The sequence below is a fragment of the Aegilops tauschii genome, chromosome 5 (assembly GCF_002575655.3).
Source record: "Aegilops tauschii subsp. strangulata cultivar AL8/78 chromosome 5, Aet v6.0, whole genome shotgun sequence".
Classification (NCBI taxonomy): Eukaryota; Viridiplantae; Streptophyta; class Magnoliopsida; order Poales; family Poaceae; genus Aegilops; species Aegilops tauschii.
The window spans coordinates 37,129,751-37,201,839 of NC_053039.3; the positions used below are offsets into that span (position 1 = coordinate 37,129,751).

The 72,089-nt window shown below is 46.9% G+C and overlaps 2 protein-coding genes, 1 long non-coding RNA gene and 1 pseudogene across 3 annotated transcripts; 1 reads left to right on the plus strand and 3 right to left on the minus strand.

Moving 5' to 3' along the window:
* Positions 1-2,226: 2,226 nt before the first annotated feature.
* LOC109735187 (uncharacterized) lies at positions 2,227-5,704 on the minus strand (annotated as a pseudogene).
* A 6,248-nt stretch (positions 5,705-11,952) lies between these two features.
* LOC109735179 (uncharacterized) lies at positions 11,953-22,645 on the minus strand. Its single transcript, XM_073499690.1, has 5 exons — positions 22,500-22,645; positions 16,226-16,250; positions 15,508-15,743; position 14,415; positions 11,953-12,890 (listed from the first exon to the last, which is right to left on the minus strand). Exons 1-5 carry the CDS (start codon positions 22,617-22,619, stop codon positions 12,349-12,351), a joined length of 924 nt encoding a protein of 307 aa, XP_073355791.1. The 5' UTR covers positions 22,620-22,645; the 3' UTR covers positions 11,953-12,348.
* LOC123493941 (uncharacterized) lies at positions 17,190-22,368 on the plus strand. Its single transcript, XR_012183991.1, has 3 exons — positions 17,190-19,445; positions 19,577-21,151; positions 21,975-22,368. It is a non-coding gene; the product is annotated as an uncharacterized lncRNA (long non-coding RNA).
* Positions 22,646-25,580: 2,935 nt separating the features above from the next.
* On the minus strand, positions 25,581-33,349 carry LOC109735001 (ubiquitin carboxyl-terminal hydrolase 8). Its single transcript, XM_020294194.4, has 13 exons — positions 32,988-33,349; positions 32,657-32,896; positions 31,246-31,381; positions 31,025-31,084; positions 30,855-30,947; positions 29,686-29,997; positions 29,457-29,597; positions 28,541-28,711; positions 27,746-28,003; positions 27,505-27,650; positions 26,774-27,331; positions 26,357-26,630; positions 25,581-26,223 (listed from the first exon to the last, which is right to left on the minus strand). The coding sequence occupies exons 1-13, from the start codon at positions 33,095-33,097 to the stop codon at positions 26,014-26,016; spliced, it is 2,709 nt and encodes a 902-aa protein (XP_020149783.1). The 5' UTR covers positions 33,098-33,349; the 3' UTR covers positions 25,581-26,013.
* Positions 33,350-72,089: the final 38,740 nt, after the last annotated feature.

Here is a 72,089-nt window from a genome sequence, read left to right on the forward strand (position 1 = left end):
GGGCAGCGAGGCACAAAGCGATACACGAAGGGATTTTCCAAAGTCCGCACACGATTATTGCTTTCGTCAACAGTTACATCGACGAGCTCGATGTCATCAACACAAAACAAGAGCAGGTGCCTCGCTCTGGTCGTGTGGCACACATACCAACTGGTAGACCAAGAGCACCCCCACGGGCTTTGCAAAAATCAATGTAGACGCGGGGACGAGACGTGAAAGAGGATCAGCAGTTGCGGTGTGCAGGGACAACACAGGAGCGTACCTGGGCAGCTCCGCTTTGGTTGTGGAAGGGCTGGGAGCCGCCGGCTCTTGAAGCAATAGCATGTCGCGAAGGATTGGCGCTAGCAGCAGATCTTAACTTAAACCAATTTGTTATCGCTTCGGACGCACGGACGGTGGTGAGTGCAATCAACAAGGGCCGCTTAGGCACATTTGGTGCAATTATCAACGAAATCAAAATTCAGTCAGAATTATTTCAATGTAACTTTATCTTTGAAGGTCGTGCCTCTAATAAGGAAGCACATAGTTTAGCCAAACAATCCCTCTATCTAGGTCCAGGGCGTCATGTGTGGTATGGCCAACCCCGTGATCTGAAGTGTGGTTTTTGATGAATAAAGTTTGGCTTACCCCTAAAAAAATATAACTGGCCCAAATACTAGGGTTTGGCGGCTCGGTCGGGTCAGGTCGGAGGCCCAGCGAGGCCCAAGCAGTCACGCGTCGCTCCCGCGTCGCCCGGTGCCGCCGCTCCTCCGGCGGCCCGCATCGCCGCTGCCTGCTGCTGCTCCCGCCGGTCTCCTGGTAGCCGCCTCGCCTACCCGGTTTCCCTCCTCCGCAGCCAGGCGCATCGCCGCCATCGCGTTCCCGTTCTTCGTCGCCGGGACATCGAGTTCCTGCTGTCCCTGTTCCGTCCCAGTGTCAGGCACTTGTGTCTCCTCTGAGGTATGAGCTAGGTTGTTTGGTACCTTCGTGATTTCTGTGTGTGCCGGACTGCTGGTGAACAGAAATATGTGCCCTGAAGGTTTGTTTCTCGTCTGCACGCCCGTGTCGACCGTAGCATGGGATTATCAACTCTTGACTATTCTCTTTCGTCAGGAAATATGATGCATCTGTTTCGTTTCAGTGTGTCAGGTTCATGTCCTAGGCTCAGCCGGATGTCTTTTTCTTTTAACCGGGCTATTCCCCTTTCCATCGAAGCATAACGGAAATACATAAAACATCCGTTCGGAGTTCAGGAAATGTGATGTCTGTTTGTTTGCTGCCGTTCTCTGAAAACGTCCAGTGGGTTGTAGGTTGTTTGATCCTTTGCCAGTGTCTGTTTTAAAACATTACCTGCTTGATCGTATGCTTAATATTCGTTCTCGGACGTTTTCCGAATAGCACGTGTTATTCAGTTGGATTTGGTTGAGCGGAGATTCTGAGACTGGCATAATCAAGATGAGAACGGCAAAGTAATGTTGTGTCTTTTATCGAACACATGCGTTTCTGTGCCTACCCTAGAATCATTTGTCCTATTTATAATTTTTAAATGACAAATATGAAGTCATTTTTTGGCTGAAGAATGCAAGCCTGTCATTTCGATAGTGCTAATCTAGATACCTACAAATATATTTATGACCAAAAACAGATTAAGAAAGTTATCGCATTGCTCCACTGTTTTTCTGCTACTCCCTCGGTCCCATTCCCATAATATAAGAACGTTTTTGACACTAGTTTAGTGTTGTTAAAAACGTTCTTATATTTTGAGACAGAGAGAGTAGATGTGTACGATATGAGAGAAAAACAAGTATGGATGGTAATCTGAAATATCTATCTTCCATGTTCCCTAAGCGCCATTCCTTGCTCCATGGACTGTTTTTTTTTTCTTTTACAGATTCCTGTTAGTATTCAAAGTGCGCTTTGAATAGTATAGCCTTTTTTAGTGTTTACTGATATTTGGGAGGGAAACTGGCCAATGTGTTGCCACTTGCTGTTGTTCCTGCACTATATTTTTTATTGTTCATCATGCTGTATTCCGAACTCTTTTTTATTCCACTCATATGATTTTCCTCAGCTTTTGTTTTCTGTATTTAAATTATAATGCTCTGAACTTTGTGTTTCTTGAACATGGTCAGGGAAATGGATAAAATCTAGATGCTAAGTTGCCTTTTTGTCTGCAGATTTGCTAATTGTGAAGATGCAGAAAAAGACTACAGCTCCAGCATTGGATGCTGAGAAACCACAAGTTCCTTCACCAAAGGAAGGAAGTAATTCCACAATTTCTAAAGCTTGCTACAGATACAGAAAACTTTGAAATTATTTAGTTTAGAATTGCAGAGAAAAAAATACATCTGAGGATATAAGAACCTTACTTACTGCCTAACTTATCAAGAAATTGGAGAAAGAAAAACCTCCATGGCCTGAGGAAAAACAGAGCTCCAAACCAGGACCAAAAACCGAAAACGATGCCAAGGATTATAGAGTACCACAACCATATACCTCGTCCAAGTTCTTGGTGGTCTTCAGTTCCCTCATCCGAACAAGCTATGCTCAACGGGAACCCACAAAGCCCCGGATTGTTGCCATAAATTGATTCGTCTGCAAATGTCTGCATCTGACTTCCAGTGGGTATGACGCCCCTTAAGAGATTGTTGGACAGATTTAACACGCCGAGCGAATTCAATTTTGAAATGGTAGGAGGGATAGCACCTGAAAGTTCATTCCATGAGAGGTCAAGGGACTCCAATAGCTCCAAACCACCAATGCTTTCTGGAATACTGCCTGACAGATCATTTCTAGACAAGTTCAAGAATAGGAGACCTTGAAGGTATGTTAGCTCCTCAGGGATGTTCCCTGTGAGTAGATTGCTTGATAAATCAATACCTGATATTTCGATTGTTTTCTGGAAAGTTTGTTCACGGCCCTTCCAGAAAATGTTAACTCTGTCTCGGTACTTATCCAGCAGCGACGGGTTATTGGCTGGCACTGTCCTCCGAGAAAATGTGGAAATCCGTCTCACTTGGACAAAATCATGCCTTCCAGAAGATTCTACTTTTTTGCTGGAGAAAACTTGTTTTGGTGTTTTCATCATTGATGTTAAGTTGCCGAACGTTCCTGGGATCGATCCAGTAAAGCTATTCTTGGACAAGTCAAGTACTTGCAGATTAGAAAGTTTGGACAACTCAGATGGAATGACACCACTGAACTTGTTGGATGGGAGGGTCAGAACTCTTAGAAGAGGAACACTTGTTCCAATCCAAGACGGAATATCACCAACAAACATGTTGTCCCCAAGATCTAGTGTGATGAGCATACTGCAACAAGTCTCAATGACAGATGGGAATTCTCCGGAGAAGCTATTGTTAGCAAGACGAAGTGATTGGAGAGGAAAGTCATCCAAGCTCGTTGAGGCAGGAAAGTTACCCCACAGACCATTGTTGGACACATCCATAAACACCAGTGCCTTTAATTTCAACCAGCAGTGTGGGAGCTCCCCGGTGAATTGGTTATTTGATAGATCCAGTGATCGGAGAGAGGTCAATCGACACAAGGCTGCAGGGATACTGCCAGACATGAGGTTGTTGTTCATGGATAGAAGTGTAAGATTGGTGCACTGTGACCAATGAGGCGACAATTTCCCTGTCAGCTGATTCTTCGAGACATCCAAGGAATCCAAGATGGGATGGACGCCAAACACCTCTGAGATGTCGCCGGTGAATTGGTTCTGCTCCAGTCTCACATGGTACAGGCCTGCGCAGTTCTTCAGGCATGGCGGCAGGGTGCCGCTGAAGTTGTTGTGGTTTGCTGTGAAGTTCTGCAGCGCGAGGCCGTGGCACAGGCTCTGCGGCAGCTCACCGGAGAAGCTGTTGTTCCCGAAGGCGGCATCGGTTAAGCTCAGCCCCTTGCCGAGGTCCGGTGGTATGGTACCAGTGAAGTTGTTATCAAACAGCGCAAGGTATTGGAGATTACCGAGTGATGTGATGGTCGTGGGCAGCTCGCCTTCCAAATGGTTGGTGTTGACGTCCAGTACTTGCAGTGCTGTCATGTCGCCGATCTCCGGTGGGATGGCACCAATGAGCTCATTAAAAAACAGCGTCAGCCGCGTGAGCTGCTTGAGGTTCCCAAGCGAGTGAGGTATCAGGCCTGTGAGCCAGTTTACGGACAGGTCCAACTGAACCAGGTTCACCAACTGGCCAATCTCTACCGGGATAGAGCCGGTAAAGTTGTTGCTGAAGAGATACAAGATTTCTAGCTTGGTTGCCTTGCCGATTTCTGGCGGAATCTTCCCGGTAAATGAGTTTTTGAACACTTGGAAATTTATGAGGTCTGGCCAGCTGGTGAACATAGCCGGTGGAATCTGACCGGCGAGATTGTTGGATGATATGCCAAATTCCCGTATTTTGCGCATCCCGGCCAACTCCGGCGGCAGGACACCGCTGAGCTGGTTCATGGACAGGTCCGTGAATCTGAGATTGCCAAGGTTGCCCAGCTGCGGTGGAATAGTGGAAACCAACATGGCACTCCTCAGGTCAAGGCGCTGTAGCATTTGGAGCCTGCCAAGAACCGGCGGGATCGGACCGCCGAGCGGGTTGCCGCCAAGTTCAAGAACTCTCATCTGGGACATGGACTCAAGGAAATCGGGGATGCCCCCCGTCAGATAGTTGGTTGAAATCCGTAGGTCCCGGAGCTTCCTCAGCTTCGACAGCGACGCTGGTATCCCGCCGGAGAAGGCATTGACGGACAAGTTGAGGTACATGAGGTTGGGGAGCTTCTTCGGCAGCGTGTCTGGTATCGGCCTCGAGAAGTTGTTCTGCGACAGGTCGAGGTAGGTGACGTTGCTGCTGTTGAGGACGAACTCCGGGAAGCTGCCGGTGAGGTAGTTGAGGTAGAGCGACATGAAGTTGACGGTGGGCATCGGCGAGAACCTGCTGTAGTCCGGGTCGGTGAGGAAGTTGGATCCCAGGTCGAAATGCTTGATCCTGGGGAGCCTGCTGAGCTGGTGGGGGATGGCATCGGCGAGGTTGTTGTTGTAGAGCCGGAGGTCCACGAGGCCGGAGAGGTCGCCGAGCTGCGGCGGGATGGAGCCGTTGAACCCGTTGCTGCCGAGGTCGAGCTTGGCCAGGGAGCGGAGGCGCGAGAGGCTCGCCGGGATTGCGCCGAAGAGGTTGTTGTTGTTAAGGTCGAGCGTGGCCAGATCCGGGAGCGCCGTGAAGTCCAGCGCGTCGAGCGTGCCGGTGAGGCCGAGGCCCACGAGCCTGAGCGAAAGGACATGTCCGGCTGCGTCGCAGGACACCCCGAGCCAGGAGCAGGCCGGCGCGGCCTTGGTCCAGTCGGACAGCGCGGCGGCGGCGGCGAGGCTGGCCTTCCAGGCCAGCAGCGCCTCGGCCTCCGACTCCGTCGCGGCATTGGCGCCGGCTAGAGCAGAAACTAAGGAGACGACGAGGAGGAGATGCCTGCGAATGCGGCCTCTGGCGTCGGCATTGGCGGGGGGTCGGGGAGTGGCGAGCAGGGAGAAAGCACCCGAGTGAGACCAAGGTTGTTGAGATCAATGGAGTGTGGGGTGACTACCGTACTCCATTCCGCGCGTGTGTGTACCAGGTTGCCGTTCTTTGACTCGGGAGTAGTATGGTGGACTACGGACGAGGATTTAGAGCTCTCGGGTGCTCCGCACCCCTGTATACAATACCAGAGAAAAAATACCGAAAATTTTGAAAAAAAATCTGGGATTTGGGGATATCAAACGTGGGTTCCCGATGTACTTCCGTCTGAAATTTGGTGAAAAAATACCAGGAAACGTATTCACGGCAAAAAAGACAAAAAAATTCTATGTGTAGCAAAACACTGTTTGGGTACATTTTTTTCCGGTCAGTAATTCCTTCTCCACGGATACGTTTTTTGGTATTTTTTCACGAAATTTCACACGGGAGTAGATTGGGAAACCAGGTTTGACATCCTGAAATTTTGGAATTTTTTGATTTTCTGAAAAAAAATTACGAATATTTTTCGTATAGAAGTGCGGAGCACCCGAGAGCTCCTGTGTATTTTTCGGTGGACTACGCAGGATCGCTTTTGGTCTGCTGTGAATTTGGTTGGTTGATTGGTTGGTCCACTCCAAAACAGTGGACGTGCGAAGAAGGAGCAAAGGCAGGAATATTAGTTTTTGTATTTCTAGCGAAAATGGAGAAAAAAATACTCCCTCCGATCCATATTAATTATGTTGCAGCTTTAGTATAAAAGCGAACGGAACTTCAGAACCCATTGAATCATGCAAAAAAATAAAATAAAATCAACGATGAAAATAAAAATGTATGCACTTTTCAAATTACATAATCGCGTGAGGGTATTTGAAACGGACGCTTTACATGAATAATTTTTTTTAAAGCATGAACATTTCTTCATTACGTGGTCATTATAAGAAAACGTTCATAGTGCATTGAAAACACGTTATTCTCAGAAAAATGTTCATCGTGTCTTGAAAGAAATGTCCATTGTATATTTATTTGTACGTTCATATTTACAAAATAAAAGGAGAAGGCCAAAAATGTACTCCCTCCGTTCCTAAATATAAGTCTTTTTAGAGGTTACACTATGGATTACATACGGAGCAAAATAAATGAACCTATACTCTAAAATATGTCTATATACATCCGTATGTAGTTTGTAATGGAATCTCTAAAAAGACTTATATTTAAGAACGGAGGGAGTAAATCATAAAGGAAAAGCGAAAAATAACAGAAGAAACCCCGGAAATCCCTTGATGCACTCGGTGCTGGTGCACCTGATAAGGAAAATAAATTAGTAATTAGAGAAAAAATTCAAAAAATACTGAAACTTTTTTGGATACAAAGTTGACCTACCTTTGTACCCGTATAATTTTTTTAGCACAGGAATAAACTTTGTTGACCCCAAACCAAAAAAACAAATTTCCTAGTCCGATGTTCATGAACAGTAACTTGTATAGTCTTCATTTTCTTTTCGGTCGCCCACAATACGCTGGAACGTATCCGTTCGTGAAACTTTTTATACAGGTACAAACTGTTGGACATGTATGTTTCCAGAAAATTTCAGGATTTTTTTACCTTTTCCAAATTTCTACAAAAAAAATTGCATACCAGGTGCACCTACACCCGGAGTGCCACACGTCCGCGCCCAAAGAAACCCAACCAAAAAACTGTAGGAAACCAGATAAGCAAATAGAACAGGAAACCTTGTTTCAAAAAAAAATAGAACAGGAAAAAAATGAAAAATGAAAAAAAAAAAGACAATGAGAAAGGCAGATACCGGATGAGAAAAACCAAAGAAAATTGGTTGAAAACCGATAACCAAGGCCAGGACGTGTGTCCCTGTGCTTTTGGGCGACTGTATGACATAACAAACGCTGTATAGGATTCACCGTGGACATGTGATAAAACTAACCCGACCAAAAAAAAATGTGAGAAGACTTAGCTTCAGCTCGGTGAGAGAGGGAAAATATCCAGTGTGTCTGGCTGTAACACCCCGGATGTAACTTGCCATATTTGTAACTCCGACTCTTGCCATTTCCGGCTATGTGTTATGATTTTCCTTCCGTTGTCGGGTTTTGTCTTTCGTTTTGTATTTTGTCATGTCATGCATTTTCATATCATGTCATCATGTGCATTGCATTTGCATACGTGTTCGTCTCATGCATCCGAGCATTTTCCCCGTTGTTCGTTTTGCAATCCGGCGCTCCTATCTCCTCCGGTGCACCCCTCTTGTTTTCTTTCGTGTGCGGGTGTCAAACTTTCTCGGAATGGACCGAGGCTTGTCAAGTGGCCTTAATATACCACCCGGAAACCACCGGTCAAGTTTCGTTCCATTTGAAGGTCGTTTGGTACTCCAACGGTTAACCGGGCATCCGCAAAGTCCGTTTGAGTGTCCAGCAAAAACCCCCTCTAAAACCAGCCCAAAACCCACCAAACTCTCTTCCATGCTCTAGGTCGTTCGATCACGATCGTGTGGGCGAAACCGCACCTCATTTGGAGCCTCCTAACTCCCTCTAACTATTTATATGTGAGACTCCCGAAATACATTCGCAGTCTTCGGAAACCCTAAAAATCCCCTCTACGCGGGCGGACGCGTCCAGCGCCCGCCGGACAAACGCGCCGCCGAACCCCGTGGAGCAAGCTCTCTCCCGATCCAGATCCGTTCGGTACAGTGGCGTTGACTTCCCCCCGACCCCCCCCCCCCCCCCTTTTTTCTCCAAGTCATTGAATTTCAACAGCATGTGCACTTGTTCGTGATGCCATAACTCCTTGCATGTAGCTCCGATTCGTGTGTGTAATATGTCAAATTGTTCATCTCGTGATGCTCTACATTTTGTTCAATTGCATCATGTTCATTAAAGGTCATCTTGATGCCCAAATCTCTGTTGGAAGAGGGCTAGTTGCTGTTATTCTCTGGTTCTTATCAGAACTTGGAGATTTGTCATTTTTGTATCATTTAATCTGTGCATCTTTTGGGCATGAGATCTACATGTGTTTTGTTATATGTCATGCCATCTTTCCACTGCTATAGTCCATGTATTTTTGTGATCTCTGTGGTGACTAGCACAAGCATGCAAAGTAGGCTCCGTAATATTTCTGATTTCAGGGACTTAGTGATTTCTCTAAGTATTTAACTGCTGTTATTTTGTTGCTATGTAAACTTGATGTTACAGAGAGATCCATGCATATTTTGGAGATGTTCATTAAGGATGTTTTTTAGCTATTGTTGTAATTTATCCATTACTGCAATTTTTTGCAATTATGGAATGCCATAGCATGACTCAATCTTGCTCTACTTTTGCTATAAAATATTTCTGGCAGATTCTTAACATGATATGCAATTTTTCCTAGCTTATTGTAGTTGATCCATACATGCTATGCATTTGTTCTTGCCATGGTTAGCTTCATAAACATGCCATCTTGCTGTAGGTGTGCTTGGTTTGTCATGCATTACTCTGTAGTGAGTGCATCAAGCTCACAAATAGGCCTACATATTATTATTTCTGCCATGCTCTGTTTTCTGCTAAGTCTGAAACCTGATAACGAAACTTACTACATTTACATGCTTGCCATCATATCTTCTGGTCCTTTTTGGCTTATGGTCAGTAAGGGACTTTTGTCATATGCATTTAGTAGAACACTGTCATGCCTTGTTTTCCTATGTTAAGTTCCTGTAGCATGTTGATTTCGTGCTCTGAACATTGCTACCTGATGCTGTTTTCTGCCATGTCCAGTTTTTCACTAAGTCTGTGAACCTGTTATCTTTTGCACTTTTGCCATGCTTGTTTGAGCTTGATATGTTGTGAACTAGCCGTAGCTCAGTGTTCATCTTTTGTCAAGCATCTCCTGTATATTACTTCCATGTGCTTTGTTGCTATGTTGGGGTGATGTAGCATTATTTCTTGTTGCATTTTAAGTGCTATCTTGTTGTTTATCGAAGATTCGTGTCATTCTTGTTTTGCTTGCCATTTGCAAACCGTGCATCCGTTTCCGGTGATCTTTATATCGATTTCGACCGAAATCATCTCATCTTTCTAGTGGCATGCTTGGTTTGACAAGTTACTGCCATGTTCATCATTTCCCCTCCGGAGCACGCATATGCATCGCATATCATATCTTGCATATCATACATGTTTTGCATCATGTTGCTTGTACATTTCTCGTTGTTGATTGTGGTTCCGTTTGTTTGTGTTCTTGTCTTGGGTAGAGCCGGGAGACGAGTTCGTGAACGAGGAACCTGTTGAGTACGCTTACGAGGATCAAGCTTTCGACAACTCTGAGAACCTTGCAGGCAAGATGACCACCCCTCGAAATCACTTCTATCTTTGCTTTGCTAGTTGTTCGCTCTATTGCCATGCTCCGCTACCTATCACATGCTATATCATGCCTCCTAAATTGCCATGTCAGCCTCTAACCATCCTTTCCTAGCAAACCGTTGTTTGGCTAAGTTACCGCTTTTGCTCAGCCCCTCTTATAGCGTTGCTAGTTGCAGGTGAAGTTGAAGTTTGTTCCATGTCGGAACATGGATATGTTGGGATATCACAATATCTCTTATTTAATTAATGCATCTATATATTTTGGTAAAGGGTGGAAGGCTCGGCCTTATGCCTGGTGTTTTGTTCCACTCTTGCCGCCCTAGTTACTGATATACCGGGATTATGTTCCTTGAGTTTGCGTTCCTTACGCGGTCGGGTGATTTATGGGACCCCCTTGACAGTTCGCCTTGAATAAAACTCCTCCAGCAAGGCCCAACTTTGGTTTTACCATTTGCCGCCTAAGCCTTTTCCCCCGGGTTTTCGCGAGCCCGAGGGTCATCTTATTTTAACCCCCCCGGGCCAGTGCTCCTTCGAGTGTTGGTCCGAACCGAGCAGCCTGCGGGGCCACCTCGGGAAAACTCGAGGTCTGGTTTTACTCGTAGCTTGACTTATCCGGTGTGCCCTGAGAACGAGATATGTGCAGCTCCTATCGGGATTTGTCGGCACATTCGGGCGGCTTTGCTGGTCTTGTTTTACCAATGTCGAAATGTCTTGTAAATCGGGATTCCGAGACTGATCGGGTTTTTCCGGGAGAAGGTTTATCCTTCGTTGACCGTGAGAGCTTATGATGGGCTAAGTTGGGACACCCTTGCAGGGTATTATCTTTCGAAAGCCGTGCCCGCGGTTATGAGGCAGATGGGAATTTGTTAATGTCCGGTTATAGATAACTTGTCACTTGACCCCAATTAAAATACATCAACTGCGTGTGTAGCCGTGATGGTCTCTTCTCGGCGGAGTCCGGGAAGTGAACACGGTTTGAGTTATGTATGACGTAAGTAGGTGTCAGGATCACTTCTTGGTCATTGCTAGCTGACGACCGTTCCGTTGCTTCTCTTCTCGCTCTCTTTTGCGCAAGTTAGCCACCATATATGCTTTTGCCGCTGCAGCTCCACCTTATTACACCATTCTTTTCTATAAGCTTAAATAGTCCTGATCTCGCGGGTGTGAGATTGCTGAGTCCTCGTGACTCACAGATTCTACCAAAACAGTTGCAGGTGCCGACGATGCCAGTGCCGATGATGGGGTCGATCTCAAGTGGGAGTTCGACGAGGAACGTGGTCGTTACTATGTGTCTTTTCCCGATGATCAGTAGTGGAGCCCAGTTGGGACGATCGGGGATCTAGCATTTGGGGTTGTCTTATTTTCATCTGGATTTTGACCGTAGTCGGTCGATATGATTGTATTTTTGATGATGTATGATATTTATTTATGTATTGTGTGAAGTGGCGATTGTAAGCCAACTCTTTATCCCATTCTTGTTCATTACATGGGATTGTGTGAAGATGACCCTTCTTGCGATAAAACCACTATGCGGTTATGCCTCTAAGTCGTGCCTCGACACGTGGGAGATATAGCCGCATCGTGGGCGTTACACTGGCATTGCCAGGTTCCGGCCTTCTTAACTCGTTGTATGCAGCAGCATGACTGTAATCTTGCTGGTGAAGCAATATAAATCCTGTGGTTCTCAAAAAAGAAAATCACATCACAGATACTCTCACCGTCATGGAACCAGTTTGTCTGGGAAAGCTGGCGTTTCACTTCTTCCAGTTCGAGTGTCTCCCCAGGCTTCAGTATGATGTCTTGTAGCAGCAGTTCCTTTTGTGTTTGCCTGGAGATTAAACCTACAAACCATGTGTGGTCCAAGCCAGCTTGTCTCATATACATCCAGTAGGCTTTTCCAAGGGTGTGACCCTGGAAACAGAGTTCATTCCGACAAATTCCATAAGCACCATAAGGTTGCAGAGGTTAACATATTAACTTGCACCATACTCCTACTTTCTAGGACCAATCCAACATTTATAGCTACAGATTCATACTCATGGCCCACATTCATGGGTAAAATGATGATTAGATCTTCACCGAACCTCTGAATTTTGGGTTTTTGCCGCATATATGAATGGAACTAAAAGCTTGGTTGGAATTATAGACGACTAAACCATCTTGGTTGTATTTTTTTTCTTGTCCTACGAGGTCTTCAGATTTTCTTTCATATCTATGAAATAAAACCACACCACTTGTTTTGGGTTGGAGGGAGTACTTTTCATACGACATAGTCCCACTTTCTAGCATTTGTTCCAGCAAATCAGTCAAACTTATCAACGCATTCCAATGCCTAAGAAATAAGAAATAAATCCAGTGCAATATCAAATAACACAACTAAAGTTCAAATATGAAAAGGAGTGTTTTACATCCACACTTGTTCATTTCTTTCCTGGTTAATTCCTTGATGTAATTACTGGCCGGTTGTTGACTTATAATTCAGAGCCGTTCGCACATTCGACCAAGTCACCTTCACTGAGATAGAGGCAAGCTCAAGCATGATTTGTTGACAATTATACCCATGTTTTTTTGCGCTCAAGCATGATTTGTTGACAATTATACCCATGTTTTTTTGCTTTGAAGGAACAATGGCAATCAAGATCACCATCATTTTTACAACTTCCCTGACCTACCTTGAACTTCAAATGCATCCAAGTATCCTCCTTTACAGCGATCACATGTCTTCTTAAGCCACACGACTCACCAATATTGCCACGAAAGAGTTGAATCTCATGTAACCCATCCATAATAAAAACAAACGAACTGAGAGATAAATCGAATCTACTCTGCACTTTTGATACGGTAACATCTATTGTGGCCTCAAATGCCCAACGAACGAGGGCTAAAGTGATGTCAACCGTGCCACAATCGCCATTAATACGATCTGTGAATGGGTATTCAGATGTGCATAGATTGTCGTACTCTATTGCACCATCAATTAGTTGTAGATCATCCTCTTCTTGCTCTCCTTTCTTGATCCTCATATCAAACTCAACTAGAACAGGGGCTAGCGTTGCGATGTATCGCTTAGGGCCAGTCATCCCAATAACAGAACCTTGCAAAACTATTATTATTTAGTAGCTCCTCATGTAAAGTAAGAAATATCGCTTTTCTTTCTAGCCAAACAACAGATCTAAGATAAATGATACACTACTAGAATCTGCAAATAGCCCTAGGGCTGAAATTGTTCCCTAGAGCCAAACTGGACACCCTAAGGACACAATGTATCCCTAGGGTAAGAACTGACAACCCAAGGGGTAGTATTATATCCTTAGGGCTCGCTGCCAGACCCAAGGGGTATTCTCTGGGTGGGACCAATCCAATGCCACGCTGGCAATGTTCCCTAGGGTTACTTATGAAAACCCTTAGGAAAGGGCTATGCCTAGGGTAAAGAAATGAAACCCTAGGGACCTAACACACACCGCTAACGGTGCCATGGCTCTCTCGTTAACACCGTGAAGTATTCTTAGGGTTTGTAGTGTTAACTCTAGGGAGATTTGCACACACTTGATTTTCAATATATATTTTATACCTAATAGTTATATTTTAAATATACCCACCAAAGATATATAAATTTAATTGTATAGGAAAAAATATACATGTGGAAATGTAATTCTATAAGAAAACCATAGGTTGATTCATCACTTTTTTGGAGCCCTAGGGTTCCCAAACTCAAGGGGTTGTATGGGTTAACGGTCACTGCCGTTATAGAAGATTTCCCTAGGGAGCAAAGTGAACCCAAAGGAAACCTACTTTACATGTCAGCGGGGCTAGCCTCCTGTCGCCAGTTTCCCTAGAGTTGGAAACCCAAGGGAAAGTAGATGTTACCTAGGGTATACCTTGGACACCCAAGGGAAACCGAGGTTCCCCCACCACTGAAGCCCTAGGGCGATTTCCCTAGGGTATACACTAGGGGAAATGGTTTCCCTAGTGTTTTTGCCCTTTTGCTTAGGGTATCAGGCCCTAGGGTTATTTGCAGATTCTAGTAGTGATAGCATAAAATCTAAACCCTCGAAAACAAAACAATTTAAGATATTTTGTCAACAAATATAATTCAGTTGCATATATAACCACAAACTTGCCTAATATATGCAAGGTCAACCCCATCATTATATAACATGCATTTGCATAAACGAATCCATACACTGATACAAATGAGATCATCAAAGTACAGCCACCTCAAATGTTTGACCTGTTTGATTGCAGGAATCCCAAAACGTGGTACACCAAAGCACAAATTACAGTGTTGTGCCATCTTGAGTATAAGAGGACTGAAAGAATGTTTGATTGTGGACAGGAAAAGCATTTTTTCCCCTAAAATGTTGGTAGTGGATAGATTTTTAATGAATTATAGTGCAAATGAATCCTAAGAGAGAGAAAAATCCTATAATTTGCAACCCTAAGGTAGGAAGAATTTTCGCTCGGACTAGAATCCTTAAAAATCTATTGGAAATCCTTTCTATCAAAGAGGCCCTATAAAAGTGAAGAATACTGTTTCACTTATGACAACAAGAGAGAAGTGTATTTGTAGTTTATGTGCCAACAAATTTAGTGTGTTTGGATAATTCATGGTATGGACCCTCATATGCATTGAAGGAAAGAAAATAAATTATTGTACTAAGTAATTGCCTTACATGAAGTAAGCTTCCAGAATTATGCCGGTTGATTTTACTTTAAATACCTATAACTCACTAATTGATCACTCAAATAAATTATAATCCATAAGCAGCACAAATGTCAATCATGTCTACGTTAGGTAAAGGTAACGGAAATGAGGGTTCGACAGCAAGTAAAATCCTCTTGATCTTCCTTGGCTGCCCGATGGGACCGAACCTTAGTGTTCTCGAGAAGTTGATGAGTTATAGCTACAGAGACCGTAGGACAAGACGGAGACATGTGTGTCCAAGTCTGTGTCAACTGTCAAGGAGAGAGCACTAACACAGGCTCTACATTTTTTTGGGACAGATATGGATGAAAAGTGTGTAAGACACTAAGACGGCATGCCATGCCATGCTGGCAATGTAGCAAGGGCGTGTTGAGGATCTGCAAGCACGACGTGTTCGGTGCGAACAAGCGGATGTGGTCACACACGTGCCATGTTGTCTGCCGACTAGGTGGCAAGGGATGCAGCCGATGCGGTAAGCGGTAATGTTGGGCGGTGAAAAAGAGTAGAAACGTTGCTTGGTGCAGCCTTAATCATACTCATAGGCAGAGGGATCAACAAAACAGTCAGCATAAGGATGAGGTTAGCAACACCTACGAGACGACTTGAGATGGGAATGTGTGTGGGTCCATCGAAGATACTACCGTTCAACGAATGAACTTGAACTTAGGCCTACTTTTATTCAACCTGGCAATGGCCTATTTTTTAAAATAAACCCGTGGGCTAATTTTGAACCAATCCACTTAAAGGGCAAGATTAGTCGAGGTTAATCAACAACTAGTCCATTAGTCGCTTGATGTGCCGACCAGTCGAGTCATGATATCAAGTCAACAACCAAACTTATGACTCACTAGTCTTTGACTCTTAAACACTAATTACATGGTTATAGTATGAAATACAAATATTTATATCTCGATCAGTTAGCTTTATGCATAAGACACCGAGATTGAGCTTTATTATTAAACGAATCCAATACTAAATATAATTGCATATATGTAAAGATGTGCACCTGTTCAACAATGATGGGATCATCTCTGCTACGATTGACAACATAATTAAGCAACGAATCATGATAATCCCGCACTGCTATATATCCATATAGCTGTACCAAGCCGACGTCGGTACTAGTTTTAGCCAATTTTAATGAGAAAATCTGCATCATATGAGTTGCATAATGTATATCACATTTTTCCCGATTCGGGGAGCAATTCATGGGCTGCGAGGACATCATTGGCTCGAGTTGTGCTCATGAAAAAATTACGAATATTTTATTTCAACAAATGATGAATTAGACAATATTTCTCACGAGAAGTAGAATTATAATTATGATTTGCCAACACATATTTGTGTTAATTTAGTGAAAATAATTAAAATAAGTATAATGTCTTTCAGCTTCATGAGTCAGAGCTTGTTGGTTTATGAGTAAAACTGACACATATTTATGTAACAAAAAAGTGTTGATTTGTTAAAAAGAACTAGTGTTAAGACCTTAACCATGCATGATATATAAACAAATTAATACCTAGAAATTTTATATAAAACATTCAACCTGTAAATACTTTTTTGCTAATTCATATATTCTCTATAACAATGTGTATATATATATATATATATATATACTATATATATATATATATATTGCATTTTTTAAACACAATAATGCATTTTTAATCAATCAACCAAACCACGTTATAGATTATGATAGGGAAGAGATTAGGATGACTTACTCTCATCACGTCGGGTAAGTGGCCATTGAACATATAAAGCCTCCTAGAGTACCCGCCGATCCAGCGCCATCGCGATTTCAAAATGATCATGCGCGCACGCTTCACCTTGCTGGCGGGGTAACAGTGATTTTCGTCGACCTGGTAAGTATCCCGCCGCTCATTTTTCTGTACGCCCCGTGATCGGCCCAGGAGCAGCTGACGAGTGGGCCACGCTTGCGCGTGGGGCAGCCTTGCAACGACACGCTTGTTGCTTGTTTCTGTCGATGAAAAACAGGGGCGGGGCGGTTGTGGGGCCAATGGGTCGTGGGTGTCCTGCTCGCCAATCGCGATCTGGAAAAAGAAACCCTACACCCACGAGCCAATCCCGCAGCCGCCTCCCCCGCTTCCTCCGCAATCCCGCAGCCGCCTCCCCCGCATCCTCCGCGCCTCTCCCTGTGCCACCCATCTCCTCCCTGCTGTGCTGGCCATCGCACCCTCGCCATCGACGATTCATGCGGCCGACAGCGAGCGCCGGTGAGCGACCGGGAGGCCGCCACCTCTCCTGGCCTCCTCCCAGAGGTTCCCAATCTGGAGCGGCGAGGCCAACCCCCTCTTCACACGCAGGTGATCCCCTCTTCCCTCAGTTCCCTCTCTCTCTCTCTCTCTCTCTCTCTCTGTCTCTTCCCTGACCCTCTCGATGGCCAGAGGGGCGACGGGGTGGATCGGGTGGCGGTGATGTCAGAGCTCGAGGCAGAGATGGCGGAGCTCGGGCTGGAGCGCTCACGGGATGACGGATTCAAGGGCTGGAGCGCTCACGGGATGGAGGTGCTCAGGCTAGAGGCAGGGGAGGACGCCCTACGGGCGAGCTGGAGGTGGAGGCAGTGAGAGCCCTCTCCCCATATCTCATTTTCTCCATTTCTTTCCCTCCAACATCTCACTACTGCTCTTGTATGGAACAACAAAGGGGATGGGAAGAGGCCTGGAGTTGCTCAGCATCGGTTCTGTCAACCTGCAAGGTTACAATTTTTCTTGCTCTTATCCTGTTCGATAAAATGGTTGTGGGCTAAACATTGTTTTTTTTTGTTTCCTTGCCTGTCCAGGTGGTTTGCTCGACCACTCACCGTCGGTTCTGTCAATATGCAAGGTTAGACATTTCTTGCTCTTGTCCTGATCAATAAAATGGTTGTGGGCTAAATCATTTTTTTGGTTTCCATGCCTGTCCATGTGCTTTGCTCAATCGCTCGCCGTCGATTCCATCAATCTGCAGGCTTAGATATTTTCTTGCTCTTGTAATGTTTGATAAAATGTCTGTGGGCTAAATCATCGTATTTTTTTTTGGTTTCCTTGCCTGTCCAGGTGATTTGCTCGATCCCTCGCTGTTGGTTCTGTCAAACTGCAAGGTGAGATGTGCTCTCATATGCCCCCTTACTTCGTTGGTTCTTTCTATTGCAAGAAGGTGCGACTTTGTTTGCTCACGGTTTCCCTGGTGGTTCGCTTCCTCCTTGCTTATTGGAGAAGATATTTGTACATTTTGGTTTGTGTGCATGCTTGTGTGCTGACGTCGGTTTTCAGTGCCCTGCAGTGCCAATTTAGGTTGGTTCTTGGGTGGAACCAATATGATTGTTGCTTACTGATTGGTAGGCATGGTGACTGTTTGCGTTAGTGCTTTGGAAAGTATGTGTGCAGTGGATAGTGGTTGCTGCTTCGTGATGAAGACAAGGCCGTCTACTTACGCTAATATTTAATCTGTGTGCTTCATAATGAAATTACCACCTGCTCATTTTTTATGTATGTGCCACCCAATGGTTGCTCGTGCCTAATTATATGGATGATGGGCATATGCATGCTTGCTCTGTGGGTTATCTGCTTGTTGTTTTTATGCATCTTCTCTTGATTAATTTTTGTTTCCTTATTGCCCACTGATTCCGTCTATAACATGCTGCTAGGTTCTTCGTTCAGCTGGATTGTAGGTTGGCTCCAGTCCTTGACCAGTTCTTCTGCAAGGAGAGTTTCAGTGCTCAGCATATTGCAGTCATTGCAGCAGCGAGTTTTATGAACCACCTCAATGGAGGGGACATAGTCAATGACAATCTCCTCCCATTTAATTAGATGGTTTGCCAGTTTCTTCCTGTAGATAGTATCACAATGATGCGATTCAGATGTTTATAATTCTTTTCTAACATTACATGTTCTTGTAGTCATTCATTTTGAAACCACGGAGGCCGTCGCATTATGCATTGGTTAGACTAGGTAATTTCTGTTAAGGCTATAATTTTTCTATCAATATGCCAAGATCGACTGTTCGCCTCACCTTTATTCTGCAAATGCCAAAATGTCCAGAACATAAATTTCAAGCTTTTAGACCTTACATATGTTATGAACTTATGAAGTTATGATATATGTCTAAATTCAGCTGGATCTTTAATTAAATCCTGAATTATAGATGTTTTATCCTTTTCTACATCTGAGTATACACTAATTAGTTAAACCTTTTCTTCTCCGGATCTGCATTCCACTTGTACTAATTGCCAGATTATATATGTGTTTGTGTTCATTCTTAATTAAAATTAGACCTAGCTGTATATACTACAAAATTTGTTAAACTTGCGCTGGGCAGGTTTCCATGATGAGTTCGTAGCCTTTACGAAGTTGCTGCCGCTTGTTTTCTGTAATCATTGCTCAAAAAAATTGATTCTTGCATCTAACCCTGATCCTGATGGTGCAGCTCACTGTTTTTTCTCTTGCCATCATCTCCAATAGTGTCGAGTCCCCTTCCTGGCGCCAATTGCAACACATATCTCCTTTGACTGATTAGCCATTGTTTCCTACAGCCGGTTTAGTTTTGTCTCGAACATCCGTTTTCTTTGAGATTTGTTTTTGTCGTGTGCTGATTATTTAGACATCCTCGCTGCCACCACAACCTATCCAAGCAAGCAACAGATCGAGGAGGACGGAGGCACGGCACGACGACGACCGTGGCATGGATCAAGAGCATGCTCATGGGCTCATGGCCTGGGAGCGAATCGGGCATCCTGGATCATGAGGGAAGCGGGAAGCCGCGGGGGCTGCCCGAAGAAGAGGGCGACGAATTGGGGGTGGAAGAGGGTGTGTCTGTGGTTATCTCCTTCCAAGACGACGCGACTTGATGATTTAGATTCGCCTTCCGAGACGATGCGACGCGGCAATTCAGATTTCTCTCCTTCCTCGCCTCAACGACATGCTCTGCTTCTCTAGCTTGTAGGTTGTGGCCTTTCTCTTCTCCTCTTGTTTCCTTGCATTCTGATCAAGCCATGGTGCATATTGCCTCTGGTTTGCTTATGTGAGTGTGCTTCTATACCGAAAATTTGATTTGCTTGTTTTTCACTTCTTTAGGGGTATGAGGAGAGAGCTCTATTGTTTGCAGCGGCTGCATCATTTCGACAAGTGATATGATTGATCTTTGCTATGTGGACCAATGGCATGATCTGTACCTAAGGTTGGAGATGCTGAATTCGGTAAGAAAAAGATGACAACCATTTGCTTGTTTTTCACTTCTTTAGGGATATGAGGAGAAAGCTCTATTGTTAGTCAGCTACTTCCATTTAGGATGATTAATTATTTGCATGAAGGTTGAGAGAATGGCCTTTATTGCCTTACAGTCCAACTGGTAAACAGAACAGTGCCTTACATAAGCACTAATGGCGATATTATATATTTATATGTATATGTTTTCTTTATGCAGAACACGTAAGAAATCACTGATGCGCATGGCTGGCAGCTTTCGCACGAAGAAGTAAAATTGGCAGGTGCTTTTCTCTACTTTCTAATATTATCCATATATCACAGGGCAATGATAGTTAGTTTTAGCAGGGGTTAGTGGTTCATCGTAATTTTTCTAGCTTCTTTTGTCCTTCAAATGATACAGAAGGCAGTCAAGTTCCATCCTCTAATTTCTTGTGATCTTTGTAGGACCAATTAGGATGCATACCTGAAGGAGTGAATCTACTGGTTCAGCTGAAAATTGATCTCTATTTGGTTTTTGATTTTGCGTTTGGTTTTGCCGTCCGCTCGTCCTCGGTATGCTCATCCATCTTGGCTGCTCTGCTTGCCTGCTTCTCCTCTCTAACTCAGGTAAATGGACCGTTCTTTAATTTGTTTGGGAACGACTCTTCTTTTACCTGTCTATTCCATAGCATGCCGGTGCACTGACCACTTCATGTCCATTTATTTATTAGGTTCTGCGATCTCTTGTGTTGCTGCATCGCGATCTTCTGCTTTGTTGCATCTCTGTTCTGTCATCGAGGTTTGCTTGCTTTCTGTCTAGCTAAAATGCATATTTCCTTTCCTGTACGTGTTGTCATGGTGTTTAAATTGCTGATCATTTTAATTTTCTGGATCCGGCACGCCATCGTGTATTGTTCGGCCTCGTCCCGCTTATATGTCATGCTTGTGTGTGAGCAGAATGTGTCCGCTTATTTCAGTCGTTATACATGTTTTGGAGGTCGTGGTGGCGGCGTAGTGCGGTGTGCTTTATGACGCTTTCGAATCTGTGTGAGGTTGCAGAGGACGTGTCTGTACTTGCTGGGGTAGAATTCAAATTGTGAGGGATGGTTGTGCTCAGATTTGGTCGCTGCTGGTCGGTTCTTGACTTCAGCGCATGAAAACCTGCAACTGCTATCAAGCGAACCACAGGTAACTAAACTTCTGATTTGGTGATGTAGACATAGATCTAGCTGATCCCAATTGCTGGAGTATTTTAGTTCTATTGATTTGTAGCATCTATATTATTAGATATACACTTACGGATGTGCTTCTTTAGTGTGCCTTCTCTCATCTCACATTAAATTATTTTGTTGTTCTAAATAATTGCTGCAGGAGGGAGCAGCAGGCATAGAAGAAATCGCAAGCCAATTTTGCTCAGCTGTAGCATCTTCCACTGACAATAAGTCTGCACAGCAGCCCGGTGAGGTTTGTTCTTGCATTTAAAAACATAAGTCTTCCAGTTGCTCTCTACTCACTGGTAAAAATGCATAATGAATTTCCTTTGTAAATACCCAGCTGAAGAATACCTTAGTTAAATCAATCAATAGTGAGTTGTATTACTAGATAGTAGAGACGTAAGAAAACGCCCTTAGGAGTGACACTCTACGTGGTTACCTTCTTAGTCCCAGCTATTGATATCATACTGAGATCACACTCTGCCAAGCGGAATGTTTGTTTCTATGTACTTCTGGATGCTAATTTACCATTCTTGATTTTCGTGGGGATATTCCTTCATTATTTGGTTACCTGTCAATGCTCGGTCCTATTTCCCACCTTGTGCTTTGACTTCTTGCATTTTTTCCATCTAAGTTATTAGGCTACTGCTGCCTGGTTTGCGCATGATGAACCACTAATTATGATGCACTGCTGGCTGGTCTGCCTTTTTTTAATGCTTTTTTAGTGACAACCTTCAGACTTAATGTATATTACTTCATTTCAGAGTTCTAAATTAAGACATCGCGGTCAATTTATATAGTAGTCTTCTAAAGTTTCACCTTCCCTTTGTCATATTGGCTTGATCAAATCAATGGGAAGCCAGCATTACTTTGATGTACTTGCCTACAGTCTTATTAAGTACTCCCTCTTCAAACTAATACAAGACCTTTTAGATCACTGCTTACCTTTTAGATCACTAAAATAGTGATCTAAAAGGTCTTACACATCTTAGCGCACATTTAACTACTTTATTTGTTGTACTACTGTGGATGTACCGCAGAATAAAGCAGCCCTCCATTTTTCTTCTCTGCAGGCTGATGTTCTTGCTCAGTATAAGCCAACAATGAAGAAACTGACCAAGCTATCTTTCATGATCAGTTACACACCAAGCCTATATTTTTGCTACTTCTACATGTTGCTATGATGGCCATTCAGCCCATTTTCTTGAACCTGCACTACAACGAGAGATCTGGGCAGCTTCTTTGTGGCTTCCAAACTTGAAATGTTTGTTTGGAAGTTAGTGTAGTTTTTTGTTGCGGATTCACAGCTTCTCACATGTACCGTCCTCTTAGATCTTCAGATTTCCAAAGAAACTAAATGAAGATATAGTGGTATGGTCTCAATAGTACAACTTAAAGCCCTCCATGCCTTATATTTCCTCTGAAATTTGCTCTTGAAGAATCATGTATCTATGTTAGATCCGGTGAGAAAAGGCGGCTTCCAAGTAGAGAATGCGGGAGTGTTGGCAATATTTGGTTTTCAACTTGGGTGTCTAAATATTCTTACAATACTTGGCTCCCTCCCGGCCTTTGCGCCATTGGCGCAACGAGTCATCTAGTAAACCTAGAAAACCAGAGTGTCTCTTGTATATAGAACCGTCCCGATGGATGGTGTTGTTAAGGATGTGGGCTGTATATACACCATAAGAGGTTCGCCCCTTCATCTCTGCTCTATCCATGGCTTCGGTGATGGCATATTGCTCGCCATTGGTGCAGAAATAGTTACTGCAACAAAGGAGGCAGCAGAGCCAATTTGGCTTGCCCCATGTATACTCGCCTTTTACTGCAATGTTCCTTGCCATGACGACCAAGGACGCATAAGCAGATCTGCACCAAAAGAGCAATATTAGAACCCGGTCAGTAATCCATGTCAGTCTCAATCCAGAGCCAAGAGATCTCCAGCAGCATGGTTAAGGGTGTGTTTGTTTGCAAAATATTTTTGCGGTTTTTTGGAAATACCATGGTTTCTGAAAAAACTTTGGTATTAAAAACTTTGAGATGTTTGGATGAAGAAAAAATAGAGGTTTTGTAAACTGCAGTATTCCAAAAACTATGGTTTTTTCACTGTTTCTGAAAAAGAGGTCTGGACCTTTTTTTTCTAAACAGAACAGAGAGAGAGCGTCCAAGAGACGCAGTCGATGTTGCTGTCTACGTCAGCTAGGATGAGATGCATGCGGTTGATTTAATGAACATAAGTTGTGACACGATCTTGATCAATGTGTGCCTTCTGGTTAAATTAATCGAGCCATTTAAGGCCGGCTGATCGCTCTGTTGATGGTTTAGGTGACGTTCATATACTTCCCAGAAGTCCAGGAGGCAGGATAGACAGGCAAATGATAAGTCAGTCTGCTACAAATCATAGCATTTAGGTGAGGATTGATAGACGCTAATTAGTCGTGCCGTGTGCCGTGTAGGTGAGTTAGTTTCAGCTTTAATCCAGTGTAACTGTCGTCAAAACTATAGTAAAGAAATACATCCGCCAAACACATGGGCAGTTTTGGTAAAACTGAGAAAAAACACGGTTTTAAGAAACTGCAGTATTCCATGCCCACAGATCAGAATACTGTGGTTTTCAATTACCACGGTTCTTTGAAAACTGTGTGGCCAAACTAAGCCTAATTTACTTATTTCCGATTTAATTAAGGAGCTCAGCCCCCGATTTCAACCAGGCATTTAACAATCCAGGAACTCGTACGAAAAGCAGACCGGCCGGCTAACATACACGGGAGATTGGATAATATGCCCCTCTTTACTTGGGCAGTAGATAATTTGCCCCTCTTTATTTTCGGTTGGATGATTTGCCCTGCTTTTCTTTTTCCAGTAGATAATATGCCCTTTTTAATTACTGTAATCATTTCTCAGTTTTTATCCCAATTTTCATCATGCGAAATGACCCGACTGCCCTTGTGGCAAATTGCAATTATGTCCTAGTCTCCTTCCTCGCACCATATCCAAATCGGGGGACGAGGCGCAGCGACTGGGCGGACCCTAGATTGGATGGTGTGGGCGGAAAATTAGGGTTCACAAGATTTGGGGATCTCTCGCTATGTGACGACCGAACGCCCGGGACGAGGAGATCGGGCGCACGGCGAGAGGAAGGGGATGAGGAGAGGAGCAGGGTAGGTCACGTAGGTGAAAGAGGGGATGAGAAGCAATTAGGCCCACTCCAATGGGGGACGTAAATCTTGGGTCGGCAAAATGAACAGTAGATAGACGGACGCGTCCGAAGAAAGAGAGCATATGTACCCAACACGAGTGACCTATTTGGAGCGGATAGGACAACTTTTTGAAGAAAAAACAGCCGCCGGGCTCGCAGGGGAGCAGCCGCATGGAGTAGACGGACATCGGCGTGCTCTGCCCGAGGGGAGCAGCCGCTGGGCTTGCAGGGGAGGAGCTGGCCGCCACGGAAGAACTCGCAGGGGGGAAGCCGGCCGCCCCGCTCCCAACGCCCCCGCCCGACTCATGGACAGACCGAAGAGCGGCGCCATGGCGCAAGCAAGGGGGCCGCCGAGGTGACGATGTAGGCCTCGGGCAGGCCATGGCGCAAGGCGACGCAAGAGGAGAAGATGTGGCCGCCGCCAGATGCAGAGGAGGGGCCAACTTCGGGTCGGGCGCTGCAACAGACCCAAATGGACGAGGAGGACGTGTAGAACGGCTGGTTTGTGTATGCTTTGACTCTAAATCTGACCCAAATTTGTGATGGAAATGGGTCCGAGCACACTCAAAACGGACGGAATAATGAGATGGGTCGCTACGCTGGGTCATCGTTTTTATCCGTTTAAACCCAAACGACACACGCAGACGAAATGGGATGTGCACTGAAGTTGGCCTTAGATTCTTTTGTGTGTGTGTGTGTGTGAATAAGTTGGCCTTGGATTCTTTCATTTGCATAACGTGTCCACGGTTTACATGATGCCTAAAGTACTCACGGACACACGCGCCCTGCCACATGTGGGCCATTGTCAGTCCAACACACACACACACACTTCTCTCTCGCACTCACAGGTCCACCGATACTCCTGTATCAGGTGTGACGTTTGCCTCCCCTTGAGCGCGAGCGTCTTCTTCCCAGAATCTTGCCGTAGGGTATCGATGCCGGAGCACTGAGTTGTCCTTCCAGGACGCCAAATCTGCAGCTAGCGAAGAACACTGCACCTTCACTTGTACCACTGAGTTGTTACCTTTCTTGACCAGGAGATGCTCGAGGATGGCGATTGGTTCCACACATTGTGTGTCGACTACCTCAAATGATGGCTGGGAGCGTGCCGACTGCTCCCAGAGCCAACCATTGTGTGTCGCCCAGTCCAATTCAGTGCGAGCACCGACCTACTCGACGCTTTGTCCATCCTGAGAGCAAGATGTTAGGCACGCTTGCTGTCAAACCAACGGCCCAAGGCAACTTTGGACACCATGGCCACCATGAGCGTGCTGCCAAGGCGCAGTCGGGCAAGTTCAATGGACTTAGCCATGAGCCTGGATGGCTTGGTGACCAATCTAAAGATCCTCGGCGCTGATGCCTCCCAGGAAAAGGCCGCGTGCAAGTTATTGAGGCAAACAGAACCGCCAACATTCGTACGTGCGTGCGCTCTGGCACAAACAGAACTGCCAACATTTACTAGCGAGTCCCAACAACGACGACAAAACTGTACTCAGGTTGCAGCTGTATATAAATTCTTTCTCGAGCAAAATATTAGCAGCAGGAGTTCACAGTGCATGTTCAGAAACAACCGAGGGAACAACAGCGGTATATATGAGATAAATTATCTACCCCATTTCTCGACCCCAGAAAATCATGGGTTTCAAACGCACCCGGTAACCAAAATACAAGCCAACAGCCAGCCTGCATGCCTGTCTATATCTGCAGTTATCAGCTTCTCCTCCGCCTTCAAGTCAGGGTGTTGGAAAGAATCACCGCCGCGGCCTCCCTTCCATGTCGGTTCCTTTACATTGCAGCCGCACAACAAAATGTCAGTCGAGATGCCGCTGCCATCATTTGTCCTCACTGGATCTTTCTTGGCAGCACAATTGTCCCCCCAGGCCCCAATTAACCAATCAGCTATACAATGCCCAGGCTCACAAGTCATCACCCGCCGCCGCTACTCCTGATGTTGTACAATCAGTAGACTCTACTATTGTTGTTGTTTCTGTATCTACTAAGCTAGTATCACCATGTACCCGCCTATAAAAAAGAACATAAGCTGCCGACGTCTTTATGCTATCCTCGTTCTCAAGACCTGAGACACAACGGTCGTCAAAATCATACCACTTCTTTTTCCCATCATTCTGCAACAGAAGAAGGTACCTCGTGTGAGAAGCTGACTAAGCACATGCAGACTTGCACATATGGAGTGTTTGCTTAGCGGGCTAAGCACATGCAGAGAATAAAAAACAGGTCAGCGGGGAAAAGAACGCTTACATAAACATATGCAGTGTAGTGACCTCCTCCCATGCTCCCATAGTGGTTACTGACAGCATACAGTTGATAGTGGTTGGACATCTGCCCGCTTCTGTCGCGGATATAACTCGACAAGTCAAGATCATGAATCGGGAAGTCCACATATGTATCCAGCTTGTTTTTTGTGTACCGGCTGTATGAAAATCTTTTTAGGTGTATTATGAGGATCTCCGGTAACCTCCAAAGGTCTAGTTTCTTACTAGCTTGTCGGTGTTCTTTACAACCTGGGCAATACCTGTGTAAAATGAAATAAACATGAATACTTGTGCATGCTTCTATGTTTTTCCTCCAGCAGTGTTTCTACTTCTTTGGGGAAGTAACTCAAAGCAAGAGATTATAAAACAGTGATACATGACAATATCAATGAAAAATAATTACCACATGTCCTCTGGGCCCAATGGTTCCTCCTTTATAAATGCTTCAAGACATGCATACAGGGAACAGGTTTCCTGTGGTCTCCTTGTAAACAGCACGGTCTTGTAAACCTCAGGAAGCGAATCCAAAGGATCAAGGTTGTATTGCTTGAGACCATTATCCTGCCAACTCACAGACACAATCAAACGCTTCTGCAAATTGGAAAGTGTAATAGTTTGATCCATTTCTATCTTCATGCGCTGGTTCGGGAACCTCTCAGTATTCAAGAAAAATAGCATGCCACCTTCAGTCGTCATGTCATCCTCACCAGCATTAGTGTTCATGCTGGAGCACTCTGCAGCATCGGAGCTCATATCGATATCTGAAGTTTCATTCACAGAGCTGCTTTTGCCAGTTATTTGATCAGCATCCAAAACATCATCTTTTGGTTCTCGGAATGGAGTCAGAGCTTTTAGGAGAAGATTGTAGATAGTACGCCCATCAATTGTGTCGGGGAGATTTGATACAAGAGGAGTGCCAAAATTCTTCCAAGACTTCCTGCCAAAACTAGAGATGGAGGACCTGTACATAAAAGGGAGATTTTATCGTAAGAAGGCTCTATCTGAAATTCTTAAGCAGATAAAACAAAAGAAAACAGACGATGAAGGTGTTGATATCCAACTTTTCTTTTCTTTCAGAAAAACTGAGATCTAACTTTGGCAGCACAACATAACAGACAAGGCGATTATACTTACTCCATACGTTCGCTTTTGAACACCACTACAGCTGCACCTTCACTGTCTTTCGGAAGTCGATATGCAACCAATTTATCTCCATCTCTGATCAAGGAGATATCATCAGAGGGATCCTCCAAGTAGCGGATGAGAGAACTATTGTAAACCTACATGTAAATATCACAAAAATATATTAAGGAAGCATGCAGGGATATGTAGTAGCTTTTGGCACAAGAATGATATGCGGGAATAAATATAATACCTCAGCAACCAGGAGGCGCTCGTCGTCTCTAAGCGAACAAGCATTGCTTAACGCATTGATGAGTGTCTTAAAGTCTCCAGATTTTGGTATACTCACAGTGTAAGGAGATGGCCCAATAGAGCCGTCAGTACTAAAGACTGTTACGGTCATTGTTCTCATTGTCGTTGAAGGCAGGGGCAAAGATAAATACATAAACGGGTCAAACGTTATGGAAACTTTCTTGCAAAGTGGGCAAACTAGCGTAGACTTGTATTGGCCCTGTCAATGAAGCACCAAAGATGGTCAAAAGTTTGACAAAGCATACAAGTTAAAGCAGCCAGAATAAAAAACGACCATTACCCACATTCATTCCACCCACAAATAGTGTGTATGGATATACCAGTTTGATCACGAATTACATAGGTTTGAAAAGGGATTCTACTTGCTCTTTCATTCGATATATGTATCCACAAGAATAACGTATAAAGATGCATTGCCTTCCGCCAATTAAATGGATCGGTATGGGCAATAGGCAGTCCAACGGAATTGCCTGGGCACTGGTATCACAGCTGTTTGGGTGTTGATGATTTGACTTGCCGATACCCAGCCCCTCACTGACACCCCTAATGAATATTAAAAGGACTAGGAAATGGCTTCCGTAAGTATGGGAGGAATCTAACAACAGATAACCAGTAATTTCTTAACTCATCCACGGGAAATAGAAGATAATTCAGTTAAGAGTAGTGGCTACTTTAAATGAGATATGAGATGGCATATCTTACAAAAATCAAGAAAATGCATGCTCATAAAACTAACCTGGCATGTATCAACTATAATGGAATCATTTCGAGCTAAATGGTTGCCCCAGTACTCATCGGCGACCTCTTCATCAGGACGACCATCTGAATCCTTTGCTTCAGCATAGGGTTTACATTTGACACGATTCAAATCTTCATGTAGTCCATCCAATAAGAAAGCAAGAAGCTCCTACAAATAGCACAGGAAAGTCATCTGTAAACCAATCTATTGGCACTCATAAAACATTCCAGGTAAATACTAAACACTATGTGAGTTTGCTAAAATACTACTACATCACTGGGAAGTGTGAAAATAATACAAAGGAAAGAACCAACACCCTCAAGAAATATAAGCAATTAAACAGGGCTAGTTTGGTTGCTGCCCTGGGCTGCATGCCTGGGCAGAAGTGTTGCCTGGCCCGGGCCTAGGACTTCGAGTTTTCTAGCCTGGTGAGGCAGCCTGGACTAGCACCTGCGTCGAAACAGGGCCTGGGCCTGGTAGGTAGTATACACATAACTGATGCATCAGCCAACAATCCACCTGCAAATGGATTGATTAGCGCCAGGCAGCCGCTGGCCACAGTCCAGGCAACTAGAATCTGACGCCTGACAGGCTAACTATTGGCCTGAGCTATGCAGGCCAGGCTAGCTCTATTATTTTTAAGGGTTCCAACCAAACAAATAGCAGGCAGATCCCAGGGAGGCTCCAGGCCAGGCACCACATAGCAAGGATGCAAACCAAACTAGACCACAAACTCACAGGATTCTGGCATTGTAAATTATCAACAGGATTAACACAGTAGCAAGTAACATGACTCGTAAATTTAGGCTAATTGATTCTGAACGTGAAAATGGAAGTAGGATTAAGTGTCTTAACACATTGCCAACCATGCTAAAAACATCTGTGTCTTTCAGAAAACAAGAAATTTACTAACCTGTGAATCATGTTGGTTAAAGCCACTGAATTGGGGGGCAAAGCGTGCAAGTTTTGCCTTAAACTGGCGAGGAGAAAATGAGGTTCCGTCAATAGCCCACAACTTCCTCACCAGATCTCCAAATGAATAAGCAAGCTCCCCCTATTTAAGAAACATTGTCTAGATGAGCAACGGAATAAAAATTAAGAATAAATGAACTGTGTTTATGGTAAAAGAAATTTCAACATGCCTTCATTCCTAGTGGGTTCTGGGTGTTTATTTCCTTCTGGTAATCTCCAAGAAAATAGTCAACCAGCTTTGAAGTATGAGCCAAACACTGGACTGCACTGTTCATGAAACATGTGTTTCCAAGATTGTCTAATCCTATTAAACCAGAGCCAACTTGCTTACAGATTCCACCTGATGAATCCAGATCCATGTCCATGATGCCACCATTGCTCAAAGCTGAGCTACCCATGGTCAATGCTAACTCATCTTTTCTCCCAGCAGCACCATTAGCCGGAGGTTCTGATATATCATAGAATTGTATTTCCAGAGGCATCTGAAGATGTGAACAAAATCATATAAGCACAATATACTACAGAAGTATTCCATTACTCATCTAAAGATATGAATAAAAGGCCGTTGAAGATCTTATTTCAGAACTTAACTGCTGTTAGATTTAGTATCAAATACTCCCTCCATCTCAAAATGTAAGACATATTTTGACACTGTCAAAAACGTCTTACATTCTGAGACAGAGGGAGTAACTAGGAAGGGCAACCTGGTGTATACTTCGTTTAGTCAAGCCAGGCGCGTCTGGATTAACCTAGCAGAAGCCAACTCATCTATTTTGAGGAAGCTGGCTCAATCCAGATCGGTCACATCATCTTTGATATTATGGAGGGAGGGGGGTACCAGTAGCAATATATACAATGCTAAACATGCTTATAACTTGCCAGATATAAGTAGAACTTCAGGCATTAGCCCAATTTACTTGCAAATAAACAGGCTAGCACTCCAGCATTGAGGCGAGGTTAGATTTCAAAAGCTCAGAGAAGATGCGGGCTATAAGCATACTTTCAATTTCAACCCGCTTAAAAGCAACTGCAACTATTAGTTACTTACTACCCATGTGCACATGAAAATTTAAGTGACTAAAGTATAAAATTTTCATTAGGACAGTGAATATTTACTCAAGAAACCAGCAATATAGCGTTACAATGCTCCGCATTCAAATAAAATTAGTAATGGGGATTAATTTGGCTAATTAGTAGTAATGCAGTAGAAAAGCCTTAAGAAGTGGCTAGGAGATAAAAGACTATGACCAACACAACTGTACAATTAATTTATAGCAATCTTATGCAAGAAATTAAGCATAGGAAATAGAATGGCAAATTTGATCGAGAAGATAATGACCTCCTGGTCAGAAGACCGAGGATCTTGGGGCATACGGTTCCATTCATTCATCAATATGAAGGTTGTTCGCCCAGAGAAATCCCATATGTGAACCTAAATATAATAGACATGTGATCAAAGAAAAGAAACACAAAACTTTACACATTCAAGTGAAAATAATCAGAAATTACCGGCTCAGACTCCGAAGCCAGAATCTTGTTTGCTCTTTTAAAGTTCTCGGCTGAGTTGTCCTGATATGTTAAAAGTAAAAGTTAGAACAACACCGTTTTCTTATGAACTGAAGTGAAATTCATGCATGAAAACATATAGATCCTTTACAAAACAAACACTGCTGAGAAACCTTTCTTCAAAACAAGGAGGGGAAGCAGATAGTGTGGAAAATAACACATACCTTTCTACTGATCTTCACCGTTAGTGCATTTGTACCTCTAGTGACCGAAACTCTAAGCATTATAGGATAAATGTTTACGGATGCCTCTTCAGTAAGCAATGAACTTTTGCCATTGGACTTGAGAGAATCAGAATGCCTAGGTGAGAAAATCAAGAAATCAATTAAGTTATGAGACAGATAATATAAACAATCAGGGCAAACCAAAAATTGGAGCATAGCTAAACCAGCCAGCTATGCATATATTACACAATTGGTAGGCCTAATTTTTAGGTGCATCATTGCATTCAAATATTACATTTATGTAATCTCACTTCCCATCCATCCACCAGCTCAAGGAATAAATGCAACAGGCTAAATACAATACCAGATCTCTTGGTCTGAACTTGCTGCATGGTGTAATGAGTTTCCCTCAGAATAGTTTAAAGTGGGTTACATCCAAGCTTCATCTAAAGACTCAAGAAAAATTGGGTTTGTAACTTTGTACTATGACTCGTACAACACAAAAGCATAAAGTGAACCAATAAATGTCCCCTTGTTGCCATCGGCTATCGCAGACAAACTAGAGATGAAACGACAAACCATATAGTAGACTAGACCATCATATTTTTCTTTCTCCTACAAAACTATTCAAGACATGCTGGAGACAGAGCATCAACAGTAGTAGCCTCCGCGGAGCCAGTATGACAAAAAAATTCAATTATAACCTTCATGGAAAATTGACGCCAAAGAACTCTCCGCCTTGGTTGCACATTGCTTTAATAAGAAGGAATGCTATGTACAATGTAATACGTATATAATTAATAATCCATCACTTTCAGTTAGTAAGCGTGTCACTAATAAACCTTTCATGTAACGCAAATAAGTCCAACTGCACACTTTATAGCATGCTTATACAAAGTTAATATTCCGTACACATATAAGGAGGATAACAAACTAGTGTGTGCACAAGACGACACAACAATATCGACGAATTAATCCATCCGCCTAGGCGCATTCATTCTACCAGCAGGAAGCTCAGTGGCGCGCATGCAAGTGAGCAACGGACAGTTACCCTATATAGCCCACCTGAGACTACCGGTGCCATTTTAGAAACATAGGGTACAAGCTTGGTTCTCTAACTCCCTTTAACCCCAACGGCAAGGGTGATTCCAATCTAGAATCTAGAACATACCTATTGACCAAACCACATGCATTAATCGACAGCGCAATGCATATGATACCTAAAGCTTCACTGGGCACCAACCATCAGATTTGATCCAATACTAATACCATGCATCATCGCTTACGTAATAACCCGCGCACCAGGCATGATCAGAATCTAGGCATTACAAATGCATCTATATCTATTCATCCAATCCATGATCCGCTCCCGTCCCAACGGGCAAGTAGAGGCAGAGTCTTTTGTGCTCACCAGGTGCGTGCCTTCCCGAAGAGGTCGGCCGCGACGAGCGCGTAGCTCCTGGCCCCGGCCTTGGCGGAGGCTTCGGGCTGGAGGAGGTCGTCGGCGCGGCGGAGGGTGAAGGCGGCGTTCTCGCTCATGAGCAGGCTGAGCACCCCGCGGAACCCGTAGGAGGGGCCCCCCGACGGCGCCGCCGCGTAGGGAATCCCGTGCGCGTCGATCTCGGCGCCCTCCTGCGCCTCCCTCCACCACCTGCATTGCTCGGGCAGCGATGCCGTCAGAGATGCCATCCGCAGACCCGCCGGCCTCGGATCGGAGGGCTAGGGTTTGTTGGAGCGCTTACCGGTGCTGGACGAGGAAGACGCGGTCGTCGTCATCGGCGGGCGCGGCGGAGGCGGGGCCGGGGCCGGAGGTGGACGCGGCGTCGCCGGCGGCGAGCGGGGAGGAGGGCATTGGGGTGGGATCCGAGGGAATTCGGCGGCGAGCGGGCGTGCGGCGGATTTGGAGACGCGGCGGGGAGGAGATCGATTTGGATTTGGATTTGGATTGAATCGAAGCGGAAGGCGAGGAGGGGGTGGAGAAGACGATGCCCTGAAGGAGAAGGTGCTATTTACGCGGAGGACGATGAGTCACTTGACCAGAGATCGAATCGAACCGCGCCGCGGCCACAGCGAGTAGTAGCGCTTTCTAGAGCCGGGCCCACCCGTCGGCCTCGGCTGCTGTCTTTCTTATCGATTTTTTTTTTTTTTGCAAAAGTCTTTCTTACAAATTTTGCTATGTACTCCTTCCGTTCCTAAATATAAGTCTTTGTAGAGATTCCACTATGAACCACATACGGATGTATATAGATGGATTTTAAGTGTAGATTCATTCAATTTGCTTCGTATGTAGTCCACCTAGTGGAATCACTAAAAAGACTTATATTTAGGAACGGAGGGAGTACTCCATAGAGTTAATTACACTATTAATACATAAACTTGCAGCGCAGGTACAGTTTCATACAAAAACTTGCAAATTGACTCAAATAAGCCCCTAAACTTACTTTGCCGGAACAAGCTGATACAAATTAGCCTGAAACCTGCCCGTCGGATGAGAGGCACGCACCGATCACTTCAGTTTTCATTTCTCATCGGCCCTTTCGCCTTTCTGTTTCTCCTCGTCGACGGTGCGATGGTCATCGGGGATGAGATCGACGCTGGATGGAGCCGCATCCTCGCGGCATTGGCGAGTTCCCGCCGGACTACGGTATGAAATCACCTTCCTTCTTCTATATTGGATTGTCCCCCTGTATTGGCTTGTTTTGTGGTATTTCCGCCTGCTTGTCATTGTGTACTAACACCGGTGTTGGGTGTGATGTTCAGAGTTTCAGAAAGTAGTGTTCTGCTACAGTGGAGTTGTTGTTGTGTGCTCATAATCTTGTGATGTGATTACTTTCATAGTTTTGTGACTGAAACAAGCGTCGTTTAAATATTTTCACTACCACTATTTTACATACCTCAGATGAACAGGCTAGAAACCTACGCCGTGTGTCAAATCCTTTTGTACACACTCTATGAACAGGGTTACGAGAATACCCGCAATTCTCCTTCTTCTCAATGTCACAAAAGTCAGGGCAATACTCAAATGGTGGAATAAACCCATCAAAATCATACTCGGTGGCCATTTGCATTTGACTCTACAAAAAATTGTTGAGTTCTGCTCAAAGTCATATACTGCAGGACACAAGAAATTACGAATAGAAAAGCACCTACGGTTTTTTTGGGGCCGAAATGTCGCTCAAATGTCACCAACCATTCTTCAGTACAACCGTCGCCCAGGCCGCCGTCGAGACCGACATTGCCACCGCCAACGCCCATGGGCCATGCGCCCACGAGGAGGGGCTGACTATCCCCCGACAAGGACACCGCATCACGGCGAGCCACGTTCTTCAGTACTTGCCGCGGTCGTTGCCACTGTCAAGGGTTAGGGATTTGGCTTGAGGGGAAGGCTGCCACGGTCGAGTGTGAATTTTTGGAAAGAACAGAGAAGAACGACTAGGGATTTGGCTGGTGCATGGCGAACAGAGAGGCTGGCTAGGCTACTCGGGGATCTATTTACATGATACAACGGGGGTTTCCTGTAAATTAACCTGGACGTGGGTCAAGTTCCTGGATCCGACGTGGCAGGTTTCGACTAATTTTATCAGTTTGTTCCCGTAAAGCAAGTTTAAGGGCCAATTTGAGTCATTTTGTAAGTTTTTGTATGAGATCGTACCCGTGCTGCAAGTTTATGTATCAATAGTGTAATTAACTCTACTCCATATATCTTGGTAATTTTTTTTGAAAAGGAATATGGTTGTCTAGGGCCGGGGAGGGGACGGCACAGGAGGAAGAGCATCGCCCGAACAGTAATGGCACTCGACACAGCTTAGATGTCATATCGACGAGCTGGCCACCTCTTCGCAAGGAAAACCGATACATATCTTGCATGCTAGATTCTTGCTTCTCCACGTGATGGAGTGCGTCGTTTTGCTTTTACTATCTTATATTACATTAGCTGCGCTCGAGGGACTTTCATGTCTCCACAAAAAAGGAGCAACCTTCATTGATGCCTTCTCGGAAGAAAAAAAAGCCCGCAATTTTCGTGTGTCATCCACGGTTTCTCTATGCCTGGTACCCAAAGAAGATGTCACTGCCGCATGACACCGCGCTACCACGGACTGTGGTGGTGTAGCATACTTCCACGAGACGTCGGTGCGTGCTCATCCACTCGTCACAACCATACGTCATGACACATGTCTGAGTCCAACGTTAGCAATGGCGGTCATGCCTAAAATGGAAATGAGCACTAGGGTTATGAATTTAGAATCACGGAACCGTGGAAGAGGTAGACTACCGAAATTTAGCTCCATATTTTACATGTGCCAAAAAAAATGGGCAGTGTGTATATGGAAGCAACCCATGAAAAGTTTAGGCACGTCTACCTTTTTTTCACTGTGAAACTTAGAAGTTGGACACGATTTTTTGGGCAAAAGTCTTTCTTACCATTTTGTGTGTTGGGGGAAGGGTGGGGGGGGGGCAAGAGTCTTTCTTACCAATTTTGTTGTATATATCTCTGTAATTTTTCTCCGAACAGGAATATGCTTGCCAAGGGTCAAGGTGGTCGGGGCAGGGACGACAGAGGAGGAAGAGCATCGCCTGGCAGCAATGGCACTCGACACGGCTTAGATGTTGTGTCGATGAGCTGGCTACCTTTTTGATTCTCCACGCGGTGTAGTGCGTCGTTTTGCTTTTACTCCACGTGGTGTAGTACGTTAGCTGCACTAAGACTGCTCACAGTGGGGAGTAACATAGAGTAGTAACTTGCCGATGTTACTAGTCTATGTTACTACCTCCATAGTGGGTAGTAACATATGAGTGGTATCATGAAAGAGTTCATTTATTAGGCTATAGACTCATTATGTCTTGAAATGTGTGATGTTACAGTAACTAGCTAAGTTACCACAAACCCCTCTCTCCTCATTAATTAGCTGCCACGTAAGCAATCTTGTATTGAAATGTGTGATGTTACTAGTCAAGTTACTCCATTGTGACTAGTCTAAGGGACTTCCATATCTCGACAAAAAAGAGCAACCTTCATTGATGCCTTCTCCACAAAAAAGGGCAACTTTTGAGTGTCATCTGTGGTGTCCCTATGCCTGGTACGCAAAAAATATGTCACTACCGGACACGACACCCGTGCCACCGCGGGCTGTCGTGGTGTAGCATACAACCACGAGACGTTGGCGCGTGCTTACTGTAAGATGTTGTAATTGCACGATATATTATTCGGTGCAATGTGCACGGTATATATAAGTACAAGGTGGGGCCTCTACCTCAATCTATACAACAAACTAGAGAGGTGGGCCTAGTCAATATACATGCACAAATAACATACTCAACACCCCCCCCAGTCGAAGCGGCACCGCGGTTGACGCAAAGACTGAACCGGAACTCCTCAAAAGACGCCGTAGGCAAGCCCTTGGTCATGATATCTGCAAATTGTTGGGAAGTAGGGACGTGTAAAACACGAATATGGCCAAGAGCCACCTGTTCCCGAACAAAGTGAATATCCAACTCAATATGCTTGGTCCGGCGATGATGTATCAGGTTAGCGGAGAGGTAGACCGCCGAGACGTTGTCGTAGTAGACCATCGTGGCACGGTCAACAGGGCAAGAAAGCTCCTGAAGCAGCAGGCGAAGCTACGAACACTCGGCGACGGCATTGGCCACCGCACGATACTCAGCCTCAGCACTGGAACGAGAGACCGTAGGCTGCCGCTTGGACGACCACGAGATAAGTGAGGGTCCAAGGTAGACACAATAACCCGAAGTGGAACGACGAGTGTCAGGACAGCCCGCCCAGTCTGCATCGGAGTAGGCGGTGAGGGCGGTGTCGGCGGAGGCGTGAAGCGTGACGCCAAGATCCATAGTGCCACAGACATAGCGGAGAATCCGCTTGACGGCAGCCCAGTGAATGTCTCGAGGAGCATGCATATGAAGACACACCTGCTGCACGGCATACTGGATCTCCGGTCGAGTGAGGGTGAGGTACTGAAGAGCACCAACGATAGACCGATAGAAAGCAGCATCCGAAGCGGGAGAACCATCCGTGGCAGAAAGCTTGACCTTCGTATCAACAGGCATAGCGGCGGGCTTGCAGTTAAGCATGTCGGCGCGCTCCAGGAGCTCGTGAGCGTACTTCCGCTGATGAAGGAAGAAGCCATCCGGACGGCGCACCACCTCGACACCGAGGAAGTAGTGCAAAGGGCCCAAGTCCTTGATGGCGAACTCAGCGCGAAGACGAGCCGTGAGCTGACTGAGGAGACCAGCCGTACATGCCATCAGGATGATGTCGTCGACATAGAGCAGCAAGTAGGCCGTGTCGGAGCCCTGATGATAGACGAAGAGCGAGGCATCCGAGCGGGTAGAGTGAAACCCAAGCCGGTGAAGAAACGCTGCGATGCGCTGGTACCAAGCGCGCGGAGCCTGCTTGAGTCCATACAAGGACCGCGAGAGCAGGCACACGTGGTCGGGAAGCGCCGGATCAACAAACCCGGTGGGCTGTTGGCAGAAGACCTGCTCCTCGAGGTGACCATGGAGAAAGGCGTTGGAGACGTCCATCTGGTGCACCGGCCAAGCATGGGAGACCGCAAGGTGGAGAACCGTGCATATCGTACCAGGCTTGACGACCGGAGCGAAGGTGTAGGTGAAGTCGATGCCAGCACGCTGTCAGAAGCCACGAACGACCTATCGCGCTTTATAGCGATCAAGGGTACCATCAGGACGGAGGTTGTGTTTGAAGACCCACTTCCCGATAATCACGTTGGCGTGCCGGGGACGGGGAACAAGCTGCCACGTCCGGTTGCGCAACAGGGCGTCAAACTCCTCTTGCATCGCAGCCATCCAGAGCGGGTCACGAAGAGCGGCTCGAACGGAGGACGGAAACGGCGACGGCTCAGAGGTGGACGCCGCATGGACGTAGTCATCCGCGGAGTAGCGCGAGCTCGGGCGAAAAACACCCGTACGGGCGCGGGTGGCCGGACCGGACACAGGCACCGGGAGCGCCGGGGGCGCGGGGGCACCGGGGGCGCCTGGGGCGCCGAGGGGGCCGCGGGCGCCGAGGGGGCCACGGGGGCCGCGGGCGCCAATGTCGGGGGCACCAGTGCCGCGGCTGTAGAAGGCGCCGCATGCGGGGGGTGCGCCTCAAAGCCAGGGGCGGGCCAAGAGAGGCGCGTGAGTGCCCTGGGGGCGGCGGGGAGGAGCCTGCGTCACCGGTGGCGGTAGGAACAACCGGGGGTACCTGCTGAAACGAAAACACATGCTCATCAAAGTAAACGTGCCGGGAAGTGAACACTCGGTGGGAGACAGGATCGTAGCACCGATATCCCTTGGAGTTGGAAGGGTAGCCAATGAAGATGCAAGCGACAGAACGAGGTGCGAGTTTGTGAGGAGCGGAGTCGGCAGTGCTAGGATAGCAAAGGCACCCGAAAATACGCAAGCCATCATAAGATGGGGGCGTACCAAAGAGAAGATGGTGAGGTGCATAGTTCCACCGTGGGCGGCAAGGGCGAAGGTTAAGGAGAAGTGAAGTAGTAGCGGGGGCATCCGGCCAGAAACGAGGCGGCACATTAGCATGGAACAGGAGCGTGCGAACGCAGTCGTTCAGAGTGTGAAGGACGCGTTCAGCTCGACCGTTCTACTGTGAAGTATATGGGCATGTGAGACAAAAAATTGTGCCGTGGTGCGACAGAAAAGTGCGGAAAGCAAGGTTGTCGAACTCTTTTCCATTGTCAGTCTGAAGAGCAAGGATGGGACGCCCAAACTGCGTGCTGACATAGGAGTAAAAAGCCGTCAAAGTGGAGAGTGCATCCGACTTTCGTTGTAAAGGAAACGTCCATACATAGTGAGAATAATCATCAAGGATAACCAGATAATATAAATAGCCCGAATTACTATGAATCGGAGAGGTCCACACATCGCTATGAATTAACTGAAAAGGAAAAGAAGCTATGGTGGTGGAGTTATTAAACGGAAGGCAAACATGTTTGCCGACACGACAGGCATGACAGGTGTGATCCTCTATCTTATTACAACTGAAACTGAAACTCCTAAGAATATGACGAAGTGTGATGGGGTTGGGATGACCCAAGCAAGCATGCCAGAGATCAACGTCGGCGGAGAGAGCAACCGGTGCGGTGGTGGAGGTGGACGGCGGATGCACCGGATAGAGCTCGTCGAGGCTGTCACATCGGTGAAGTATCATCCTGGTTCGAGCGTCCTTGACACAAAAACCAAGCTCGTCAAATTCAACAGTAACAGGATTTTCACGAGTTAAACAACGAACGGAAACAAGGTTCTTAATAAGATGAGGGGACACAAGTATGTTAGACAAAGTAATAGGCATGGAATTAGAAGAAAAAGAAGTGTGCCCGACATGTGTGATAGGTAGTGTGGAACCATCGCCGACAATGATGCGGCGGTCGGTGGTGACAGGAGTGAAGGAGGCAAGATTACCAAGATGAGCAAACATGTGAGCCGTAGCCCCGGTGTCCATGTACCAATCACTGTTGGGGATCGTAGCAGAATTTTAAAATTTTCCTACGCTCACCAAGATCCATCTATGGAGTATACTAGCAACGAGGGGAAAGGAGTGCATCTACATACCCTTGTAGATCGCGAGCGGAAGCGTTCCAATGAACGTGGTTGATGGACTCGTACTCGCCGTGATCCAAATCACCGATGACCGAGTGCCGAACGGACGGCACCTCCGCGTTCAACACACGTACGGTGCAGCGACGTCTCCTCCTTCTTGATCCAGCAAGGGGGAAGGAGAGGTTGATGGAGATCCAGCAGCACGACGGCGTGGTGGTGGATGTAGCGGGATCTCGGCAGGGCTTCGCCGAGCTTCTGCGAGAGAGAGAGAGGTGTTGCAGGGGAGGAGGGAGGCGCCCAAGGCTGTAATGTTGCTGCCCTCCCTCACCGCCCCCCTTTATATAGGCCCCCTGGGAGGGGGGGGCGCCGGCCAAGTCCCATCTAGATGGGGGGGGGGGGCGGCGGCCAAGGGGGTAACTTACCCCCCAAGTCAAGTGGGGCGCCCCCCCCCACCCTAGGGTTTCCAACCCTAGGCGCAGAGGGGAGGCCCATGGGGGGCGCCCCAGCCCACTAAGGGCTGGTTCCCTTCCCACTTCAGCCCATGGGGACCTCCGGGATAGGTGGCCCCACCCGGTGGACCCCCGGGACCCTTCCGGTGGTCCCGGTACAATACCGATAACCCCCGAAACTTTCCCGGTGGCCGAAACTGGACTTCCTATATATAATTCTTCACCTCCGGACCATTCCGGAACTCCTCGTGACGTCCGGGATCTCATTCGGGACTCCAAACAACTTTCGGGTTTCCGCATACTCATATCTCTACAACCCTAGCGTCACTGAACCTTAAGTGTGTAGACCCTACGGGTTCGGGAGACATGCAGACATGACCGAGACGCCTCTCCGGTCAATAACCAACAGCGGGATCTGGATACCCATGTTGGCTCCCACATGTTCCACGATGATCTCATCGGATGAACCACGATGTCGAGGATTCAATCAATCCCGTATACAATTCCCTTTGTCAATCGGTATGTTACTTGCCCGAGATTCGATCGTCGGTATCCCAATACCTTGTTCAATCTCGTTACCGGCAAGTCTCTTTACTCGTACCGCAATGCATGATCCCGTGACTAATGCCTTAGTCACATTGAGCTCATTATGATGATGCATTACCGAGTGGGCCCAGAGATACCTCTCCGTCATACGGAGTGACAAATCCCAGTCTCAATCCATGCCAACCCAACAGACACTTTCGGAGATACCCGTAGTGCACCTTTATAGTCACCCAATTACGTTGTGACGTTTGGCACACCCAAAGCACTCCTACGGTATCCGGGAGTTGCACGATCTCATGGTCTAAGGAAAAGATACTTGACATTGGAAAAGCTCTAGCAAACGAAACTACACGATCTTTTATGCTATGCTTAGGATTGGGTCTTGTCCATCACATCATTCTCCTAATGATGTGATCCCGTTATCAACGACATCCAATGTCCATAGTCAGGAAACCATGACTATCGGTTGATCAACGAGCTAGTCAACTAGAGGCTTACTAGGGACACGTTGTGGTCTATGTATTCACACATGTATTACGATTTCCGGATAACACAATTATAGCATGAACAATAGACAATTATCATGAACAAAGAAATATAATAATAACCGTTTATTATTGCCTCTAGGGCATATTTCCAACAGTCTCCCACCTGCACTAGAGTCAATAATCTGGTTACATTGTGATGAATCGAACACCCATTGCGTCCTGGTGTTGATCATGTTTTGCTCTAGGGAGAGGTTTAGTCAACGGATCTGCTACATTCAAGTCCGTATGTACTTTACAAATATCTATGTCTCCATTTTGAACACTTTCACGAATGGAGTTGAAGCGACGCTTGATATGCCTGGTCTTCCTGTGAAACCTGGGCTCCTTCGCAAGGGCAATAGCTCCAGTGTTGTCACAGAAGAGAGTCATCGGGCCCGACGCATTGGGAATCACCCCTAGGTCGGTAATGAACTCCTTCATCCAGACTGCTTCCTGTGCTGCCTCCGAGGCTGCCATGTACTCCGCTTCACATGTAGATCCCGCCACGACGCTTTGCTTGCAACTGCACCAGCTTACTGCTCCTCCATTCAAAATATACACGTATCCGGTTTGTGACTTCGAGTCATCCAGATCTGTGTCGAAGCTTGCGTCGACGTAACCCTTTACGACGAGCTCTTCGTCACCTCCATAAACGAGAAACATATCCTTAGTCCTCTTCAGGTACTTCAGGATATTCTTGACCGCTGTCCAGTGTTCCATGCCGGGATTACTTTGGTACCTTCCTACCAAACTTACGGCAAGGTTTACATCAGGTCTGGTACACAGCATGGCATACATAATAGACCCTATGGCCGAGGCATAGGGGATGACACTCATCTTTTCTCTATCTTCTGCCGTGGTCGGGCATTGAGCCGTGCTCAATTGCACACCTTGCAATACAGGCAAGAACCCCTTCTTGGACTGATCCATATTGAACTTCTTCAATATCTTGTCAAGGTATGTACTCTGTGAAAGACCAATGAGGCGTCTTGATCTATCTCTATAGATCTTGATGCCTAATATATAAGCAGCTTCTCCAAGGTCCTTCATTGAAAAACACTTATTCAAATAGGCCTTTATACTTTCCAAGAATTCTATATCATTTCCCATCAATAGTATGTCATCCACATATAGTATGAGAAATGCTACAGAGCTCCCACTCACTTTCTTGTAAACACAGGCTTCTCCATAAGTCTGTGTAAACCCAAACGCTTTGATCATCTCATCAAAGTGAATGTTCCAACTCCGAGATGCTTGCACCAGCCCATAGATTGAGCGCTGGAGCTTGCATACTTTGTTAGCATTCTTAGGATCGACAAAACCTTCCGGCTGCATCATATACAATTCTTCCTTAAGGAAGCCATTAAGGAATGCCGTTTTGACGTCCATCTGCCATATCTCATAATCATAGTATGCGGCAATTGCTAACATGATTCGGACGGACTTCAGCTTCGCTACGGGTGAGAAAGTCTCATCGTAGTCAACCCCTTGAACTTGTCGATAACCCTTAGCGACAAGTCGAGCCTTATAGATGGTCACATTACCATCCGCGTCTGTCTTCTTCTTAAAGATCCATTTGTTTTCTATGGCTCGCCGATCATCGGGCAAGTCAGTCAAAGTCCATACTTCGTTTTCATACATGGATCCTATCTCGGATTTCATGGCTTCTAGCCATTTGTCGGAATCTGGGCCCGCCATCGCTTCTTCATAGTTCGAAGGTTCACCGTTGTCTAACAACATGATTTCCAGGACAGGGTTGCCGTACCACTCTGGTGCGGAACGTGTCCTTGTGGACCTACGAAGTTCAGTAGTAACTTGATCCGAAGCTTCATGATCATCATCATGAACTTCCTCCCCAGTCGGTGTAGGCACCACAGGAACATTTTCCCGCGCTGCGCTACTTTCCGGTTCGGAAGGGGTGACTATCACCTCATCAAGTTCCACTTTCCTCCCACTCAATTCTTTCGAGAGAAACTCCTTCTCCAGAAAGGACCCGTTCTTGGCAACGAAGATCTTGCCTTCGGATCTGAGGTAGAAGGTATACCCAATGGTTTCCTTAGGGTATCCTATGAAGACGCATTTTTCCGACTTGGGTTCGAGCTTTTCAGGTTGAAGTTTCTTGACATAAGCATCGCATCCCCAAACTTTTAGAAACGACAGCTTAGGTTTCTTCCCAAACCATAATTCATACGGTGTCGTCTCAACGGATTTCGACGGAGCCCTATTTAAAGTGAATGCGGCAGTCTCTAAAGCATAGCCCCAAAATGAGAGCGGTAAATCGGTAAGAGACATCATAGATCGCACCATATCCAATAGAGTGCGATTACGACGTTCGGACACACCGTTTCGCTGAGGTGTTCCAGGCGGCGTGAGTTGTGAAACGATTCCACATTTCCTTAAGTGTGTACCAAACTCGTGACTTAAATATTCTCCACCACGATCTGATCATAAGAATTTTATTTTTCTGTCACGTTGATTCTCAACCTCACTCTGAAATTCCTTGAACTTTTCAAAGGTTTCAGACTTGTGTTTCATTAGGTAGACATACCCATATCTACTTAAGTCATCAGTGAGAGTGAGAACATAACGATATCCTCCGCGAGCCTCAACACTCATTGGACCGCACACATCGGTATGTATGATTTCCAATAAGTTGGTTGCTCGCTCCATTGTTCCGGAGAACGGAGTCTTGGTCATCTTACCCATGAGGCATGGTTCGCACGTGTCAAATGATTCGTAATCAAGAGACTCCAAAAGTCCATCTGCATGGAGCTTCTTCATGCGCTTGACACCAATGTGACCAAGGCGGCAGTGCCACAAGTATGTGGGACTATCGTTATCAACTTTACATCTTTTGGTATTCACACTATGAATATGTGTAACATCACGTTCGAGATTCATCAAGAATAAACCATTGACCAGTGGGGCATGACCATAAAACATATCTCTCAAATTAATAGAACAACCATTATTCTCGGATTTAAATGAGTAGCCATCTCGAATTAAACGAGATCCAGATACAATGTTCATGCTCAAAGCTGGCACTAAATAACAATTATTGAGGTTTAAAACTAATCCCGTAGGTAGATGCAGAGGTAGCGTGCCGACGGCGATCACATCGACCTTGGAACCATTCCCGACGCGCATCGTCACCTCGTCCTTTGCCAGTCTCCGCTTATTCCGCAGCTCCTGTTTTGAGTTACAAATATGAGCAACCGCACCGGTATCAAATACCCAGGAGCTACTACGAGTACTGGTAAGGTACACATCAATTACATGTATATCACATATACCTTTGGTATTGCCGGCCTTCTTGTCCGCTAAATATTTGGGGCAGTTCCGCTTCCAGTGACCACTTCCCTTGCAATAAAAGCACTCAGTCTCAGGCTTGGGTCCATTCTTTGACTTCTTCCCGGCAACTGGCTTACCGGGCGCGGAAACTCCCTTGCCGTCCTTCTTACCCTTGCCCTTCTTGAACTTAGTGGTTTTATTCACCATCAACACTTGATGTTCCTTTCTGATTTCCACCTCCGCTGATTTCAGCATTGAATATACCTCAGGAATGGTCTTTTCCATCCCTTGCATATTGAAGTTCATCACAAAGCTCTTGTAGCTTGGTGGAAGCGACTGAAGGATTCTGTCAATGACCGCGTCATCCGGGAGATTAACTCCCAGCTGAGACAAGCGGTTGTGTAACCCAGACATTCTGAGTATGTGCTCACTAACAGAACTATTTTCCTCCATTTTACAGCTGAAGAACTTGTCGGAGACTTCATATCTCTCGACCCGGGCATGAGCTTGGAAAACCATTTTCAGCTCTTCGAACATCTCATATGCTCCATGTTTCTCAAAACGCTTTTGGAGACCCGGTTCTAAGCTGTAAAGCATGCCGCACTAAACGAGGGAGTAATCATCAGCACGTGATTGCCAAGCGTTCATAACGTCTTGGTTCTCTGGGATTGGTGCTTCACCTAGCGGTGCTTCTAGGACATAATCTTTCTTGGCAGCTATGAGGATGATCCTCAGGTTCCGGACCCAGTCCGTATAGTTGCTGCCATCATCTTTCAGCTTGGTTTTCTCTAGGAACGCGTTGAAGTTGAGGACAACGTGGGCCATTTGATCTACAAGACATAGTGTAAAGATTTTAGACTAAGTTCATGATAATTAAGTTCATCTAATCAAATTACTCAATTAACTCCCACTTAGATAGACATCCCTCTAGTCATCTAAGTGAAACATGATCCGAGTTAACTAGGACATGTCCGATCATCACGTGAGACGGACTAGTCAACATCGGTGAACATCTCCATGTTGATCGTATCTTCTATACGACTCATGCTCGACCTTTCGGTCCTCCGTGTTCCGAGGCCATGTCTGTACATGCTAGGCTCGTCAAGTCAACCTAAGTGTATTGCGTGTGTTCCGAGGCCATGTCTGTACATGCTAGGCTCGTCAACACCCGTTGTATGCGAACGTTAGAATCTATCACACCCGATCATCACGTGGTGCTTCGAAACAACGAACCTTCGCAACGGTGCACAGTTAGGGTGAACACTTTCTTGAAATTATTATAAGGGATCATCTTACTTACTACCGTCGTTCTAAGCAAATAAGATGCAAAACATGATAAACATCACATGCAATCAAATAGTGACATGATATGGCCAATATCATTTGCTCCTTTGATCTCCATCTTCGGGGCACCATGATCATCTTCGTCACCGGCACGACACCATGATCTCCATCATCATGATCTCCATCATTGTGTCTTCATGAAGTTGTCACGCCAACGATTACTTCTACTTCTATGGCTAACGCGTTTAGCAATAAAGTAAAGTAATTTACATGGCGTTATTCAATGACACGCAGGTCATACAAAATAATAAAGACAACTCCTATGGCTCCTGCCGGTTGTCATACTCATCGACATGCAAGTCGTGATTCCTATTACAAGAATATGATCAATCTCATACATCACATATATCATTCATCACATCTTCTGGCCATATCACATCACATAGCACATGTTGCAAAAACAAGTTAGACGTCCTCTAATTGTTGTTGCAAGTTTTTACGTGGCTTGTATAGGTTTCTAGCAAGAACGTTTCTTACCTACGTAAAACCACAACGTGATTTGCCAATTTGTATTTACCCTTCATAAGGACCCTTTTCATCGAATCCGTTCCGACTAAAGTAGGAGAGACAGACACCCGCTAGCCACCTTATGCAACTAGTGCATGTCAGTCGGTGGAACCTGTCTCACGTAAGCGTACGTGTAAGGTCGGTCCGGGCCGCTTCATCCCACAATACCGCCGAAACAAGATACGACTAGTAGCGGCAAGAAGAATTGGCAACATCAACGCCCACAACTGCTTTGTGTTCTACTCGTGCATAGTAACTACGCATAGGCCTGGCTCTGATACCACTGTTGGGGATCGTAGCAGAATTTTAAAATTTTCCTACGCTCACCAAGATCCATCTATGGAGTATACTAGCAACGAGGGGAAAGGAGTGCATCTACATACCCTTGTAGATCGCGAGCGGAAGCGTTCCAATGTACGTGGTTGATGGAGTCGTACTCGCCGTGATCCAAATCACCGATGACCGAGTGCCGAACGGACGACACCTCCGCGTTCAACACACGTACGGTGCAGCAACGTCTCCTCCTTCTTGATCCAGCAAGGGGGAAGGAGAGGTTGATGGAGATCCAGCAGCACGACGGCGTGGTGGTGGATGTAGCGGGATCTCGGCAGGGCTTCGCCGAGCTTCTGCGAGAGAGAGAGGTGTTGCAGGGGAGGAGGGAGGCGCCCAAGGCTGTAATGTTGCTGCCCTCCCTCCCCCCTTTATATAGGCCCCCTGGGAGGGGGGGCGGCGGCCAAGTCCCATCTAGATGGGGGGGGCGGCGGCCAAGGGGGGTAAATTACCCCCCAAGTCAAGTGGGGCGCCCCCCACCCTAGGGTTTCCAACCCTAGGCGCAGGGGGAGGCCCATGGGGGGCGCACCAGCCCACTAAGGGCTGGTTCCCTTCCCACTTCAGCCCATGGGGCCCTCCGGGACAGGTGGCCCCACCCGGTGGACCCCGGGGACCCTTCCGGTGGTCCCGGTACAATACCGATAACCCCCGAAACTTTCCCGGTGGCCGAAACTGGACTTCCTATATATAATTCTTCACCTCCGGACCATTCCGGAACTCCTCGTGACGTCCGGGATCTCATCCGGGACTCCGAACAACTTTCGGGTTTCCGCATACTCATATCTCTACAACCCTAGCGTCACTGAACCTTAAGTGTGTAGACCCTATGGGTTCGGGAGAAATGTAGACATGACCGAGACGCCTCTCCGGTCAATAACCAACAGCGGGATCTGGATACCCATGTTGGCTCCCACATGTTCCACGATGATCTCATCGGATGAACCACGATGTCGAGGATTCAATCAATCCCGTATACAATTCCCTTTGTCAATCGGTATGTTACTTGCCCGAGATTCGATCGTCGGTATCCCAATACCTTGTTCAATCTCGTTACCGGCAAGTCTCTTTACTCGTACCGCAATGCATGATCCCGTGACTAACGCCTTAGTCACATTGAGCTCATTATGATGATGCATTACCGAGTGGGCCCAGAGATACCTCTCCGTCATACGGAGTGACAAATCCCAGTCTCGATCCATGCCAACCCAACAGACACTTTCGGAGATACCCGTAGTGCACCTTTATAGTCACCCAGTTACGTTGTGACGTTTGGCACACCCAAAGCACTCCCACGGTATCCGGGAGTTGCACGATCTCATGGTCTAAGGAAAAGATACTTGACATTGGAAAAGCTCTAGCAAACGAAACTACACGATCTTTTATGCTATGCTTAGGATTGGGTCTTGTCCATCACATCATTCTCCTAATGATGTGATCCCGTTATCAACGACATCCAATGTCCATAGTCAGGAAACCATGACTATCGGTTGATCAACGAGCTAGTCAACTAGAGGCTTACTAGGGACACGTTGTGGTCTATGTATTCACACATGTATTACGATTTCCGGATAACACAATTATAGCATGAACAATAGACAATTATCATGAACAAAGGAATATAATAATAACCGTTTATTATTGCCTCTAGGGCATATTTCCAACAATCACCGCCTTCAGTATAGTTGTTCGGCGTAGGCGCGGTGTGCAGCGCGGCGAGGAGCGCCGGATCCCAAGGCGCCGGCGGCAGGGCCAGCGAGGGCGGCGGCCGGGCCGCAGGGAGACCGTAGGCGCCGCTCAGCTGCGGCAGCGGGTATCCACCGTACGACTGTGGAGCCGCGTAGTACGCCTGATGCACCGGCGGGTGCGGCACGGGAAGGGTCGGTGCAGGAACCCGTGGAACCGGCATGGTGTAGGCATGAACAACACCGGTCCACGGGTTGTAGCCGGAGGCCCACTGAGGGGGCACCTGGAACTGCTGCTGCTGCGGCTGCTGACGGGGCTGGCCGGCGCCCTGCGGCTGCTGCTGCTGCTGACCGCCGCGGCGGCCCCCACCGCGCCGGCCCCCGCGGCGCCGTTCGGCGGGAGGGGCGGGCGGCCCATAGGGCAGCGGGAGCAGCCCCGGCTGCTGGGTGGCCGGGTATGACGATGGCGTCGGGAACGGCGCCGGGTGGCGCTGCGGCCGGGGCGGCTGGAGGTGCCGAGGAGGCGCCGCGGGTGGTGCCGGCGGCGAGGGCGGTGTGAATGGCCCGCGCCTTCACCTGCCTCATCCGCCGCTCCTCCAAGCGGAGGTACGCAACGAACTTGGCGAAGGACGGGTTGGGGATGAGGCTGAGCTTCGTCGCGGCGTTGCCGAAGTCCTCGTTGAGCCCGGCAGTGAGCGTGCTGAGAAGAAGGTCATCATCGATCTTCGCGCCAATATCGCGGAGCTCGTCAGCGAGAGTCTTCAGGCGGCGACAGTAGTCGTCGACGGAGGTGTTGTCCTGGTGACACCCAAAAAACTCTTGCTGCAAAAAACACGACGCTGGAGCTGGTTGTCGGTGAAGAGCCCGTTCAACTTGGTCCACACGGCGCAGGCATCGTCACCGTCCGCCACGACCATCTCGAAGAGGTCTGGCGAGATGGTGAGGAAGAACCAGCGGATGATCGTGGTGTCGATAGTGGACCAGTCATGGAACTCGGGGACGAGGCTGGAGTCGACGGTGCCGTCCACGTGGTCGATGAGGTGATACTCCCGGAACACAAGGGAAAAATACGTCTTCCACGTGTAGTATGAGGAGTCCACCTGCGAGAGACGAACCGGCACCCACTCGAAGATGTTAAGATTGTGGATGTCATTGACGTCGGGAGGGTTGGCGTCGGCGAACGGGTTGGAGTTGGTGGATGCGGAGGAGGTGACGGACGACATAGCGATGACGAGATGGAGCGGGCGGCGCGGACGGCTCGGGTGAGATTTGCGGCGGCTTCGGCGATGCGGCTGGCGGGCGGGCAGGCGGCAGCAGTGGATGATGCGGTCGCAGCAGATGACGCGGCAGCAGCGACGGGACGGCTCGGGGTTAGCGGCGTTGGTAGCTAGCGATCAGGCGTAGTGATCGATCACAGGAGCAATTGGGGCTAGTGGTGTTGGCGGCTAGCGTTTTGGCACTAATGGGCACAGATCGCTAGTAGGCACGGGAGAAGCGAGCGGCTAGCGGGCGCGGTGGCGCGACCGGTGCTGGAGGCGCACGGGCGACGGTGGTGAGTGGGCGGCGGCGGTGAAAGGCAAGGATTAAAACCTAAAAAACTGATACCATGTAAGATGTTGTAATTGCACGATATATTGATTCGGTGCAATGTGCACGGTATATATAAGTATAAGGTGGGGCCTTTACCTCAATCTATACAACAAACTAGAAAGGTCTAGAGAGATGAGCCTAGTCAATATACATGCACAAATAACATACTCAACACTTACCCACCCGTCGTAACCATCAGTTGTGGCACATAGACGTTATGAGCGTTAGGGCTAGGAACTTATAATCGTGGAACCGCGGAATAACTAGATTACCAACGTTTAGCTCCATATTTTCCATGCGCCCCAAAGAATGGGTAGTGTGTACGTGGAAGCAACCCATGAGAAAATTAGGCGTGGCTATTTTTTCTTCCCTGTGAAACTAAAGGAATTGGACACGATCAGGGATAAGTCAGCTATTTTTTCCTTGTGAAATTCGAGTCAAGAAACGAAGGTGATCGCTGAGCACACGCTGAGGCATACTGGTGCATCGGCCGTGAGATCTTAGGTGCACGTCCGGGCTGGACAGGGCGATAGCAACGAGGTTTTGTGCGCTCGGATCATACCGGATGCCTTTTCCAGTCCATGTGCAGCGGGAGCACGGCATCCGCGGGGGATATTCCTCCCAGCTTTGGGATCACGGCTGCCGTGGGGAAGAGAACAGCAACGGGGGGCTGGCTTGCGGGCCGGGGATGCCGCCGTGGCGTGGCGTGGCGTGATTGGGCGGGTGATGCCGCCAGCGCGGAAGACGTGGCGTCGCGTACACGAACTGTCGAACATCGGTCAATCGCGTGCGTACGAGTTTACCTACGTGTGGAGAAGATGGATACGCCACGCGGCGATAACTGGTTGGACGAGAGGTGTCACTCTTGACGCGGTCGGGGGAAGGCGGCGAGAGGAGGCGTGCGTAGCGTACGCGTACGCGGGGTCTCGTGCGCGAGTGTATCTGTACGTGCGTGCGTATATGCCTCGTCTTTCTTCCCTACCTTTGCAGACCAGGCTTCGATTCCAAGCAATGCTACACATTTTCAATGCTGATCCGCAAATTTTCTCACGCATCCGTACATGAACAAGAAAGACCAATACGTGGACATGGATGCGAGAACGGTTGTTCAATGCTATCCCTATATGTCTGGTTACATTTAAAAGAATTTTAAACAAAAATAAACAAATTCGATTCAAACTCGAACAAACCGGATGATATTCATTTAAATTAAGATAATTTTATATAAAATTGGATGATATTTCGTTCGGTGAACTAAAAACCTAACCCTACACTACCATAGCTTGACGGTGACCTCATAGGCCATGTCGGGCAAGCCGGCGACTCCTCCGTCATCATCGCTGGAAGCATTCTCGTCGGGCTTCGGGCAGAAGGGCATGGCGTCGCGGTAGGGCTTCCCGGCAGCAGCCTCACGCTCGCTGATAATCCTCTTCACTTCCTCATGCGCTGTGCGCAGTGTGACCACGGCCACCAACGACGCGGGCAGGGGGAGAGGACGGCGGGCCTTGGAGGAGGCGGCGGAGACGGTGCTTGCTCGTCTCCGCCGTCGTCTTGGAGCGGTCCAGGGCCCAGGCATACACCAAGTCCAGGTCCACCACGATGTGTTGCGGTGGGACGTCGAAGTCCGCAAACTCCGACCGATGCGCCGGATTGTGCCTGTCCCACCGGCGCCGCTCCCCGACGGCGTACTCCACCGCCGTTAGGGCACTCCGAGGGGACGAGCTGCTGCCACCATTAGGGCGCTCCGAGAGGACAAGCTGCTGCTGCCGCCGAGGTAGTGGCGAAGGCGAGCGCGCGCCTTCATGACGATCCCTTGGGGCAACGGGCGGTGGCGTGCGGCGCTCCTCCTTCACGCGGCGGGGTGGCGACGAGAGCCGCTCCGCCTTCACGCGTCGAGGCAGCGGCGAGAGGGGTTCCTCCTTCACGCGTCGAGGCAGCGGCGAGAGGGGTTCCTCCTTCACGCGGGGTCTGATTTGGACGTCGCGGTTGCACAGGGGAGAGCGGGGAGGGGACGCGGGCTTCGGCTTGACGCGGAGGAGCGTCTCCGGCTATCTCCGGCTGCGCTGTCGGGCCGTTGACTGATAACCCACAAGTATAGGGGATCACAACAGTTTTCGAGGGTAGAGTATTCAACCCAAATTTATTGATAATATTCACGAGTATTAGCAGTTGAGTTGTCAATTCAACCACACCTGAAAGACTTAATATCTGCAGCGAAATATTTAGTAGCAAAGTAGTATGGAAGTAATGGTAACAGTGACAATAGTAACAGTAACAATTTTGTAGTGATTGTAACAGCAGCACGGCGACAGTAACTTAGCAAAGATCAATGTATGAAAAGCTCGTAGGTATTGGATCAGCGATGTATAATTGTGTTGGATAATATTCATCATGTAGCAGTCATAACCTAGGGTGACACAGAACTAGCTCCAATTCATCAATGTAATGTAGGCATGTATTCCGTATATAGTCATACGTGCTTATGGAAAATAATTTGCATGACATCTTTTCTCCTATCCTCCCGTGACAGTGGGGTCCATAAGAAAACTAAGGGATATTAAGACCTCCTTTCAATAGAGAACCGGAACAAAGCATTAGCACTTAGTGAATACATGAACTCCTCAAACTACGTCAACCACCGGAAAGAATCCCAATTATTGTCACCTTGGGGTATGTGGATCATAACTCGTAATAAGTGTCTATAACTTGCAAGATAGGATCAAGAACACACATATATTCATGAAAATATAATAGGTTCAGATCTGAAATCATGGCACTCGGGCCCTAGTGACAAGCATTAAGCATAGCAAAGTCATAGCAACATCAATCTCAGAACATAGTGGATACTAAGGATCAAACCCTAACAAAACTAACTCGATTACATGATAAATCTTATCCAACCCATCACCGTCCAGCAAGCCTACGAAGAAATTACTCACTCCCAGCGGTGAGCATCATGAAATTGGTGATGGAGGAAGGTTGATGATGACGACGGTGTCGATTTCCACCCTCCGGAGCCCAAAACGGACTCCAGATCAGCCCTCCCGATGAAGAACAGGAGGTGGCGGCAGCTACGTATCGTAAAACATGATGAATCCTTCTCTCTGATTTTTTTCCCGTGAATAGGTATATATGGAGTTGGAGTTAGGGTTGCCGGAGCTCCAGGGGCCCACAAGCCTGGGAGGCATGCCCCCAAAGCTTGTGGCTCCTGGGTGGCCCCCTCGGGTATCTTTTTCCGCCATTATTATTTATATATTATAAAAATATTCTCCATAAATTTTCAGGTCAATCCGAGAACTTTGATTCTGCACAAAAATAACACCATGGCAATTTTGCTGAATACAACGTCAGTCTGGGTTAGTTTCATTCAAATCATGCAAATTAGAGTCCAAAACAAGGGCAAAAGAGTTTGGAAAAGTAGATAATATGGAGACGTATCAACTCCCCTAAGCTTAACCTATTGCTTGTCCTCAAACAATTCAGTTGACAAACTAAAAGTGACAAAGAAAAACTTTTACAAACTCTGTTTGATCCTGTTGTTGCAAATATGTCTAACAAATGTTCTGGTTTTCAACAAGGATCATGAACTAACCATATTCACAATAACACTTAGGTCTCACATTTACTCATATCAATAGCATAACAAACTAGCGAGTAATCATAAGATATCTCATATGACAACAATTTTTCAAAACAATCATGATATAATATGGCAAAATGGTATCTCGCAAGCCCTTTCTGAGACCGCAAAACATAAATGCAGAGCACCCCTGAGGTTCAAGGACTGTCTGGACATTGTAATTCATGGCAAATCCAGTCACAGTCATACTCAAAAACAACTAAAAAGAAAGCATAAAAATGAAAATAGCGCTCTCCAGCTGGTGCTTTAATGAGAAGATGATGATCAACAATAAGAGTAAATAGATAGGCCCTTCGTAGAGGGAAGCAGAGATTTGCAGAGGTGCCAGAGCTCGAAGCTTTTTAAAAGAGAGATGAATATAATTTTTGAGAGGTATGCTTTCATTGTCAATGCAACAACCAAGAATTCTCACCATCTTCCATGCTAGACACATTATAGGCGATTCCCAGACAGAATGGTAAAGTTTTACTCCCCCTCCACCAACAAACACAAGCCATGGCTAGCCGAATCCTCGGGTACCCTCCATACCAATAACAATTCGGGGGAGTTTTGTTTCATTATTATAATTTTGATTTTGATCATAGGACTGGGCATCCCGATTACCAGTCACTTTCTCGTGAATGACAAGTGAATAAACACTCATCATGAGAATAACCCATCTAGCATGGAAGATACTGACAGCCCTCAGTCGCTACATGAGCGATTCGATGAAGGAAATATGCCCTAGAGGCAATAATAAAGTTGTTATTTACATTTCTTTATATCATGATAAATGTTTATTATTCATGCTAGAATTGTATTAACCGGAAACTTAGTACATGTGTGAATACATAGACAAACAAAGTGTCCCTAGTATGCCTCTACTTGACTAGCTCGTTAATCAAAGATGGTTAAGTTTCCTAGCCATAGACATGTGTTGTCATTTGATGAACGGGATCACATCATTAGAGAATGATGTGATGGACAAGACCCATCCGTTAGCTTAGCATTATGATCGTTTAGTTTTATTGCTATTGCTTTCTTCATGACTTATACATGTTCCTCTGACTATGGGATTATGCAACTCCCGAATACCGGAGGAACACCTTGTGTGCTATCAAACGTCACAACGTAACTGGGTGATTATAAAGATGCTCTACAGGTGTCTCCGAAGGTGTTTGTTGGATTGGCATAGATCAAGATTAGGATTTGTCACTCTATCGGAGAGGTATCTTTGGGCCCTCTCGGTAATGCACATCACTATAAGCCTTGCAAGCAATGTGACTAATGAGTTAGTTACGGGATGATGCATTACGGAACTAGTAAAGAGACTTGCCAGTAACGAGATTGAACTAGGTATGATGATACCAACGATCGAATCTCGGGCAAGTAACATACTGATGACAAAGGGAACAACGTATGTTGTTATGCGGTTTGACCAATAAAGATCTTCGTAGAATATGTAGGAGCCAATATGAGCATCCAGGTTCCGCTATTGGTTATTGACCAGAGATGTGTCTCGGTCATGTCTACATAGTTCTCGAACCCGTAGGGTCCGCACGCTTAACGTTCGATGACGATTTGTATTATGAGTTATGTGATTTGATGATTCAAAGTTTGTTCGGAGTCCCGGATGAGATCACGAACATGACGAGGACTCTCGAAATGGCCGAGACATAAAGATTGATATATTGGAAGGTTGCATTTGGACATTAGAATGGTTCCGGGATGTTCGGGCATTTTTCCGGAGTACCGGGAGGTTACCGGAACCCCCGGGGAGTTAATGGGCCTTCATGGGCCCTAGTGGAGAGAGGAGGCAGCGGCCAGGTGGAGGCGCGTGCCCCCCAAGCCCAAACCGAATTGGACTAGGTTTGGGCCCCCCTTTCCTTCTCCCCTCTTCTCCCTTCCCTCCTTCTCCTAGTTGGAATAGGAAAGGGGGGGGGCGAATCCTACTTGGACCGGGAGTCCAAGTAGGACTCCCCCCCTTGGCGCTCCCCCTCTAGGGCCGGCCTCCTCTTCCCCCCTCCTTTAAATACGTGGGAGGGGGGCACCCCAAAGGTACACCAAAGTTTCTCTTAGCCGTGTGTGGTGCCCCCTCCACAGTTACACACCTCGGTCATATCGTCGTAGTGCTTAGGCGAAGCCCTGCGCCGGTAACTTCATCATCACCATCGCCGCGCCATCGTGCTGACGGAACTCTCCCTCATCCTCAACTGGATCAAGAGCTCGAGGGATGTCATCGAGCTGAACATGTGCTGAACGCGGAGGTGCCGTACGTTCGGTGCTTGGATCGGTTGGATTGCGAAGACGTTCGACTACATCAACCGCGTTACTAAATGCTTCCGCTTTCGGTCTACGAGGGTACGTGGACACACTCTCCCCGCTCGTTGCTATGCTTCTCCTAGATAGATCTTGCGTGATCGTAGGATTTTTTTTGAAACACTACGTTCCCCAACAGTGGCATCCGAGCCAGGTCTATGCGTAGATGTTATATGCACGAGTAGAACACAAAGAGTTGTGGGCGATAATAGTCATACTGCTTACCAGCAACGTCTTACTTTGATTCGGCGGTATTGTTGGATGAAGCATCCCGGACCGACATTACATGACCGCGTTCATGAGACTGGTTCTACTGACGTGCTTCGCACACAGGTGGCTGGCGGGTGTCTGTTTCTCCAACTTTAGTTGAATCGAGTTTGACTACGCCCGGTCCTTGTTGAAGGTTAAAACATCACACTTGACAAAAAATCGTTGTGGTTTTGATGCGTAGGTAAGAACGGTTCTTGCTAGAAGCCCGTAGCAGCCATGCAAAACTTGCAACAACAAAGTAGAGGACGTCTAACTTGTTTTTGCAGGGCATGTTGTGATGTGATATGGTCAAGACGTGACGAATATAAATTGTTGTATGAGATGATCATGTTTTGTAACCGTTATCGGCAACTGGCAGGAGCCTTATGGTTGTCGCTTTATTGTATGAAATGCAATCGCCATGTAATTGCTTTACTTTATCACTAAGAGGTAGCGATAGTCGTAGAAGCAATAGTTGGCGAGACGACAACGATGCTACGATGGAGATCAAGGTGTCAAGCCGGTGACGATGGTGATCATTGTTGGAAATATGCCCTAGAGGCAATAATAAAATGGTTATTATTATATTTCCTTGTTCATGATAATTGTCTATTGTTCATGCTATAATTGTGTTATCCGGAAATCGTAATACATGTGTGAATACATAGACCACAACGTGTCCCTAGTAAGCCTCTAGTTGACTAGCTCGTTGATCAACAGATAGTCATGGTTTCCTGACTATGGACATTGGATGTCACTGATAACGGGATCACATCATTAGGAGAATGATGTGATGGACAAGACCCAATCCTAAGCATAGCGCAAAGACCGTGTAGTTCGTTTGCTAAAGCTTTTTCCAATGTCAAGTATCTTTTCCTTAGACCATGAGATCGTGTAACTCCCGGATGCCGTAGGAGTGCTTTGGGTGTACCAAACGTCACAACGTAACTGGGTGACTATAAAGGTACACTACAGGTATCTCTGAAAGTGTCTGTTGGGTTGACACGGATCGAGACTGGGATTTGTCACTCCGTATGACGGAGAGGTATCTCTGGGCCCACTCGGTAATGCATCATCATAATGAGCTCAATGTGACTAAGGAGTTAGCCACGGGATCATGCATTACGGTACGAGTAAAGAGACTTGCCGGTAACGAGATTGAACAAGGTATTGGGATACCGACGATCGAATCTCGGGCAAGTAACATACCGATTGACAAAGGGAATTGTATACGGGATTGATTGAATCCTCGACATCGTGGTTCATCCGATGAGATCATCGTGGAACATGTGGGAGCCAACATGGGTATCCAGATCCCGCTGTTGGTTATTGACCGGAGAGTCGTCTCGGTCATGTCTGCATGTCTCCCGAACCCGTAGGGTCTACACACTTAAGGTTCGGTGACGCTAGGGTTGTAGAGATATTAGTATGCGGAAACCTGAAAGTTGTTCGGAGTCCCGGATGAGATCCCGGACGTCACGAGGAGTTCCAGAATGGTCCGGAGGTGAAGAATTATATATAGGAAGTCCAGTTTCGGCCATCGGGAAAGTTTCGGGGGTTATCGGTATTGTACCGGGACCACCGGAAGGGTCCCGGGTGTCCACCGGGTGGGGCCACCTATCCCGGAGGGCCCCATGGGCTGAAGTGGGAGGGGAACCAGCCCCTGGTGGGCTGGTGCGCCCCCCCTTGGGCCCCCCTGCGCCTAGGGTTGGAAACCCTAGGGGTGGGGGCGCCCCCCACTTGGCTTGGGGGGAAGCCACCCCTTGGCCGCCGCCCCCCCCTCAGATGGGATCTCCAGGGGGCTGGCGCCCCCAGGACCCCTATATATAGTGGGGGGGGGAGGGAGGGCAGCAGTACCCTAGCCCCTGGCGCCTCCCCCTCCCTCCCGTGACACCTCTCCCTCCCGTTTGCGCTTGGCGAAGCCCTGCCAGGATCCCCGCTACTTCCACCACCACGCCGTCGTGCTGCTGGATATCCATCAACCTCTCCTCCCCCCTTGCTGGATCAAGAAGGAGGACACGTCGCTGCTCCGTACGTGTGTTGAACGCGGAGGTGCCGTCCGTTCGGCGCTCGGTCATCGGTGATTTGGATCACGAGTACGACTCCATCAACCCCGTTCACTTGAACACTTCCGCTCGCGATCTACAAGGGTATGTAGATGCACTCCTTCCCTCTCATTGCTAGTAAACTCCATAGATGGATCTTGGTGATGCGTAGAAAATTTTAAATTTCTGCTACGATCCCCAACAGTGGTATCGGAGCCAGGCCTATGCGTAGTTTCTATGCACGAGTAGAACACAAACTTGTTGTGGGCGTAGATGTTGTCAATTTCCTTGCCACTACTAGTCTTATCTTGTTTCGGCGGCATTGTGGGATGAAGCGGCTCGGACCGACCTTACACGTACGCTTACGTGAGACAGGTTCCACCGACTGACATGCACTAGTTGCATAAGGTGGCTAGCGGGTGTCTGTCTCTCCCACTTTAGTCGAAACGGATTCGATGAAAAGGGTCCTTATGAAGGGTAAATAGAAATTGGCATATCACATTGTGGTTTTACGTAGGTAAGAAACGTTCTTGCTAGAACCTATAGAAGCCACGTAAAAACTTGCAACAACAATTAGAGGACGTCTAACTTGTTTTTGCAGCATATGCCTTGTGATGTGATATGACCAAAAAGGATGTGATGAATGAGATATATGTGATGTATGAGATTGATCATGTTCTTGTAATAGGAATCACGACTTGCATGTCGATGAGTATGACAACCGGCAGGAGCCATAGGAGTTGTCTTTATTTTTGCATGACCCGCGTGTCATTGAATAACGCCATGTAAATTACTTTACTTTATTGCTAAACACGTTAGCCATAGAAGTAGAAGTAATCGTTGGCGTGACAACTTCATGAAGACACGATGATGGAGATCGTGGTGTCATGACGGTGACGAAGATGATCATGGCGCCCCGAAGATGGAGATCAAAGGAGCAAAATGATATTGGCCATATCATGTCACTATTTGATTGCATGTGATGTTTATCATGTTTTGCATCTTATTTGCTTAGAACGACGGTAGTAAGTAAGATGACCCCTTATAATAATTTCAAGAAAGTGTTCCCCCTAACTATGCACCATTGCGAAGGTTCGTTGTTTCGAAGCACCACGTGATGATCGGGTGTGATAGATTCTAACGTTCGCATACAACGGGTGTTGACGAGCCTAGCATGTACAGACATGGCCTCGGAACACACGCAATACACTTAGGTTGACTTGACGAGCCTAGCATATACAGACATGGCCTCGGAACACGGAAGACCGAAAGGTCGAGCATGAGTCGTATAGAAGATACGATCAACATGAAGATGTTCACCGACATTGACTAGTCCGTCTCACGTGATCGGACACGGCCTAGTTAACTCGGATCATGTTTCACTTAGATGACTAGAGGGATGTCTATCTGAGTGGGAGTTCATTGAATAATTTGATTAGATGAACTTCATTATCATGAACTTAGTCTAAAATCTTTACAATATGTCTTGTAGATCAAATGGCCCACGTTGCCCTCAACTTCAACGCGTTCCTAGAGAAAACCAAGCTGAAAGATGATGGCAGCAACTATGCGGACTGGGTCCGGAACCTGAGGATCATCCTCATAGCTACCAAGAAAGATTATGTCCTAGAAGCACCGTTAGGTGAAGCACCAATCCCAGAGAACCAAGACGTTATGAACGCTTGGCAATCACGTGCTGATGATTACTCCCTCGTTCAATGCGGCATGCTTTACAGCTTAGAACCGGGGCTCCAAAAGCGTTTTGAGAAACACGGAGCATATGAGATGTTCGAAGAGCTGAAAATGGTTTTCCAAGCTCATGGCCGAGTCGAGACATATGAAGTCTTCGACAAGTTCTTCAGTTGTAAAATGGAGGAAAATAGTTCTGTCAGTGAGCACATACTCAAAATGTCTGGGTTACACAACCGCTTGTCTCAGTTGGGAGTTAATCTCCCGGATGACGCGGTCATTGACAGAATCCTTCAGTCGCTTCCACCGAGCTACAAGAGCTTTGTGATGAACTTTAATATGCAAGGGATGGAAAAGACCATTCCCGAGGTATATTCAATGCTGAAATCAGCGGAGGTGGAGATCAAAAAGGAACATCAAGTGTTGATGGTGAATAAAACCACTAAGTTCAAGAAAGGCAAGGGTAAGAAGAACTTCAAGAAAGACGGCAAGGGAGTTGCCGCGCCCGGTAGCCAGTTGCCGGAAAGAAGCCAAGGAATGGACCCTAGCCTGAGACTGAGTGCTTTTATTGCAAGGGAAGTGGTCACTGGAAGCGGAACTGCCCCAAATACTTAGCGGACAAGAAGGCCGGCAACACCAAAGGTATATGTGATATACATGTAATTGATGTGTACCTTACGAGTACTCGTAGTAGCTCCTGGGTATTTGATACCGGTGCGGTTGCTCATATTTGTAACTCAAAACAGGAGCTGCGGAATAAGCGGAGACTGGCGAAGGCCGAGGTGATGATGCGCGTCGGGAATGGTTCCAAGGTCGATGTGATCGCCGTCGGCACGCTACCTCTACATTTACCTCCGGGATTAGTTTTAAACCTCAATAATTGTTATTTAGTGCCAGCTTTGAGCATGAACATTGTATCAGGATCTCGTTTAATTCGAGATGGCTACTCATTTAAATCCGAGAATAATGGTTGTTCTATTTATTTGAGAGATATGTTTTATGGTCATGCCTCGCTGGTTAATGGTTTATTCTTAATGAATCTCGAACGTAATGTTACACATATTCATAGCGTGAATACCAAAAGATGTAAGGTTGATAATGATAGTTGTGACACCCGGATAATTAGGCTACAGTAATCCCACGTTAATGATGCCACGTCACCACGATTACTGTTGTTAATCTCGTGTTAGTTCAAAATCGATTCGAAATTCAAACTTAAAATAAAGTCAAACGGTAAAGATTTTCAAATATTAAAACTAAACTGTTGGGGTGTTGCCAAATAATGCATAGGTAATTATTGTGGAGAAACCACACTTTAATAAAATGTTTAAAGGCTCTAAAGTAATTAAAACAGCAGCTATGACAATTAATTAAATACCTTTTAAAAATAATAATAATGCAAACTATTTTAATTAGGTGTCAAACTTTTTGGGGCAGTAGAATAAATTATAATATTAATTTAGGAGTTGTATTTATATTTTATAAAACAGGAATTAAAAGAATAAAATAGAAAAGAAAATATATAAAGAAAAGAAAACAGAAAACAAAGCTAAAGAAATAAAAGAAGCCCCCCTCCGACTGGGCCTTGGCCCAGTTGGCCGAAGGAGCCAGTCGGCCCAGCCGGCCCACTCCCCGCACCCCTCCCTGGCCTATATGGCCCGGCTCCCCCGACCAAACCCTAACTGATACCCCCACTCCCACCTCGTTCCCCCACGATCCCCGTTCCCCCCACGATCCACATCTGTATCGCGCCCCTGGCGCCTCCCCCCCGCCGCCAGGCGCCTCCACGCCCGACCTCCCTTCCCCTCGCTCTCCCTTAGCACCGCCGCCCTCCACGACGCAGGCGCACATCGCTCACTCCCAACATCGCGACGCCGCCGCCCGGCGCGTCCCGCCGCCACCTCGCCCCAAACTCCCCCCGTCGCACCGGACCGCGCCGTCCCCGCCCCTCCCTCGCGCTACTTCCCCCCCCCCCCCGAGCTGGACGTCGCCGCCTCGCCGTCCCCGTCGCCGGCGCGCGCCATCCCCCCGTGACTACGGCCCTCCCCGAGCACGCGTTTGCACCACTACAGGGCTGGTGAGCCCCTCCGTCGAGCCCCCTCCTCCTTCGCGTGGATCCGTCGCCGTTGACGTCGTACGTCGCCGTGGCCGAGCTCACTGGAGTTCGCGCTCACCGCATCCGCCCACGCCCATGGGCGCGCTCCCGCACGCTCGCAGCCATGCCCCGCTCATCGCCCGCTGCCTTCCCCAGTTGCTGGCCCTTGCCGCGCCGCGCGCTTGCCCGCGCTGTGGTGCCCGTGGCCGGCCGGTGCGCCTCGCCGTGGGTGCGGCCCCGCACCCAACACCACCCCCCGCCTGCTGGCCACGCCCTGATCCAGCACCCACACCTGCTATGGCCTGTGTGCCACTGCACGTGGGACCAGCCCCAAAACGTTTAAGGAAATTAAACGAATAAAAAATTTATAAAAATAATAATAACAGAATAAAAAATAGTTAAATTAATTAACCAATTAATCATGTTAATTAACCTGTTAGCTACTTAGTTAGTTTAAGCTAATCCTAGTAGTTAAATAGGCAGGCAATGACAATGGGGCCCCGCCTGTCATATTTGACTAGTCAACAGTCAACCCAATTGACTGCTGACTAGGACTGTTGACTATGGTCAACTGGTCCCAGTGGACCCACCTATAAGCCACATGTACATAGTGTTGGGTACAATTCTGTGTACCCATAGCTTTATCTAATTAATTTCGAAATATTTAATGATTTCAGAAAAGGATTAAATTTTTAGAAAATCATATAAAATAAACCGTAGCTCAGATGAAAATACTTTCTACATGAAAGTTGCTCAGAACGACGAGACAAATCCGGATACGCAGTCCGTTCGTCCACCACACATCCCTAACCTATCGAACTCACAACTTTCCCCCTCCGGTCCGTTTGTCCGAAAACGCGAAACATCGGGAATACTTTCCCGGATGTCCCCCCCCTTCGCCGGTACCACCTACTGTCGCGTTAGGGCACACCTAGCACCGCTCATTGTCATGTCACGCATCGCCATGCTTATGTTTGCCTTGTATTTACTGTTTCTTTCCCCTCTTCTCTCCGGTAGACTACGAGACCGACACTGCTGCTGCCCAGTTCGACTACGGAGTTGACGACCCCTCCAACTTGCCAGAGCAACCAGGCAAGCCCCCCCCCCTTGATCACCAGATATCGCCTATTCTTCTCTATACTGCTTGCATTAGAGTAATGTAGCATGTTACTGCTTTTCGTTAATCCTATACTGATGCATAGCCTGCCCTTGCCTCTACTATTGTTACCTTTACCTGCTATCCTACTGCTTAGTATAGGATGCTAGGGTTCCATCAGTGGCCCTACACTCTTGTCCGTCTGCCATGCTAAACTACTGGGCCGTGATCACTTTGGGAGGTGATCACGGGTATATACTATATACATTATATACATGACACATGTGGTGACTAAAGTCGGGTCGGCTCGAGGAGTACCCGCAAGTGATTCTGATGAGGGGGCTGAAAGGACAGGTGGCTCCATCCCGGTAGAGGTGGGCCTGGGTTCCTGACGGCCCCCGACTGTTACTTTGTGGCGGAGCGACAGGGCAGGTAGAGACTACCTAGGAGAGAGGTGGGCCTGGCCCTGGTCGGCGTTCGCGGATACTTAACACGCTTAACGAGATCTTGGTATTTGATCTGAGTCTGGCCATTTGGTCTATACGCACTAGCCATCTACGCGGGAGTAGTTATGGGTATCCCGGCGTCGTGGTATCAGCCGAAGCCTTCGTGACGTCAGCGACTGAGTGGCGCGCGCCGGATTGGACTGGAACGCCACTAGGCTAGGTCTGCTTCCGGCCGCGTACGCAGCGTGCAGGTGTGCATAGGGCGATGGGCCCAGACCCCTGCGCGCATAGGGTTAGACTGGCGTGCTGACCTCTCTGTTGTGCTTAGGTGGGGCTGCGACAAGTTGATCTTCCGAGGCCGGGCATGACCCAGAAAAGTGTGTCCGGCCAAATGGGATCGAGCGTGTTGGGTTATGTGGTGCACCCCTGCAGGGAAGTTTATCTATTCGAATAGCCGTGTCCCTCGGTTAAAGGACGACCCGGAGTTGTACCTTGACCTTATGACAACTAGAATCGGATACTGAATAAAATACACCCTTCCAAGTGCCAGATACAACCCGGTGATCGCTCTCTAACAGGGCGACGAGGAGGGGATCGCCGGGTAGGATTATGCTATGCGATGCTACTTGGTGAACTTACCATCTACTCTCTTCTACATGCTGCAAGATGGAGGTGGCCAGAAGCGTAGTCTTCGACAGGATTAGCTCTCCCCCTCTTATTCTGGCATTCTGCAGTTCAGTCCACCGATATGACCTTTTACACATATACCCATGCATATGTAGTGTAGCTCCTTGCTTGCGAGTACTTTGGATGAGTACTCACGGTTGCTTTTCTCCCTCTTTTCCCCTTTCTATACCTGATTGTCGCAACCAGATGCTGGAGTCCAGGAGCTAGAGATCCCGAGGGTGATTCTACATGGAGTTCGGCTTCGAGGAGTAGTTAGGAGGTCCCAGGCAGGAGGCCTTGCCTTTTCGATCGTTGCTACTTTTGTGCTAGCCTTCTTAAGGTAAACTTGTTTAACTTATGTCTGTACTCAGATATTGTTGCTTCCGCTGACTCGTCTGTGATCGAGCACTTGTATTCGAGCCCTCGAGGCCCCTGGCTTGTATTATGATGCTTGTATGACTTATTTATGTTTTAGAGTTGTGTTGTGATATCTTCCCGTGAGTCCCTGATCTTGATCGTACACATTTGCGTGCATGATTAGTGTACGGTCAAATCGGGGGCGTCACAAGTTGGTATCAGAGCCGACTGCCTGTAGGAATCCCCCTTTCCAACTCCTTGGCCGAAGTTGAGTCTAGTCGTTGCAAAACTTTTACTAACATGGCTGTGTGGCTTACGGGCCCACGTCGCCACTGGGTGGTACTAGGATCTTTTACTCCTTGTCTATACTCTAGGACTCTGATCTCTCTTCTATTCGGGTTAATTGAATTTTGCTAAATCTGACATTAGGATCTCGTTATCACTTTCACCCGGAGAGCCCCTTATTACTGATGATCGTCTGCTGCACGTGAAGACCCTGAAGATACTCTCCGCTGATAACCCGAGAACTTGTGTTCATCGCTTTTGCAATTCCCTTTCAACGATAAACTCCTATGGATAGCCACGTATACTCGCCATTCATACAATGTTTCCCAGTTGATCTTGTTATTACAAGATACCCCGAAATTCTCTTTGCTGCTCCGAGAATCCTTTGAGCTTACTGCCTTGCTGTTCTTTGCCACATGAATACCATTAAGGATACTTTCTAGCACTCACCGGATATTTGCTCATCCCCAGTTGATTCATGTATTTCACAAAAGTCTTCAAAATACTATTTGAACTTCCGAAATCCTGAGTAGCCTATTGCTCTTGAAATTCTTACTTGCTTGCATTATGGTTAATCCCATAAGTCTAAATCTTATTGGCATCTCTTGTCATTATCATTTTGAGTCCGTTGATTCAATTTGTTGCGAAAGCTCGCAATCCTCAATCAGATCCTAGAATTCATCCTTCCGGCTCAGACGTCATTTTAAACGTGAGCTGGATCTCGACTAATCAAATTTACCATCGATTGTATCCGTAAGTTTACTTGACTTATCCATCCCTAATCAGAGCATTGCTTCTGACCCCTTGTCTTGGAATTCATAATTCCTTTGCATTTGAGATTTTGAGTTAGTCAGTTGTTTCTATAATCTGATCTCCTTGCATTCTTTCTTCCTCTGGTTGAGTACTGATGCTCACATCAGATCCCTTGTGGACCACCAGACCCTTTTGTCGGATTTTATCCGACAATGTCATCCATATTAAATAAGCTTGTGAGCTTTTCCTCGGATACATAATGCCTTTGGTAAATTGTATCCTCTGCTTTGTGAACCATGCTCTACTTTCGAGCTTGTATTATTTACTCCGAAGTTTGTAGTATATCTTTCTACGATGCCCCGATGGGTTGAACCTAGGCCTTTCTTAAATCTGTGTGAACCCGATTTCGCGGGACATACTTATCTGGTATTGCACCAGGTAAAACTTTCGACAACTAATGTCATTTTCGAAAATGCGAGAAGTGAATGAAAGGTTATGCATTGGAGAAGTGGGAGTCGACCTTGAACTTTGTGTTCATGCCCATGGACACGATGTAGATCTTATCATTAAAAGCTTCTCTTAAATTAATTATTCCCTGGGTATAAGTTCATCTTATGTCTGGGATCTGGCCTTTTTTCAATCGTGGTCCTGACCATGTTCTCCTTTAAATACCATTTCTCGTGCAAGTTTAAGCACTTGTCCTCTGCAGAGCAATACCTCCGTCCAACCTCTACTTTGGTTTGTCGTCGAGTATTACCCCCCTGGTATCTCGAGATTATCACGGAACTGCATAACTTATTATGAGTTCTCCATCTAGTATTACATTCTCATTGATTCCAATTTTTCATGGGCTCCGAGTTATTAAACACTCAAGGACATCGATAACTGAATTGAGTCCGCATCACGATTAAACAACTCTTAGTAATCTCCTTTGCTTACGAGTTCGTACTCGATCACGTCATCCCTAGCCTGCTCGGCTATATCATTATCTTGATGATTTTAACTGTGCTACCTGGTCCTTACTCCCGGAGCACCACCTTCGACGTTGAGCTAAGCTTACGTCGATTTTCCTCGTCATATCGTTTCACCTCGAACAACAAACTTGACCCCGAGTTTGTGTAGTATCTGTGGCTCCGATAATCTTTTGTTGCATCAGTCCTTTTGCTTGATGCAGTCGCTGATCAATTGCTTCTTCGTGGATCCCCTCGACAACAAAATGTCGTGATCATCATCAACATTTTGACTCCTTCCAGGATATCAATGGAATTCTTGACGATAAGTGCCATCCTCGTTCCTTGGTAATTTGAGTTACCAGCGACAACATCCTTACATTCCTTTCATCACAAACTTGATCATGTTATGGAGCTCCTTGCTAACCAGCTTATGTTATGTTCTACCTTGGAGTATTACCATATTTTATGTCAAGGATATTGTGAGAATTTCTCCACCTCTTGAGAATTCTTGATATAGTAATACTTCTCGCCATCTCCATTTGTTTTCTGATCCCCGCGTTGTTTCTAACCGGAAAACCGACAATTGAACTATGATGTGTGACTTCAAAACTTCTAGCAACCCTATTGCTTTGAAGTTAATGGTCGATATTTCATTCTTAGACCATTGGTTATCGAATCACCGTTCTAACATTGATCATTCTACCTAAGCCCATATTCGGGTGCACCTTTCAACCAATGTTTAGTTGTGTATGTTTTCCTCGAGCATACATCATTAAGTCATTCGATCTAGCTAATGTTATCTCCTTGTTCACATAGTTGTGGAAATCCATCTTTTGGAAATCTCAATGGATTGTCGCTGAGTCAATCAGTCACCTCCTCACCTCTCCTGGATTTAATTATGAACCCTTGTTCGGAACTCGCTTCCATAGTTCATTTCCCGATAATCTTGCAATGTCATCTCGTCAATTTGTGTTGCACCTTTTTCTCTCAGCCATTCTGAGTCTGAGATGTCCTGACACCAATCAGATCTGAGTCTTGGTCAGATATGATGGTTGGAACATTTTCCAAGAGTTATAACATTGGTCTTCATGTGACCTGGTAAGGTGATGTCATGCCTAGCACACCTGGCCGGAGGACCTATTGTTATAGTTTCCTTTTTAGCGAGGTTATCCATTCTTCCATAGGGAAAATGTAAGACTTATTCTGTAAGTCATTCCTGATGGATCCTTTGTGTATCCATAGCCTGATCTTACCTAATGACCATGTCAATGCTATCTCGAAGCATGTCTATGGTACTCCGATTTTCAACAGGAACATTTGAAGCCCAATGCTAAATGTTTCCTGCTCAATTATCCAAACACCGTTGTATGGGTAATGTCATGAAAATTCTCTCCCGTACCTAAAGAGTTTTCTACATTATATCGTGTCATGGATATCATGCTCTGCTTGTCCTTGGGAAGGATATACCCTTGAAATATGTGTTTAAACACATTTTCCTTTCCATTCTTCTGTTTAATCTGATAATCATATTTTCCTTTCCATTGTTTGGTTTAACCTTTCTGGTGATCTATATGATCTAAGCAGTAATATTCTCCTGCTTATGTAAAAACCTCGGTGTACAACTCTGTCAGTAAGAGCCTGTTACTATTGTTGGTGACATTCCGGTAACCACCGATGGACAAGAACTTTGCCTATTGGTCCGCTTCGTTTCAACGAGCAGGAAAATGGTTCTCTTCGTCCCTCGCCCTTGGTACCGACGATGTTGCTGACATATAACTGACAGGCTACCCTCTGACATTCCTTGCTATCATGATCGTGCAAGATGTCACCGCCCTTCCTACTTTAACCACATGGTGGGCCCATAACCCACAGTTCCACAAGATCGAAACCTGACTCTCTTGTACACCCCTGTTCCCAAAGTTATTCCTCGCGCTTGATTTCGTATGTAATTCACGGGCCACCTTCCTAGTGATCAATTCTGGTATCATGCACAATACTGATTTTCGTTGCATTGAGCCCCTTTCACGCCCTATTTCAGGCATCGAATGATTGCCTGCCCGCTTGAAACTTCCCATGGTACCTCCTTACTTTGCTCCCGATATTTTCTTAAGTTTCAATTCGAGAGTTACTTCCGCTACCTTCCTCGATGTTATTGACCAGATAGTCGACCTTGCAGAGATCTGTTCTCCCGGAATTCCCCCTTTATTCTTCCATAAATATGATGGAGTTCCCGAAGAAAGGATGCCGACTTCATCATGATGACCTGAAGCAGAGAAATGAAGACATCAATGTATTGGACCGGCCTCTTCGAGAAGAGCAAGCCAGAATGAGAAGACCCACTAGATTCTTTACCAAACCTTTCCCCCTTTCACTACCTCTTAAATCTCGGGACGAGATTTCTTGTAGTGGAGGAGAATTGTGACGCCCGGATAATTAGGCTACAGTAATCCCACGTTAATGATGCCATGTCACCACGATTACTGTTGTTAATCTCGTGTTAGTTCAAAATCGATTCGAAATTCAAACTTAAAATAAAGTCAAACGGTAAAGATTTTCAAATATTAAAACTAAACTGTTGGGGTGTTGCCAAATAATGCATAGGTAATTATTGTGGAGAAACCACACTTTAATAAAATGTTTAAAGGCTCTAAAGTAATTAAAACAGCAGCTATGACAATTAATTAAATGCCTTTTAAAAATAATAATAATGCAAACTATTTTAATTAGGTGTCAAACTTTTTGGGGTAGTAGAATAAATTATAATATTAATTTAGGAGTTGTATTTATATTTTATAAAACAGGAATTAAAAGAATAAAATAGAAAAGAAAATATATAAAGAAAAGAAAACAGAAAACAAAGCTAAAGAAATAAAAGAAGCCCCCCTCCGACTGGGCCTTGGCCCAGTTGGCCGAAGGAGCCAGTCGGCCCAGCCGGCCCACTCCCCGCACCCCTCCCTGGCCTATATGGCCCGGCTCCCCCGACCAAACCCTAACTGCTACCCCCACTCTCACCTCGTTCCCCCACGATCCCCGTTCCCCCCATGATCCACATCTGGATCGCGCCCCTGGCGCCTCCCCCCTGCCGCCAGGCGCCTCCATGCCCGACCTCCCTTCCCCTCGCTCCCCCTTAGCACCGCCGCCCTCCACGACGCAGGCGCACATCGCTCACTCCCAACATCGCGCCGCCGCCGCCCGGCGCGTCCCGCCGCCACCTCGCCCCAAACTCCCCCCGTCGCACCGGACCGCGCCGTCCCCGCCCCTCCCTCGCGCTACTTCCCCCCCCGAGCTGGACGTCGCCGCCTCGCCGTCCCCGTCGCCGGCGCGCGCCATCCCCCCGTGACTACGGCCCTCCCCGAGCACGCGTTTGCACCACTACAGGGCTGGTGAGCCCCTCCGTCGAGCCCCCTCCTCCTTCGCGTGGATCCGTCGCCGTTGACGTCGTACGTCGCCGTGGCCGAGCTCACTGGAGTTCGCGCTCACCGCATCCGCCCACGCCCATGGGCGCGCTCCCGCACGCTCGCAGCCATGCCCCGCTCATCGCCCGCTGCCTTCCCCAGTTGCTGGCCCTTGCCGCGCCGCGCGCTTGCCCGCGCTGTGGTGCCCGTGGCCGGCCGGTGCGCCTCGCCGTGGGTGCGGCCCCGCACCCAACACCACCCCCCGCCTGCTGGCCACGCCCTGAACCAGCACCCACACCTGCTATGGCCTGTGTGCCACTGCACGTGGGACCAGCCCCAAAACGTTTAAGGAAATTAAACGAATAAAAAAATTATAAAAATAATAATAACAGAATAAAAAAATAGTTAAATTAATTAACCAATTAATCATGTTAATTAACCTGTTAGCTACTTAGTTAGTTTAAGCTAATCCTAGTAGTTAAATAGGCAGGCAATGACAATGGGGCCCCGCCTGTCATATTTGACTAGTCAATAGTCAACCCAATTGACTGCTGACTAGGACTGTTGACTATGGTCAACTGGTCCCAGTGGACCCACCTGTAAGCCACATGTACATAGTGCTGGGTACACAGAGTTGGGTACACTTCTGTGTACCCATAGCTTTATGTAATTAATTTCAAAATATTTAATGATTTCAGAAAAGGATTAAATCTTTAGAAAATCATGTAAAATAAACCGTAGCTCAGATGAAAATACTTTCTACATGAAAGTTGCTCAGAACGACGAGACGAATCCGGACACGCAGTCCGTTCGTCCACCACACATCCCTAACCTATCGAACTCGCAACTTTCCCCCTCCGGTCCGTCTGTCCGAAAACGCGAAACATCGAGAATACTTTCCCGGATGTCCCCCCCCCTCGCCGGTACCACCTATTGTCGCGTTAGGACACACCTAGCACCGCTCATTGTCATGTCACGCATCGTCATGCTTATGTTTGCCTTGTATTTACTGTTTCTTCCCCCCTCTTCTCTCCGGTAGACTACGAGACCGACACTGCTGCTGCCCAGTTCGACTACGGAGTTGACGACCCCTCCTACTTGCCAGAGCAACCAGGCAAGCCCCCCCCCTTGATCACCAGATATCGCCTATTCTTCTCTATACTGCTTGCATTAGAGTAATGTAGCATGTTACTGCTTTTCGTTAATCCTATACTGATGCATAGCCTGCCCTTGCCTCTACTGTTGTTACCTTTACCTGCTATCCTACTGCTTAGTATAGGATGCTAGGGTTCCATCAGTGGCCCTACACTCTTGTCCGTCCGCCATGCTAAACTACTGGGCCATGATCACTTTGGGAGGTGATCACGGGTATATACTATATACATTATATACATGACACATGTGGTGACTAAAGTCGGGTCGGCTCGAGGAGTACCCGCAAGTGATTCTGATGAGGGGGCTAAAAGGACAGGTGGCTCCATCCCGGTAGAGGTGGGCCTGGGTTCCTGACGGCCCCCGACTGTTACTTTATGGCAGAGCGACAGGGCAGGTAGAGACTACCTAGGAGAGAGGTGGGCCTGGCCCTGGTCGGCATTCGCGGATACTTAACACGCTTAACGAGATCTTGGTATTTGATCTGAGTCTGGCCATTTGGTCTATACGCACTAGCCATCTATGCGGGAGTAGTTATGGGTATCCCGGCGTCGTGGTATCAGCCGAAGCCTTCATGATGTCAGCGACTGAGTGGCGCGCGCCGGATTGGACTGGAACGCCACTAGGCTAGGTCTGCTTCCGGCCGCGTACGCAACGTGCAGGTGTGCATAGGGCGATGGGCCCAGACCCCTACGCGCATAGGGTTAGACCGGCGTGCTGACCTCTCTGTTGTGCTTAGGTGGGGCTGCGACGTGTTGATCTTCCGAGGCCGGGCATGACCCAGAAAAGTGTGTCCGGCCAAATGGGATCGAGCGTGTTGGGTTATGTGGTGCACCCCTGTAGGGAAGTTTATCTATTCGAATAGCCGTGTCCCTCGGTAAAAGGATG

Bases quoted from the DNA above. Each gene is read 5' to 3' on its own strand.
- LOC109735179 (XM_073499690.1), bottom strand. From the start codon at position 22,619: ATGGATAGAGCAGAGATGAAGGGGCGAACCTCTTATGGTGTATATACA. The intron at 16,251-22,499 runs CTAGATGACTCG...TTATATGTTCAA, and splicing joins ACTCTGGTTTTCTAGGTTTA to TGGCCACTTACCCGACGTGA. The intron at 15,744-16,225 runs GTAAGTCATCCT...TTTTTTCATGAG, and splicing joins ACTTACCCGACGTGATGAGA to CACAACTCGAGCCAATGATG.
- LOC109735001 (XM_020294194.4), bottom strand. From the start codon at position 33,097: ATGCCCTCCTCCCCGCTCGCCGCCGGCGACGCCGCGTCCACCTCCGGC. The intron at 31,382-32,656 runs GTGAGCACAAAA...TTTCTCACCTAG, and splicing joins TTCGGGAAGGCACGCACCTG to GCATTCTGATTCTCTCAAGT. The intron at 26,224-26,356 runs GTAAGCGTTCTT...CTTCTGTTGCAG, and splicing joins ACTACACTGCATATGTTTAT to AATGATGGGAAAAAGAAGTG.